This window comes from Natrix helvetica, assembly GCF_964273705.1.
Source record: "Natrix helvetica genome assembly, chromosome: 8".
NCBI classification, from domain to species: domain Eukaryota; kingdom Metazoa; phylum Chordata; class Lepidosauria; order Squamata; family Natricidae; genus Natrix; species Natrix helvetica.
Genome location: NC_138559.1, coordinates 457,881 through 528,581, shown reverse-complemented (window position 1 = coordinate 528,581; position 70,701 = coordinate 457,881). Strand labels below are relative to the sequence as shown.

The 70,701-nt window shown below is 47.5% G+C and overlaps 1 protein-coding gene across 4 annotated transcripts; it reads left to right on the top strand.

Moving 5' to 3' along the window:
- The first annotated feature begins 14,887 nt into the window (after window positions 1-14,887).
- LOC309396259 (tetraspanin-15-like) lies at window positions 14,888-65,124 on the top strand. Of its 4 annotated transcripts, XR_014176077.1 has the most exons (10): window positions 14,888-15,195; window positions 19,919-20,104; window positions 51,322-51,396; window positions 53,996-54,091; window positions 55,835-55,948; window positions 59,003-59,056; window positions 61,171-61,287; window positions 62,067-62,294; window positions 63,033-63,247; window positions 64,506-65,124. XR_014176077.1 is itself a non-coding variant. In XM_081961250.1 (9 exons), exons 1-9 carry the CDS (start codon window positions 15,106-15,108, stop codon window positions 63,063-63,065), a joined length of 993 nt encoding a protein of 330 aa, XP_081817376.1. In that variant the 5' UTR covers window positions 14,888-15,105; the 3' UTR covers window positions 63,066-63,448. The 4 variants fall into 4 exon arrangements, 3 of the variants coding, with proteins under 3 accessions (XP_081817376.1, XP_081817377.1, XP_081817378.1); XM_081961250.1 differs by lacking the exon at window positions 64,506-65,124 and having other exon boundaries at window positions 63,033-63,448; XM_081961252.1 differs by lacking the exons at window positions 14,888-15,195; window positions 64,506-65,124 and adding an exon at window positions 18,823-19,085 and having other exon boundaries at window positions 63,033-63,448.
- Window positions 65,125-70,701: the final 5,577 nt, after the last annotated feature.

The following is a 70,701-nucleotide window of genomic DNA, read 5'->3' as shown; positions in this document are numbered from 1 at the left end:
CCCTCCCCGTTCTAGTCGAACCCCCTGCTCAAGCAGGAGATCCTTTCCCATTTCAACCAGGGGCTGCCCAGTCTCTTCTTAAAAGCCTCCAGTGATGGAGCAGCCCCAACTTCTGAAGGCAACTTCTGCCCCATTGCTTAATTGTTCCCAGTTACAAAATGCATTCTTAGTTCTAGGTTGCTTCTCTCCTTCATTAGTTTTCATCCATTGCTTCTTGTCCTGCCTTCTGGAGCCTTGGAAAATAGGTTGATCCCCTCTTCTTCGTGGCTGCCTCTCAGATATTGGAACAGTGCTCTTATGTTACCCATAGTCCTTCTTTTCACTAGACCACTAGACCTACCGAAGTCCTGAGACCATTCATCGTAGGTTTTAGCCTCCAGCCCCCTAACCATCTTTGTGGCTCTTGTCTGCATTCTTTCCATAGCCTCCACGACTTTTTTATATCGTGGCAACCAAAACCCGTAGTCTTCCAAGTGTGGTCTTAGCAAGGCCTTATAAATACTGACTCTCTCCCTCTGTTAATGGAGCCTAGGGTGGCACTGGCTTTTTTAATGACTGCAGCACATGGCTGGCTGGCTCAGTTTAAATGACTGTTCACTAGCACTCCGAGATCCTCCTCCCAGTTACTGCTCTTGAGCCAGGTTTCACCTATTCTATACCTGTACATTTGGAGTTTCTTGCCTAAGTGTAAAACCTTACTTTTCTCTACACTGAATTTCATTTTATTAGGTAGGGCCCAATATTCAAGTCTCGAGATCCATCTGGACCTTGAGCCTATCTTCTGGGATGTGGGCTATTCCTGCCAGCTTAGTGTTTGGTACAAACTCAGTCCAAATTGAGCCAATGACATCTTTGAATGAATGGTGAGCAAATGGGACAGAAATAACTGAAGTCTCCTCCAAAGCCCAAGTGACACTCTACAGCCCACTCAAAGTAACCAGCACGTTGACTAAAGCATCACTTAGTTTAACCACAGCAACTCTGGAGGTTAATCTTGAAATTTTACCCAATGTCTCTAGGCTCCTTCATAAAATACAGCTCCTCTCTATTTTTAGAAAGCTTCTTACGCCAGAGGGGAGAGAATTCCAACAGCAGATTAATTCAAACAACCTCTGATGAAAAAAAAAGAGGTAAGAAGCAAAACAGGATTGGAATTTGGAACATAAAAGGCTCTGGAGGAACTCGAGGGCAAAACAAGAAAGTCACATTTTCCTTCCAGATTAAGATGATGTTGTTCAAGGAAGGGAAGAAAATATCCAAAACAATAAGAGAGAGAGAGAGGGAGAGGGAGAGGGAGAGGGAGAGGGAGAGGGAGAGAGAGAGAGGGAGAGAGAGAGGGAGAGGGAGAGGGAGAGAGGGAGAGGGAGAGGGAGAGAGAGAGAGAGAGGGAGAGGGAGGGAGAGGGAGAGGGAGAGAGAGAGAGAGAGAGAGAGAGAGAGAGAGAGCATCTGGTTTTCATGGACTCTTCCCACAGGTGTCTGCAAGGTGATAAAAGTCAAGATGTTGGCGCCATCAAAGCTCTGCCCATTTTTAAGGGTATTTGCCCACATAATAACATCATGTGGGTGCCCAGGTTTAGCTGCGAGAGCCCAGGCTCCTCTGCAAGGCAGCAACACCAACTCCAGGGCCTGAAGATGCAGCCAAGCTTGGGAGACTTTCAAACGGGGGGTTGGCACCCTGAGCTTTTGGGGTGGGGGCCCAGGACCAGGAGGCCAGGAGTGGGTTCCAGAACAGACACACCCGGCGTGTGCTACTGGGGGCCTGTTCTGTCCCTGGGAGCTCACTCCCAGCCCCTGCCTGGACAGGAGGCCCTTGAAGGCCCTGCACTCCGACTGCTGAATGCCTGCCATTCTGCCATTCGGAATGCCAGGAGGGTCAAGCATAAGAGATGCCCAGGGCGCTGCGGGACGAAACCGAGGGGTGACTCCAACCGAGGACAACTTAGAGCTGCCATTAAGGCCTCCCTCCCTCCCTCTGGTCAGAGTCACCAAAGATCATTATTTCTTATTGTGTTTGCAGCCCTGTTCAAGACCGCCTGGCCCCTCCCAGGACAGGGGTTCTCAGAGGATCGTCTTCAGGGCCGTGCAGAGGAATTTGTATTTGTAGATGGTGCCAGGCTGAACTCTGCCCTGGAGTATCTGGGTTTCCTGTTGGCCCTCAGAATGCAACCTGTCCCCTTTATTGCTACTGGTCTTACAGCTGCTGCTTCTTTTGCAAGGATTGCTTGTGTAGTTGGGTTCAAGAAACCAGAAGAGAACATTGGAAAGCCAATAGCTCTGCCAGGCTCTGGCTGATGCCCACAGACTACTTGGAAGGCACCCAATTCAATCCTGGGTCCACCCAAAGGATGGAGTGTTTTTACATTAAGACTTGGCAGACCAAGCGTGCCTTGGTCCTATTTTTCCTTAAAAACAATCTGTCTGCAAATTTCCTGTAAGTCCAATGCAAAACACTTTCCCTTTTCTTTTCTGTACCTTGCCTCCTCCTCCTCCTCCTCCTCCTCCTCCTCCTCCTCCTCCTCCTCCTCCTCCTCCTCCTCCTCCTCCTCCTCCTCCTCCTCCTCACCACCTTGGAGCCTCTACGTTCTGAAAGTCCCGATATGCAGCGTTTCTTCCCTTGTTCTCTGTTCCATTGGCTGGCCTCCTAGGAGCCCTTCCACAGGAATACTCCCTCCTTGATTTATCCCTTCAATTACTTGGACTTCGGCACTTGAAAGCTGGTCTGCTTTAGAGAGGGAGCTTCAGGTGGCCTGGATTCAGGGGGAGCTTCTGGCATTCCCTCATGGAGAGGGCAGCCTGGCAGAGAAGAGGCACCTGCTGAATGTTCATCCTTTAACAAAGAGGCCATCCATGGCCAAATTGAACAGCCCTCTCTCAACAGAAGGTATGGGGGGGGGTCTATCTCCAGTCTACAACACGGTCCTTCAACTGTGTTCCAAGAAGGCTCCACATCAATTTGCACCACTCAGGTGACCCTGAGGACACAGATAAGCCTCCAAGTGGCCTCAACGACCCTCTAAGAGGATGCAAATGACCAGCTGTCTGCAAGGAGTATAAATCCTTCCATTCCCCACCATCCAGTCAGAGCTGAAGAAGCTTCTTGGATGAGAAGGGAAACATCTTCAAAGAAAAACCAGAAAGTCCAGTTGCCTCTTGAAAAAGCACCTTTGGGTGTTATTTAAAATTACTCTCTTTGCTCCTCTGAAAGGTTTCCTCCTCTTGGTATCATTTTCTTTCAGTTGAGCTTCGAGCAGAACTTGAGAAGTTTGCACACACAGCCCCCCCCCCCGAGAGAGTCTCAACCGATTTTCCCTGGCGGCTCTTCCACGGAATCTCCTGCAGGTTGTCCCTCCAGCTGCAGCTGCTGGCTTCTGTTGTGTAATCGAATCCTTTCCTTAGGAAGCCCCCCAAAACACAGGGCCAGTGGCAACGTCTCCCTCTGCCTTTGCCTCCTCCAGTGGATTTGGGCTCCAGAGCTCAGGTAAAGAACCTTAGAAGGAAGGAAGTGATGGGGTTGCAAGGAAGCTCTTGGACCTGAAGAGAGATCGATTTTCCAATTGTCAGGCAGAGGGTAAAGATCGCTGCAGGCCAGGCAAACGGGGGCTGACCCAGGAAGATGGTTGGTTCGCTCCATTTGCACCTTTCGGGCTTCCAGGTTGAGCCTTCAGCCCTGAGATGGCAGATGTCCTTGGTTGGAGCTTTTCTCAAGCAGGTCAGAGCAAGAGCCTGGCTGCCCTGCTGGTTCCAACACCTGGGCCCACCGAGGCAAGCGAGAACCACCACTCTCATCGCCATGACCAAAAAGGCACTTCCCTGGGTGAGCAGCTTCCAGAAACCTTTGTGAGACATCTGGGAAGCTGATGTGCTGATTAGTGTCCTGCTGCAGAAGGACAACGTCAAGGGAAGGGTTGTGCCCAGTGGTGGGTTCCTACTGGTTCAGACCGGTTTGGCCGAACCAGTAGTGGTTTATTGCACTGCACATGCACCACGCCCACGTGTGAACTGGTAGTAGTGACTGCCAGAACCCACCCGATTGTGCCCTGGTGTTGTGTCTACAGCTGAACCCACTGGTCCAACCCAAACTGCAAAGGCTAGGATAGATCCATAGATATGCAGCCACGTTTTCTTGGGTGCTTATGCCTCATTTCCTTCCCCCTCCCTCTAAAACCCACCACATATAGGCACATCCTGTTGCCCTTCGCCTGCCATGGTCTCCCTGGAATACGAGGCCACCAACTGCTGGAGACAGAATGCTAAGATCAAATGCCTTGATCTGATCAGGAGGGCCGTTGCAAACGGCAACCATAAAGAAGTATGGGGCAGAATAATAAACAGGACAAAAATGGGCCTCCAATGCCATGCAGTTAGGATGGAAAAAAAGTCTGTGTCTTGGTAGCCATGAAGACAAATGGCTAAATCATTTTAGGTCTTTTCAGTGGGATGCTAAAGCATCGTGTTATCTTTTATTATTCTCATCTAGCAACAATTTCAAAGATGTTTGGTTTAATTTATTTCCAAAGCACCAAGATGACACCCAAACCGTGCAAACGTCTCCCACTCAATTAATTAGCTGGTTGGGGTTTGCCTGCCATGAAGGACGTGCTGACAAAGCTGATGTCAGGCCTGTAATTCTGTTCCTTTTAGGATCTTTGGCCTGCCACATAATTAAAACATATATATATTATGCTGTTTCATTGGTATAGTAGTTGGGAGGGGGGAATAGAAAGGAGTAGGATTGTGGAATGTATTGTTATGAATTTCTTAGAAGCTCAAGGTCGTCTTTTGTCTCCGCACCTCGACACCTGGCCGGAAGAAGAGGGGTGTACATGCCAGCGTGGAAGATGAAGATTGGACCATGTGATGAATTATGGGGTGTGGGGAAAAATGATGAACTTTTAACTGGGTGAATTCACCGGATGTACATTAGAGTTGAAATTCACCAGCTTAATGCCAACATGCCTGTCTTATTAAATTGGAGTTTTAAGGACTACTTTGCCTTGGACAATGATTTAATTCTGCATGATATTTGGAACGCTGACAGCTGAGCTGTGGAGATGGCAAGATGTCCCACAGATGTGTCCACCTCCCTCCCCTCAACAAACATCCAGGCAGTTGGGATTAACCATGGTTAACTTCTGGTTTGTTGGATCTGATTTCATTAGGGAAGCCTTTATTGTCATTATACATCATGTATATAACAAAATTGGTTAGGGTACGCAGGATTTTTCCTTCCTTCTCCCCATCTGCTCTCAGCTGCTGCCTTGGCCTAACGGTACAGCAGTCCTCGTTTGCTCTTACAGTTATCCCTCCACTTCTCTTCCTCCCTGGCCTTTGAGTAATAAAGAGAACCATTTCTGGAGTCCCTGAACTCTTTCCTCCGTCTCTTGTACCCACCTGTCCTCTTGTGGGACCTTCTATCCTATTAGATCTTCAAACAAAATATGGCTGCTTCTGCCACAACTTCGATTTCGAGCAAGCCAGTGCCAGTCAAAAGTAAATTTGGCACTCCTATTGCTTGGATTCAGTGTCTGTTGGGTTATCATTTGTCTGGTTTGACCCTGCTTCTCCACACCAATGCAGAATCCCCCCCCTCCCCCGAACAAGTGGCAGCAAGCGGCTGTCTGTAGATGACACCCAATTGGGCTCCCTCTTTCTTCCCCCAATCTTCATCCAGCTGACTCCTGCCAGGCAAGTATCACTCAACAATGGTGGAGGGAGACAATGGGAAAGCCAGCAAGGCTCCATACATGTTTCAGATGTGGGGATAGGAGGGGAACCTATGAAATTTGCAGACAAAATCAAGAGGGGGGGGGATAGCTAGCATTTTGGATGATAGACTTAAGATCCAGAAAGACCTTGACTGATTGGAATACTGGGGCCTGTTCCAGAAAATGCAGTTCAGTGGTGAGAAAAGTCACCTAGGCAAGAAAAACCAAATGCAGGGGTATAGAAGAGGCAGTAACTTAATTCAATTCAATTCAATTTATTCGATTTGTTAGCCGCTCCCTCTCCACAAGGGACTCGGGGCGGCGTACAATAAAAGCACATATATAAATACATATACACATACACATACACGGAGGAGGTAACAGTCATAAAATACATACAATAATAATAATAAAATTAGCAATTAAAAATACCCCAGTTTAAAATTACGAATTTAAAAAGACTGTCAGGAGGAATAAGATGGAACTATGGTTGAGCCAGGCCAGATAATTGAAAAAGGTGGGTCTTGAGCTTTACACGGAAGGAGCGGAGATCGGAGGTAACTGGCTCAACTTACTGTATGTATGGGCCGTCAGCATGGCGGCCACAGCTGCCGAAAAAGCCAGTGTAGTCCTGTTGCTGCACCAACTGATGGACAGAATCAAGATCATGCAAAGTATTACATACTGCCTGGCTAAGACCACGCTTGGAATTGAGTGGAGGCACTTGGGCGTGGATTTAAAAACCATTTAAAATAATGTTCATTTTTAAAACAATGCTTGAATTCTGACTGTGTTGTAAATTCTGTTTCTAATTATTTTTATTTTATTTCTGCCCCAGTCATTCAATTCTAGGCGGCTTCTAGTAGATGCAAGCACTTTAAAAGACCTTAAAGCAGGTCTTCCCCAGAATTCCTCAGCCAGCCAGAATTTGGCAGTTGAAATCCACATGTCTTCAAGAGTTACTGCTGGGCCACATATCGCTGGCTCTCTTCCAGGAGTTCCCACCTGTGGCTTCTCCTCCTATCCTCAGGATGAGGAATGCCGCTACTCTGGGTCTGTGCATTTGGTTTTTCCCTGCCTAAGTGCAGGGCCTTCCTTTTCTCGCCACTAAACTGCCTCTTGTGGGAGAAGTTCATATCTGTCGAGGTCCGCCTGGATCTTGAGCCTATCTTTTAAAATGTGGGCTATTCCCCCTCCTAATTTGGTGCCATCTGCAAATGGGATGAGTTTCCATTCTGTCCCCTCCTCAGCTACGTCATTGATGAAGCATTAATGAAGCTATTATGAAGCCATGGGATCACCCCGGAACGTTGAGGCACCTCATTGCATGCTTCCCTCCACATAGATGCGAAGTCTAAGTATACTATCTACCCACAACATCTTCCCATTTCACTAACGCAGCCACTTTATCACAGAAGGCACCAAGGTTTGTGTGGCTTCTGACAAACTCCTGCTGGCATCTGGTAATCGCTTTCTTCATTTCTAGATGCTGCTTGATGATCTTTCCCAGGATTTCCCAGAAGATCAACGTCAAATGTTCAAGGGCTGTTCTAGCAAAGAAAGCAACTACAGGATCTCACTCAACATAATGTATGAATTGTATCTGGAGACAGGAGGTCTTGTGAACGTAGCTCTTGGGACTTGCTAATTTGATGTGAAGATTTAACATGTTGTTTTGAGCCAGTGTCAAAAGTGCAGGACAGGAAAATAAAGCTGGGCATGATGCTGTAATTTTAGCTCCGAAAATCTGGAGGCCACCAAGTTAAGAAAGGCCAGGCTGTACAAGCACACAGTTCTGTTGCCTACCAAGTGAATCCCTTCAGCAACAACAGAAATAAGACCAAAAAGAAGGAGGAAAAGGAAATAGAAGTACAAGAGGAAATTCTTTTAAGCATCATGGATCACCAGTAATTTGGAGCATCTGTTTCCAAGCCAAGATCAGACCAGTCTTTATTACATCAAAGAAAAAAGAGAGACCAAATCATAAGCAATTAAATATAATGAGGCACTTTTAGTGCAATGCAGCAGAACTGTAATCAGACTTCCTTGATTGCAGATGAGCAAAGTTCTTCAGTCAAGATTGCCCTGAATAGATTCCTTGATTTGTTGACGGAGGCCATGCCTGCTTGACCTGCAACTTTGAGGAATATCTGTCCTCCAAAGCTCCCAGAGGCAGGACAAGGCACAATGGATGGAACTAATCAAGGAGAGAAGCAACCTAGAACTATGGAGAAATTTCCTAATGGTGAAAACAATTATTCAATGGAACAACTTGCCTCCATCACTGGAAATTTCCAGGAAGAGACTGGACAGCCACCTGTCTGAAATGGTACAGGGTCTCCTGCTTGAGCAGGGGGTTGGACTAGAAAAACTCCAAGGTCTCCCCCCACCCCCCCAGCTCTGACATTCTGTATCCTATGCCTGAAGAGTCCCAATGAGGATGAAAGTCATTAGGCCTGTAGGTTACAAAGGCAGTTTAAAAGGGAAAAAGAAAAGGCTCCAAGCAAATGCATAAAGATAGCTCTGCTCTTCTACCAATGAAGCCAGGATATTCTGCCCAGAATATGTCAGATCCCATGGGATGAGTAAAATATACTGCAGATCCCCAAAATATTTTAGAGGGGAAATACTGTGTCATTTGAACAAGCCCCTAGAGCCTGTAAAAGCTGGAATTACATACCGTAACACTCCTTAATTTGTACAGAAAAATAAAAGCTTTTAGCACAACACCAAATACAAACCTAGAATATAATTTGGAAGCCCAGTTATCTAGGCTTCCATTTTTCAACAGCTTCAAAACATGAATGAGAGGTTCTGAAAGAGACAGTAAACCTCTTCTTTCTAGCTTCAGTCCAGCCAATTCTCTGGCATTCTGCCCAAGTTTTAAAATAACCAATCTTTTTCAAGTGTCAACAAAGGGAAGGGCTGCAGTAATCCGACTCAGTATATAACCAACAGCTATGTCTCATCAGAGGGAATGTGACTGACTGTCTGAACCTGTTCCGGAAAACAGGCTCCACTTGCAACAATAGCCATCCAGAAATGTACTTGTCCATCGACACATTAGACTGAACTCCAAGGTCTCTCTGATGCAAGCTGTGGCATCTCAAGTCACTTGAATCAAACTATAGAATCACGGGGATGGGGAGGACCATGGAGGTCCTCTAGTCCAACCCCTGCCCAAGCCAGGAGTTCTTAATACGTTTTTATAGGTTGTACAATCTTTTCTTGAAAATCTCCAGTGATAAGAGAACACACAACTTTGGAAGTCAAGCTGTTCCATTGGTTGATCATTCTCATGGTCAGGAAATCCCTCCCTATTTCCTGGTTGGATCTCTCTTTTACGAGCTTCCACTCATTGCTTCCTGTCCTGCCTTCGGGTGCTTTGGAGACCAAGTCAATGCCACCTTCCCAATCTCTTCTTTAAAAGCTCCAGGGACGGAGAACCTTCTGAGTCAAGCCATTCCACTGATTGTTTGTCCTAACGGTCAGGAAATTTCTCCTTATTTCCAGGCTGGTTCTCTTCTTTGATCAGTTCCATCTGTCCTGGCCTCCAGAACCCTCTCCTTTGTGCAAATTTAATGAATGAATTAGAGCAGTAGTTCTCAACCTTTTCTTTAAAGACCTTTTGTGGCCACGGAACCCCAAAACTTAACTCAAGATTCAAAGGATAACATTTCTTCAAGTCTTTGCAGACCCCCCCCCCTTGATGACATCATGCCCCCCCACAGGGGTCCGCAGACCACAGGTTGAGATGTACTGAATTACAGCATCAATACGTGGCTGAATGAAAGAGTTCTTGAGGACAACTGAAGTGGTGCAATGGGATGGCCACCTGTGGTTCTGGAGGCAAGAGTTCATTAAAATTTGAAATGATAGCCAGTAATTGTGCAAATGTCATCACAGCAGGCTTTTGATGGCGCTACCAGCCCTGTAAAGCCTTCATGGGTGGGTGGAACAAGATCTTGAAGAAGGAGGCCTGCAATAAGTAAGTCAGGAACTGGAAAGAGGAGAGCAGGGCTTGACAGCGAAGACAATGAGGCCTAGAAAGATGACCCTGAGGAACAAGAGGAAGAACTGCTACCAAGACACAGTCAGATAAAAGAAACCGGAGTCCAGGGCACAAGATTCGCCCGAGTTCTCAGGTAAGAGGAGCACATTCAGAATTGCAAAATTCTCTTGCTCCAGTTCTGTAATAAAAGTAATATTGGCCTGCATGACGGGTCTTTCTTAGTCTTGTCCATCTTGGAGGGCTGACAAGAAGTCCTGTGTTTGCTTATCATGGCCAGAGAATTCTGACCAGCACTTTCCTTCTCGGTCATCTGCTGGGACCCGGAAGAAGGAATCTGGGCCACCTGTTGTGTCAGTCTTCCAACCTGGTGGCGGACTCTCTCCCTGGATCTCTGGGGACACAACACTCCCTGTGCCCTCCTATTTCTATGGCAAGCCTGGAGCTGTTTCTGGAGAAAAAAATCTATACGGAGACTTGAATTGTCGCTGAGAATAATGGCTCAGCAGCACAGAACAATAACTCACAGGCTCCCTTAACCTCCCAACTCCCACACCTGGGAGGACAGCCGATCTTAAAGATCTTCTCAACAATCAGCAGGGTTGGAGCTAACGCAGTGGTGGGTTTCAAAAAATTTTGGAACCTACTCTGTGAGTATGGCCTGCTTTGTGGGAGTGGCTTGAAGGCCATGTGACCGAGTGGGAGTGGCTTGCCAGCCATGTGACTGGGTGGGAGTGGCTTGCCAGCCATGTGACCGGGTGGCAGTGGCTTGCTGGCCATGTGACCGAGTGGGAGTGGGATGTTAGAAGATCCCAAATGAAGTTAGAAAGGCTGGGTCCCAAACCGAGCTGGCTTAACTGGGATAGGGGGAATAGGGAGTAGAGCTTCACCAAGGACCCTCCTCTCCTTTCCCCTCCTGAGATCGCTGCCTTACCCTCAAAAAGCAGAGGGCATCAGTATTTAGAGGGAGCGTCTCCCAACTTCCCCCCTTTGTGTGTCACTCCTTCTCTCTCTCTCTTCCTCCCCCCGTTTCTCTTCCCTCTTTCCTTCCTCCTCCTCTTCCTCTGCACGGTTCCCCCCAGTTTTTCACGCTGAGCCATTGGAGGAGGGCAGAGGGAGAGAGAGAGAGACGGATTGAGGGGCACAAAGAGAAGGGGGCGTCCCATTTTGAGAAGCCTCCCTTCGCAAAAGATCGCTGAGAGGAGGAAAGGGAGGATTCCCCACCCCACTCAGCGCTGTTTTCGATGGATAGGCGTGTGGCTTGGTTTAGCAATGGAGCGGCTTCTGGATGGATGGGGGGGGGAACGAGCAAGCAAGCAAGCGAGTGACAGGGGCGGGGCAGGACCATACTTCCGGGTTCATTGACCAACCGGCTCACCCGAACCGGTGCGGACCGGCAGAAACCCAACACTGGGCTAACCTAACCTTATGGTCCTGCAAAGGCCTCATAAAGGGGTACTAACACTTCTTGATCTTGATTCTATTCCTCTGTTAATGCAGCCTAGCTAATTGCATTGGCTTTTTTGGTGGCTGCAGCTGACGGCTGGCTTATATTTAAATGGCTGTCCACTAGGACTCCAAAATCCCTCCCACAATTATTGATATTGAGCCAAGTTTCACCTCATCTGTACCTGTACATTTGGTTTTTCTTAACTAACTATAAAACCTTACTTTCTTCTCCACTGAACTTCATTTTATTAGAAAGGGTCCAGTGTTGAAGTCTGTCGAGATCCATCTGGCACTTGAGCCAAACTTCTGGGGTGTTGGGTATTCCTGTCAGTTTGGGATTGAATGCCAACTCTGGCTGAATAAATTGAGATATCGCAGCCTCAGAAGAAGCACTGAGACCTTTTGGGCTTTCGGGGATGAAACTCTTCAAAAGAAGGACTCGGCCACATTAATTCATCACCTACTTAATATCTGAATTGCACATGGAAGTAGCCCAGCCATAATAAAGTTTAAATTAAAGAAATGAGCATGTTTAAGGATATAAGCAGTGACGTGCGGTGAGGGTTATGGCTGGTGAGGCTGGTGATGTCATCAGGAAGGCGGGGAATGGGACCACGTGTGCAGGAGGCTGAGGCAGCCTCAGCCTCCAGCACACGTGGTCCCATTCCCCACCTTCCTGAGTGAACATTAAGGGGACTGCGGAGTGCACTGATCCGCGTAGCGTTGCTTCCTCCACCGGCGCCAGTCCCTTTCCCCCCCCCTCCTTCAAGGTCTCCAGCCAACCCAAAGCCCGATCCCCAGCTCCCTCGGGCCTTCTGCATCCCCCTAACTCCTCCTGCACGGCTTCTTCAGCGTTGTCACCTCAGTGAAGCCCTGCCTTGGCAGCCAGCAAAAGACCCGCCGGCTCCCGGGAATGGCCCCACATCAAACGAGAGACTCACCTACAGGGCGGGCCTTTCCCGAGCTGCCGACTCCGAGAAAAAAATCGGGGGGAGGGAGGGAGATGCACAAAATGGGGGCAGGAGCTTCCCAGGGGTGTGGGAGAGGAGGAAGAAGAAGAGCCCATCCAAGGCTTGCAGCCGCCGGCGCCCACAAACGCGGGCCCGTGGCGGTGGGTTGCTTTACGTTTGCTTCCTAAAGACCCGAGAGGCGGCGGGCCAGCTGTGTGGTTGTCAAGCGGCTTCACCAATCGCTGCCCAGAAAAAGCGGCTCCGTGGGGCCCGGCGGCAAGGCTTGAGCGGGGTGAATGGGAAAGCAACAAAAGGGGCTGCGCTTTCACCCCGCTCAAGCCTTGCCGCCTGCAGCCACCGCCTGCCCTCGCTGCCCCTTTTGTTGCTTTCCCATTCAGGCGGCTGCGCTTCCCATTCCCATTTCCCATTCAGGCGGCTTCCCATGCAGGCGGCAAGGCTTGAGCGGGGTGAAAGCGCAGCCGCCTGAATGGGAAAGCAACGAAAGGGGCAGCGAGGGCGGGCGGTGGCTGCATAGAGGAGCTCCGAGGAGCTGTGTTTCCCAGGCGTTGGTTGGTGGTAGCTGGATCGGAGCCCAAGTCAACATGAAGGGGACCTTTTCCCCCCATTTTTTTTCTTTTTATGATGAGAGCGGTAAGGCTCTGCCTCCCCTGCCTCCACTGACCACACGTCACTGGATATAAGCATATACCGCCTAGGCAGTGGGCTACATGGAACCTTATGGGGGCTTGCAAGGGACCCTCTGAATTAGTTATCCTCATTTGCATAAATGAAACAAGCCGGCCTGAGAACAAACTGTACCTTAGATGCACTTGTGGGCCCCTGTATTTCAGAATAACAGAATAAGAATTGGAAGGGACTTGGAGAGCTGCCAGTGGGCCTCACACACAGCCTAAAGTCTACCATGCAAGGACAAATCATGCATTGGGAAGATCGCTTGGAGGTGGGAGATACTTCTAATGTAATCTACTGGATCCCCTGTGTGGATTGCCCTTGTGACTGTAGGACAAACAGGGAGGAAGCTAATCACCAGACTGCAAGAACACAAGCGAGTGATCAGACGAGGAGACCTGAACTCATTGGTAGCCTCACATTGCGATGAACATACATTCGATTTCACAGCTACTAAGATTGTCGGCCAAGCAGGTACAAAGACAGCCAAGGAAATGATTGATGCCTGGGAAACCGGGCCCCTTGTCAGTCAACAGGAGTGCTGATTTAACACCAGCTTATCAGGTACTTAGAAGGGGGAGCACTTGGCAGCACAGAAAACAACAGCCGAGGACTCAATAGCCGGCCATCAACACTCCAATCAACCAAGAAGAAGCCACACCCAACCGGGCACCACATAAAGAGGGCACATAGACTAGCCATTGGGGTGGAGAGGGGTTCCCCAGGATGGGCTCCAGCACCCATCCACACCACCCCTCTGATCCCAGTGACTGACCCAGATTGGATTCTGCAAGCAGTCTGCAATCCCAGGAAAAAAAGGCCAATTCTGTTCTGCCCTGGCCAAACTCTGCTGCTTGTCCTGTGTCCATATTTAAATGCCATATTTTAGAAAAGGGGGAACAAGAGGTGAGAGGTTCGATCCAGAATTCTCTGGAGATTTGAAACCAAGCCCCATACACCAATGACACTTTTGGAAAGAGGGGGGACGGGGACGGCAGCTCCCGGATGGTCCCTGACGGCAGAACACAAAAGGAAGCCCAGCGTGGTAAGAAGGTGGCGTCCAAACGAACATGGTGGAAAGCGCTCTTGAAGGGGAACCATTCTACCAAGATTGGGGCCACCGCACTCCAGATGGAGCTCCCGACCAAGGTGGAGAGATGCAACCGAAGCCTCGGCGGCCCATTCCGACTTCCACCGCCCAGACCTTGCCTGGATCCGACACTTCAGCCCCGAAGCTCGGCCCTGTCTGTGGGCAGGAGGTCCCTCTTCCAAGAACCGAGGGGGGGGGCGGTTCCTCCCCCCCCCCCGGGAAAACCATTAAAACCTTCAGCTCGTCGTGCCCGTCCGCCGAGGGAAAGTTTGGAGCCCTGCGAGGAACCACCTGGAAGCCCCGCGGTGGGTGTGGAGGGAGGGGCTTTTCCCTCCTCCTCCTCCTCCTCTTCCGCAGCATCCTTGAGAAAGCCACGGGCATTCAGCAGGCTTCCCTCGGGCCACGAGCCACGCGCGCTCTTTGCCGCCCCAAACTCAAGCCGAGCCAGAGATTCCTTGGTCTCTTCTCAAGCTCTTCCCCCCTCCCCTCCCCCCTTCTTTCCTCCCTCCCTCCTTCCCCCCTTCCCCCCTCCCCCCCTCTCAGGAGACAAAGTGGAAGGGAAGACAAAGCAGCAGCGCTGCCAGAGTCCCCAGGCTTCCCCCTCCCGCCGCAGTCAGTGCCCGAAAGGCACCCCGGGGCCCAGGCCGAGTCGCCCCAGGGTGAAGGGCGGGGGTCAGCGCGGTCCTCGCATGGCCAGAAGGGGAAGGAGCGCGGCGACCCCCGGCCAAAGCCCGAGCAGGCCCTGCTTGTGTTGCGGCGTGGGCTGGGCAACCAGGGGCGATTTGCAGCGGCTCGGCGAACCGATTCCAAGCGCCCCGAGCAGCCCGTCCCAGCCGGGCCGAGGCGCTGGAATTTCACCCCTGCGCGGGGCGTCGTGCAGAGCTTGACCGTCCGCCTCCCGAGCGAAGAGCGGGGCCCGGAGCGCTTGCACGGAGGGACGGAGGCTGCCCCAGAGACCGGGAAGCAGGCTCCGCCACCCGGCCGGCCGAAAGCGCCCCTGGGGGCTCTGGGCGGGCGGGAAGGGGGGCGGCCTGGGGCCAGCCGCCCCTCTCCTTGCCTTGGCGTTCCCAGCGGAAGTGCAGGAAAGCCCCGGAGAAAGAGAAAGCGCCGCGCCCAGCGGGCACAGCTGACGCCTCCCCGCGCAGGTGCCCGCCCGGCCTTCCTGGCGGCGGCGGCGGCGGCGGCGGCGTCTCGGCGGCCCTGCGGAGCGATGGGCGTCTCGGAGCCGGCCTGGCGGGACTCGCTGCCCTACTACTACTGCGTCAAGTTCGCGCTCTCGGCGTCCTCCACCCTCTTCTCGGTAGGCCACCCCTCCAGGCGCGGCAAGCGGAGCGGCGGCCGCCCCCGCCTCGCCCTCCCGCTCCCCTGGGCAGCCGCCCCCGCCTTGCCGGCCGCCCCCCGCCCCTTTCCTGGCCTGTGCCGGTGGAGCGAGGCCGGTGGTGGGCGCCTGTCGGGCGGACTGTCCGAGCCTCCCGCCGCCCGGAGAGTCGGGCCTTCGCTTCTTTCTACGGTTTGGGCGCTGCTCGGTTGCCGGACGAGCCTCGAGCGGCCGTTTCCTTGGCCGCTGCACAGAAAGGGCTCCGCCTGGATTCTCCGCTCCCGTTTCTGAGCCGGTTGTTCCCCTCTGAAGGGCTGAGCAGGAGTTCCAGTCAAGCCCTTCGTGTGTCTCGGCCCAGAAAACGACTCTGGGGAAGTGGTTCCTTTGTCAGCTGGAGAGCCCCGGTTGTGCCCGTCTACCTGGGCGCCCTCTATGCAACCCCCACAAGCCTCAACCAGTCCCGTCTCCTCCAGGTGTGACTCTTGCCCAGAGGCTTCCACGCTTTCTCTGGAAACGATGGCACGTGTGTAGCATGAGGATCCCCGAGCTCTAAGGAAGCTGGAGAGAGAGAGGGGGGAAATTGGCTCTGTGGTTGAGCAAACCTTTCCTTTTCGTGCCCTTGGTTTCTCAAGAAACCACACATCCTGTTCTCAGGAAACACAACTGGAAAAACCTTGCCAAGCTCCGACCTATCTGATGGGCTTCCAGTGAGACAAGTTTGGGAATGGCTTCTGTGCATGTTAGTGTGTGCGTGCGTGTGTTCATTCATTCATTCATTCAAATTCGTTATAGCCCTAAAATTACACAGCCAGCTCAGACTAAAATTATCTTAAAAGCAACACACATTGAAATAGATTTCTACATTAACCCCACTCAAAGCCAGCTTTAAGAACCTTCTGGAATCCCCAGGAGGGAGGAGGATTTGTCCTCCTCTCTGGTTCCATGGGGCCTTAAGCCCCTGGTTTCCCAAAGGCTAAGCGCTCCCCGCCCCCCCATTCCTGCTAGCATGGGGCAAACCTCTTCCCCATCCAATGACGTGGAAATAATCCTGTCCGATATATAAAAAGTGAGGCTCTTGGCAGATTGCACACTGCGAATGTGGAGAGATGCAGAGCCCGGCCAGCATGCTGACATGTTGGCTTCTACCACAAACCTACCACAAAGCCAGGAAGGTGGCTTCATTCTGGTGGTTTAAAGTTTACCCTAGACAACGGAAGAAGGGTAGAAATCAGGCCTCTTTCATCTCTTCTTTGGTTCTGGGCTAGTAAATGGGGGGGGGGGCACCCCTTTCCATGACAATTGTACTAAACAAAACCATGCTTATGGTAATTTTAATTTTTGGTAAATGTTTTTTGTTATTTGCCAGTGGCTCAGTGATACGGAGGCCCTCAATTATCCAGATTGTGTTTATCCCAAAGGTGCTTTTTCCAAAGGGCAGTGGGACTTCCTTGTTTTTTTTCCCCCCTTTGAACATTTTTCTCTGCTGAAGACCTGAAAATGCTTCTTGGATGAGAAATGAAACATTTTTTTAAAAAAATCTAATTTTATCTTGACACAACAAATCCCAGTTTGGGGTGTTCCCAGGAAGCCGGGCAGAGGCTAAATTTTTGATTTGGGGAAACGGGGTATTATCTTCCTCTGGCAACACAGTTAGCCCTCATTTAGCAACTGTTTGCAATTAGGATGAGTTTGTGAGCCATTACTTACCTGAATTACCAAATTGCTAATCCTAGTTGTGATTGCTAAAAGAGGACTATCTGTAGCCCTTTTTTTCCTGAATTCTTTTGGAAATCTGAAGGAAAATCTTGTTGCAAATAATAAAAAAGTATGCTCTGCACACCTGCTGATAGGTACATTGCTGGAGCATACTTAAGCAATGGTCAGCCAGGACACTTAGATTCTTGAACAGCCTCAGTTCTCTGTCTGTTTGGAGGGGACTCCCTGGGGGCTCTCCTTAACTGCTTGAGGCTCAGGGCTTTGGCCTGGATCTTTCTGGAAATATTGAACCGGTTTTGGATGCTACGGCATTTTGTAGGTCCAGCTTGCATCTTCTATTTTGCTGTCACGATGCTCCTGACTCTGTTCTGCTTTGTTGAAGAATTGTATATTGAATTGAGGCTTTTGTTTCTCCTCTGTTGGTTTAATTTAACACAAGTTCACTATGTAGAAGTCTTGATGTTTTTATATGATTTATTCACCATCATCATAGTTATGAAAGCAATGACTTGTTTAATGCCAAGGAAACTTGTAAGCAATTGCAATTTGTTCAAACTGGAGTTCAGGCTTAGTGCAAGCATGGTTTTAACAAACCACGACTAAAAATATCATGGCTTAGTGTCATTTACCATATGAACCATTTACCACATGTACCATTTACCATATGGTACATACCCATGTACCATAGGTTTTTTTTTATGACAATAAGAATAAAGATTCAGAAGAATTTGCATTCAGAAGTTGTGGGAGCTCCATCCATGGAAGCTTTCAAGAAGAGACTGGACTGCCATCTGTCAGAAATGGTGTAGGGCCTCCTGCTTGGGATGGAGGGGTTGGACTAGATGACCTACAAGATCCCTTCCAACTCTTAATCTGTTGAAGTTCTGAGAGGAGCAAAGAGCACATGGAAATATTTGATAAAAAGACCATAGACTGCTCTCTCCCTTTGCACATTTGCACATCAACACTGATTCATAATTTCTGAGGAAGGAAATTTTAACAGAAAGAATAATAACTTTGCTCCAGACTGACATTATATGTTTGGCTCTTAGCAAAGTGGCTGTATGTTGCTTGCAGTACGTAAGGTATTTTTTTCCCAATAGTCCAATCTACTTAACATTTCTAAAATAATTAACATGACTTAGACAATGTACATTTAAAAGGGGGGGGGGAGGTTTGCCCATTGTTCAAATATAAGGAAATGGTACTTGTGGTATTTGTGATGGTAAGATCCACCCGGAGTCAAACTGTGTAGCCATGTAGACTGTGGGTTCTCCATCTCTGGAATCTTTTAAGCAGAGGCTGGATGGGTCCTTCTCAAGGATAGGTTTCCCTGGACATTACAGATGTTTGGGGTCCCTTTCAACCCTTTGCTTCTAAAAACATTTTGAAAAACAATATTGTTGCTTGTTTAAAGTGTCCCTAGAGGGAAGGCTTCTTCTCCTGGGGGAACCTTGGGGACGGGGGGGGCAGAAGCTCACTTGCAGATCTCAGTTAGTGTGGAAACCAAGAGATGCTGTCAAGACTGTTTTTCAGGAGGCATCTATAGGGAGAAGACACTCTTGAAACTGCCTGGCCCCAGCCTGCTTTGAGCTACAGGAGTGAGAGTCCCTTCCTCTGGAAGCTTTTGAAGAATCAGTTTCTCTGCTATCTGCTGTCCTTAATTTGATGCTATTTACTTATTTATTTATTAGCTTTTGCTCATCTTCTGAGTGGTGTGATTATTATTCCATCTGAATGTCTTAGAGCATATGTAGTTGAAAGCTGCCAGGAGGAGGAGTGGGGGAGGAGGAGGAGGACTGTTACTACTAATATACCGATAGCAGCAGCACCTGGGCCTGTGGGGGGGCTGAGGGAACGCCACCCCCGGCTGGTTTCTGAGCAAAGCTTGTGAGAGACGGATGGCATTTACTGGATCTCTGGTGCTGTTTTTTAATAAGGCATTTGCTGCTGCTTGGTTTGAAATGACTGACCTTTAAAGCGGAATTAAACTCCTGTCCTTCCCTGTGATCCATTGTGTGAAGGATGGATAGCTATGGCGGCCTTGCTGCTCTGGATTAGAAGGTGGGTGGTGGGTGGGTGGCATTTGCTTACCAAGGCATTTCCTGCCCACTCCCTGGTAGGCACGATTCTCCTCGAAGATTCTCACTCCCCAGGTCAGAGTTGTCCCGTGGTTATCTCTTGGAAAGACACCTTTGGTGGATTTTTTCACAAATGTATAGATGAATGAAACATGTTTCTAACTTCTCCATAAATTTGCAGAAATGAATGTATAGTTAAAGCAAACACATTGAAATGCGGGAGGGGTTGCCAGAACTAAACTACTTTTTTGCCTTTATGAGTGGTCTTGCTCAAAGGTAGCCCATTTGAGGGTAGGGTATTTCAGAAAATTGCACCATAACAAAAGCATAGAAAAAGATACATTAGGCGTTTGGTCATTATTTTCTGGTAAGAATATAAGTTTGAGAAGCAACACCTGTGTTAGGTTTTTAATGAATAGCTGCTAGATTAGTAAAATATTGGAAACATCTGGAGTAGACATCTAAGAAAAATTCCTTTGATCTAATGCCATCTATTGCCCTAGTTGAAAAAATAAATGTGTAAACTGAAACCAAGTGAAAAAACAAGGAAGAAAAGTGCTTTTACTCTATGGAATGACTTTATAAGATATTTTAATAAAATAAGGAAAACAGCAATCGGCTATCTATAGCTCATCATGATAAGTTATGGAAGATAAAATACATGCAAGTCTATAGCCCTTTGGTCTGATATTCATGCATTGATTTTAACTTGTGAAATATTATTGTTTTCATATTGGAAGATTTTTTTTCTAGCGTCAAGAAATGTGAACAGGTCACCTCTGCAGAGCCTTCCTTGCCATCACCCCACCAGCTGTCTTTGCTGCCTGGACGGGGGCCGAGCGGAAGGTCCAGAGAGTCTTCCCTTGGCTTGGAGGGTCTAAGTTGCTTTTCCTTCCACTCCTCTGCAGATGGTCGGCCTTGTCATCTTCTGCGTGGGCATTTACGCTGAAGTGGAAAGGCAGAAGCACCGGACCCTGGAAGGGCTCTTCCTCGCCCCAGCCGTCATCCTCATCCTCCTGGGCCTCATGATCTTTGCCGTTTCTTTCATTGGCATGGTGGGATCTCTCCGAGACAACCGGACGCTGCTGAAAACCGTAAGGCATTTCCCCACAATTTCCCGGGGCCCTTTCCTTACTCCTGGCTCCTCCTTCACCTTAACGTGTCTGCCATAGTGGACGGTCTCTGGTGATAGTGCTGTAATAGCCACGGCTTCGCCCCTCTTTCCTAGAAATCTTGCAATTGGAAAAGGATGACAGCTTCCTTTCAGCAGAGCCCCTGAACTCTGGGCCTGGTTGCCACCCATTGCATGCCCCCATAAGCGTCCTTCCTGGACACCTGCCACCTTGAAACAACGTACATTTGCAGTCAAAAATATAAACGGCAGAACAAGGGTACAATTTTCAAAAAGAAATCCCATTGTTTGGAAAATGTCGCAGAGTGGATATGGGGATTATTAAAGAGTCAAAGAGGAAGGAGGAAAAAAAATAAGGCATCAATTACTTGATAGAAAGAAGGGCAAGAGGTCATAATTTTATATCTTTTTAAATCTTCTTACTTTCTGTATTTTTCTTATTTTAATTATATTTTTATTTTAAAGTTCTAATAAAATTATTGTAAGGAGAGAGCAGAGCTTGTTAGGAAAGAACAGTATCTCAGGGGAAATGCTATTCCGAAAGAAATTAGATGGCTAAATGCTCACCAGGCTTGACAAATGTGAGGCTCTGCTTGCTGCAGGACATAGAACAATGGGATTGGAAGGTGGGACCTTGGAGGTCTTCTAGTCCAACCCCCTGATCAAGCAGGAGACTCTCTACCATTCCAGACAAATGGCTGCCCAGTCTCTTCTCGAAAAACTCCACTGATGGAGCACCCACAACTTCCGGAGGCAACTTCTGTTCCATTGATTAATTGTTCTCTCTGTCAAGAAATTTCTCCCCAGTTTTAGGTGGGATCTCTCTTTATGAACCTCCACTCTTTTGCCCTCTGGTGCTTTGGCTAAGGGGTTGACCCCTTCTTTTCTTCCCTCTGCTGGAGGACAGCTATCATATCTCCTCTAGATCTTCTCTTTGGTAGGCTGGACATACCATACACACATATGAGGACACGAAGGAGGACAAATGGAGATTTTCAGTCATCCAGGTCATGGCTATCCCAAAGGTGCTGTAGGAAGTTATCACCCAGCCCTCTCCCTGAAAAATAAAATATCCTAGGAAATATTGAAAAGGCAGAAGGTTACATTTCCCTGGATGTGAAAAGGAAGAAACATGTTTTATAAAGAGAGAGTAGCTCCCTGTTGCTTCCTGCCTCCACCCACTTTGTCAATGGGCCATTAAGGTGGCCAAGCCAGTCCCTTTACACAATAAAGAGTTCTCCCCTTCAGCTCCAAGGGGGATGGGATTAAGGCACGATAATATTGGCCCTTTACCCAACTCACCACACGGCATCTGAGAACTCAACCAAACCTGGATTCAAAACGCAGCCTAGAGAGTTGCCCCTGCATGGCCCCATGGGAGTCTGACAACCAATCAGAAGACAAGCTCAAGATCAAAGGCCAGAGAGGGCTTAAAACCAGGGACTCAGCATCTCACCCCTTCTCTTCTTCTCTTCAACATTGAAGCATGTGATCACCTTTTCTGTTCAGGACTCAAGCCATGTGGTCCTGTCCACCATTAAAACCATCTTTCCAAGCAGCCTCCATGTCTCCAGTGTCTTTTTCCCCACTTGGAGCCGGACCCAGAAGGACATTTCTTCCAACAATTGGCACCCCCCAGATGGGACTCCAAGCTAGCCTAACCAGTGGACATGGTCCAGGTAAGCCTCCCATGCCGGCACAGACCCCATTGAGTCTGTGGGTGGACTTTATCTCGGCCTTAGCCATTTGGATCTAGGATTTAAAGGGGTTTTGAGTTTGAGCTCAAAGGCTGCCTGGAAAGAAGGTGAGTACCTCTAAATTTTAATTCTCTAAAATTTAATTTTAAAGCATGGCAAAGCATGGGAAATGTGTGTATGCCTGCATGTGTGTGAGTGATGGTGAAATCTTTCTCCCAATCACAGCTGGATCTTGGTTCCTCTGTGTGTTTTACCAAGAGAGCCTGGAAATTATTAGGATCAGGCCAGAGCACTTCTGTTAGGGAAAGGAGAGTGTGTGTGAAAATGGATGGAAAAATGAATGAAAATTTTATTGTTGTTGTTGCTTTTGTCCTATGAAAGCAAAAAAGCAAAGGCTCATTGTGCATAAAGAGAGAAGGAAGTGCTAGTATTAACTGCAGAGGGGCAGAGGTGGATCTGGAAAACCTTAGCAGGTTTTTGGATCTGGAAAACCTTAGCAGAATTCCCTACGAGGAAAGGGGCCGAATACTTCGTTGAGGGAATCAAAGTCCTTCCCGGAATTTTTTTCTTCCGAAAACTTACGGCGGGTCACCCGGCTAGGCCAAAGTGTAAAGGGTCATGGGAAGCGTTAGCTCGTGGGTGACAGGAATTTCCCTTGGAGATTTCCTTGAAGCCTGGGACGCCAGGCACATGCCTATCTTGGTTGGCATGGAGAGCAAGGAAACTGTATAGCAAATGGGCTTTGGTGAAAGATGATACAGGAAAACTAATTTGGTTGCATGAAAGTACTTAAAAGAAAAGGGAAAATGTTGGGGTTTCTTTTTTTTCTTCTCTTGTCTGTTTGTCTCTTTCTCTGTCTTCTATGCAACCACGTGATTTGTTAAGATTTGTGCCTTCCCTAATTTCACAGATTTGTGCTGGGAATGACTAGGATGTGTAAACCTGAGAGTTCTCTTTTTCCCCCCCTCTTATTTTCTCCTTATCCTTGTGTATATGTGTGTCTAGGTCTTTGTGCACCTTCAAGATAATTGTAATAAGATGTCTCCAATCCAAAAAGACAAGAATTTTAAATTGTTCAATGAAGGAAAAGAGTAAACTGGCAGAAATTGCCTTCGTTCAGTTTGTCGGGCCCAGAAAACTGAATGAAGGGGGAGGGGAGTCTTTACTTTGTGTTTGTTTGACCAACAAGAACAGAGTAAAGAGAAGTACTGTATTCTTCCTTCCTTCCCTGTACCTTAAAGTAACAACCCAGGAAATGTTTTAAGTTAATTTACAAGAAAAGTTTCATCCTTGCAGTTATTGTGTGTTTAAATGATTTTACCTGTTCATGTCTTTCCTGAAGCAGGTGAATCCAGACCCCATTTCTCACCTGTCTCCCCATAATGTTACCAGTTTATCTGTTTAGTAACTGATGGTTTTATTTTTCAAATTCTTCCTGCAAGTTAGCTACCCCCCGCCCCCAGTGGTGGGTTTCAAAATTTTTTAGAACCTCTTCTGTAGGTGTGGCCTGCTTGGTGGGAGTGGCTTGCTGGCCATGTGACCAGGTGGGAGTGGCTTCCAGCCATGTGACCAAGTGGGAGTGGGTTGGCAGCCATGTGACTGGGTGGGCATGGCCAACTTGTAAAATGTGAAATTCACTTAACAACGCTCTTGCTTAGCAACCAAAATGTTGGCTCAGAAACTCTGGCATTTGAAGCACGCAAGTCTTAAAGCTGTCAAGTTACAAGAGACGTGCACCTCTAACCCTTTAGGAAAAAAACCCCAGGGGTGTTCAAACTTGACAGCTTTAAGACTTGTGGACTTCAACTCCCAGAATTCCTCCTCTTGCTCTTCATCTTGATGATGTGCGAATGGACAGGGGAGGGAGCTGGAATCGGTTCTAAACGGCACTGTAGATTTGTGGAACCTCTTCTATAGAAAAGGTTAGAACTGGCAGGAACCCCCAATGCCGCCCCTTACCTCTAATCCTCCAACAAAGCCTTTTCTGTGGGGGAGGGGACCTTGTTCTCATGTCTTTCAGCTCTGGAAGATTGTACTCTTCGAGGTGAGTATAGATTTTTTTTTCCTTTTGGGGGGAGGAGGAGAGTGTTGCCTTGTGTGTGCATGTATGAGACGAAGGAAATTCCTACTAGAGGTTTACCTTTGACCTGAGCAAAAAAACCCTCTGCACATCTATCTGGCCAGCCTACTCTATTGGTCCTAAAGTAGAAACCTGGCCTCCAGAAGGCAGTTTTGATTTAGATTTTGTCAACAAATTTGCTGATTTCTGGCTACCATCAGATGAACTGAAGAGAAGCTCTACCTGAGTTTTTTCTCCAATCTCCTTTGTTGCCCAGACATTCAGAAAGCGTGTGGGCTAACTCCCAGGTCCTCTTCTAAAATTTGTCTCCTTGTTTGTTTTTTTAAAGGGAAAAAGTTTCCCAAAGTGACTGAGGAGTCCACAGGGATGCTCTTCTGTTAGACCCAATTACTGGCTTCAACAAGCTACAGTGAAATTCTGGGTCAATTTTCCCGAGACTTCTGGGTAATAATAATACCGTGTTTCCCCGAAAATACAACCTGTCCCGAAACTAAACCCATGCCACATTTTTCGTGTGGGCAAAAATATAAGCCCACCCCCGAAAATAAACCCCCCCCTCCGGCCAGGCAGAGCACCGCTCACTGACCTAGCGTTATTCCGAAAGCGCCAAGTCGCAGGAGGGGGGGAGCGCTCATGTTGCTTGCTGCCTTCGGGATACTGCTAGGTTGGGGAGTGGCGTTCTGCCTGGCCGAAGGGGAGAGTTGCCGGGCGGCTGCTCCCTTGTGAACTGGCTCCCGAAGAGCCGGGCACAGCCTCAGGGGCAAAGCAGCCATGAGGTAATCATGCCCACGAGCAGCCGCCCGGCAAATCCCCTCTCCAGCCGGGAAGAGCGCCATTCACTGACCTAGGGGGTAATCCCCAAAGTGCCAAGCCATGTGGCGCTCTGCCCGCTCCCCAGCTCCTGCGGCTTGGCACATTCGGGATACCCCCTAGGTCAGTGCATGGAGCTCTGCCCGGCTGGAGAAGGGGGTTGCGCGAGCGCCTGTTCCGCTCGCAGCTTCACCAAGCCCTTGCCAGGCTCTCCCAGGCCACCGCCGCTGGCTGCTGCTGCTGCCCGCCGCCCCGCTGCTGCTGCCCGCCGCCGCCGCCCCGCTCCGCTCCGCGCAGCTTCAAAACTCGGGCCGAGTCTTTCAGCATCGGCCGCTCCAGGAGTGCTCTCTATGGTGGGCTGGCTGCCGGACAGGGAGTTTTCCAGCAGCCGGCCCACCATAGAGAGCACTCCTAGAGCGGCCGATGCTGAAAGACTCGGCCCGAGTTTTGAAGTTGCGCGGAGCGGAGCGGGGCGGTGGCGGCGGCGGGCAGCAGCAGCGGGGCGGCGGCGGCGGCGGGGGGCAGCAGCAGCAGCCAGCGGCGGTGGCCTGGGAGAGCCTGGCAAGGGCTTGGTGAAGCTGCGAGCGGAACAGGCGCTCGCGCAACCCCCTTCTCTAGCCGGGCAGAGCTCCATGCACTGACCTAGGGGGTATCCCGAATGTGCCAAGCCGCAGGAGCTGGGGAGCGGGCAGAGCGCCACATGGCTTGGCACTTTGGGGATTACCCCCTAGGTCAGTGAATGGCGCTCTTCCCGGCTGGAGAGGGGATTTGCCGGGCGGCAGCTCATGAGCATGGTTACCTCATGGCTGCTTTGCCCCTGAGGCTGTGCCCGGCACTTCGGGAGCCACTTCACAAGGGAGCAGCCGCCCGGCAGCCCCAAAACAATAAGCCCTCCCTGATAATAAACCCAAGGGCATATTTCGTGGGGCAAAAGAAAATAAGCCCCTGGCGTATTTTCGGGGAAACACGGTAAATATTTATTTCTTAGCCGCACCCTCTCCCGAAGGACTCGGGGCGGCGTACAATAAAACATAGGAAATAAATATATAAACAAACATACATATAACAAAAATGTATACCAAGACATATACATATACAAGGAGGAGGTGAGCTGATGAATAAAAAACAATTAAAAACACAATGTTTAAAAACCTCTAAATAATTTAATACAATTAAAATACCCCAAATAAAAACTCAGGTAGACTGAGTTGAACTTTAACTGGGTTAACTATCTTCACTATTGGGAATGGACCTAGAAATTTTGGACCCAATTCCTTGCTAGGCATTCCTAATCTTATGTATTTGGTAGACACAAAAACTTCGTCCCCCACACGGTAGGGGTTTTGGAGCGAGCGATGTTGATCAGCTTGCTTCTTGTAGGCTTCTGCCGCATCTGCTAGAGCCTTCTTCATATTCTCCCATCCTTTCTTTAGCATGTCCATCCATTCATTCAAAGACATGGAGGAAAGAGGTTCTCTAGGCAACTCAGGCATGGCAACAAATTCCATGCCACTGGTAATCTGGAAACCCGCTAATCCTGTGCTGCTGTGGACCGCATTGGCGCTCTCTGCTGCGCAGGTCATGCTGGGATGAACCTCTGAGCTCAGTTCTTGTCTGGACCCAATGGATCTCAGGACCTCTCTCCAGAACTTGGCTGTGAACTGGACTCCACGGTCTGAAATGATCCTCTTGGGCAATTCGTGCAGGCGATAAATGTATTTCACAAACATTTTTGCTAATTTCTTTACGGATGGCAATCCTGGGCAAGCAATGAAGTGCGCCTGCTTGGAAAACAAACCAATAACTGTCCAGATTACTCTGTTCCCACTGCTGTCTGGGAGTTCCACAATGAAGTCCGTTGTGACCTCTTCCCATGGTCAGTTAGGGCTCTCTGCTGCAGGTGCTGCAGGTTCTGGGCTCTTGGATTCAATCATCCACGGCTGGCCCTTTTCCTCCTCCGAGGCCTCCCCCTTGGTAGGACTCTTTGTCACCTTAAGTTGGGGATCCTCTTCCAGAGGTTGTTGGCCTAGTTCAGTGGTGGGCAACCTTTTTTTTCAACTGAGCCAAATCTCGCCAAAACCACGATTGAAATTTATTTTGAGAGCCACATTTTTAAAACCGAAAATACATAGGATGGTACACTGTTTTTAGTTTCAATAAACTCTGGCATTTGAAGCACGCAAGTCTTAAAGCTGTCAAGTTGCAAGACCCTTGCACCCCTAACCCTTTAGAAAAAAAAAACCCCAGGGGTCTTCAAACCTGACAGCTTGAAGACTTGTGGACTTCAACTCCCAGAATTCCTCCTCCAGTCATGTTGGCTCAGGAACTCTGGCATTGAAGCATGCAAGTCTTAAACCTGTCAAGTTGCAAGACCCTCGCACCCCCAACCCTTTAGGAAAAAAAAACCCAGGGTCTTCAAACCTGACAGCTTGAAGACTTGTGGACTTCAACTCCCAGAATTCTGAGAATTGAAGTCCACCAAGGGCATCAATCATATTAGCCCAGGGATCTGCAAAATTGGCTCTTAAGACTGGTGGACTTCAACTCCCAGAATTCTGAGAATTGAAGTCCACCAGTCTTAAAACAGCCAACTTTGCAGACCTCTGCGTTAGCCCAAAGCCTGGCGCTGGGCGGGCCTTGCTTCCCCATTGGTGGAGCCCCAAGAAGCGAGGAGGGAGAAAAAGAGACGGAGGCTAAGGAGCTTCTCCCCCCCCCCCCCCGCAAAAATCTTATCAGGGAGCCGGCGGGCAGTAGCAAATTAGCTGATCACGCGGCGTGATCGGCTAATTTGCTACTGCCCGCCCGGCTCCCCGGTTAGATTTTTGCTGGGAGGGGGCGGGGGGGGAAGCTCCTTAGACTCCGTTTCTTTTTCTGCCTCCTCGCTTCTCGTCCCCGCCTGACTTCAGGATCCTCCCTAATCATTGTGGATCGAAAAGAAAAAAGGGGCGCTTGTTTTGAAGTGCCCGAGAGGAGGGAGGGGAGCGGGCGCCCGGCACACAGAAGAGCCGCATTAAAATGTGTAAAGAGCCGCTTGTGGCTCGCGAGCCGCGGCTTGCCGACCACTGGCCTAGATGACTCTTCTGTGGTGGCATCTGGGGCCCTCTCTTTACTGCCGTGGCGATTGGTACACTCATTTGTTCTTCGGCATTTCCCTCCTCCACGGCCTCCACCTTGGTAGGACTCTTTGTCACCTTAAGTTGGGGATCCTCTTCCAGAGGTTGTTTGCCCTTTTCCTCCTCCGAGGCCTCCCCCTTGGTAAGGCTCTTCGTCACCTTAAGTTGGGGATCCTCTAACAGAGGTAGTGCCCAGTTGACTCTTCTGTGGTGGCATCTGGGGCCTTCTCTTTACCGCCGTGGCGGTTTGTGCTAACGTTTGTGGCATTGGGGCTGGAGCCAAGCACTCTGACGCTCTGTGGCCAAGTTGACAGCAACGTTGGCATTTTATTGGCCCCCACGAGGAAAGGAACCTAGTTACATCTCTAAACTGAGGAACCGCTTCATCACATTTTCCCGCCATCCATCCCACAGGCCTCCCTTTGGTAAACCCTTCTTCCATGGAGATTGCTTCTCTGTAGGAAGGTGGGGTAAGAACCTTTTGGGGCCTTGCAGGGGAGACTGGAACCGGTGGGGAAGTCAATCCCTCGGTTGGCCACTGCCCAGTTTTCTGCCATGGTGCCATCTGCTGAGGGAGGGCAGGTGCCCACTGGCATTCCTCCCATCTATGACCTGGGGTTAAGACCCATCCCGGGGTTGCCTGCTTCACAGGTTGCAGCTCAACCAATGATGGCTGGCTAGGGGGGTTTATGTGCCAAGGACCCTTCTGTTGGCTTGGAGGAGTTATGGGCCAAGTAGGTGCCCTCTGCTGGCTTGGAGCATTTTCCCATGTTGATGGCTCAGGAGGTGCCCAGTGGCATCTCATCCATCCATACTCTGGGAAGAAAACCCAATCTGGTGGTGCTTCATTCATAAGCTGCAGCCCAATTTGTGGTGGCTGGCAAGTGAAAGATGCTGGCCAAATCCCTTCTTGCTGTCTGGGTTGAAATTCCCATTTTGATATAGAATCTGTCTTCCTCTCAGTTGCCGGGTAATAAGCCATTTCATTTATTGCTGTCTGGAAGGAGTCCAAACCTCCACTCCAGGTTTTTTTCCCCAAGCCTTGCTTCCAAGCTGGGGGGAAGGAGGGGGAGCATGCACTCACGTTTAGTTGTCCGAAATGATCCAGGAAGCCCATCAGAGATGATTGTGTGAGGGTGGCTGGGATCTCCATTCATTTCATCTTCTGGCCATCCTCTAGTTGTGAGTAGAAAAAGTCTTTCCAGCCCCCTCTGTTCCAGCCCCCTCAGGCTGTGCCTCTTCCCAGATGCAACAAATCTTGAAGCAGAAATTCCTTTGCATTTGAAGATTTGCAGAGAAGCGTCTCATCTCAGTTTCTTATCTCCAAAAGCTTACTCATAATTGTTCGCTGATATTTTACGCTGTCCCGGTCAGCGTTGGGACTTCAGCACCCCTTTCTGGTGCCTTATTTTAAAATGAGATTTGGAATAATGTCAGCGTTCCAAATGTCATGCAGAATTAAATCAGAATCAAAGGCAAAACTTTCCTTAAAGTTCCAATTTAATAAGACAGACATGTTGGCATTGTGCTATGAAATCCCAAATCTAATTTGCTTCCTGGGATTCCACCCAGTTGAAAGTTCATGATCCTATCCCCACACCCACAATCCATCACATGGTCCAATCTTTTTCTTCCACGCTGGCATCTACACCCCTCTGCTTCCGGTCAGGTGTCGAGGTGCGGAGACAAAAGATGACCGTGGGTTTCTAGAAAGAATGACAACAACACATTCCACAATTTTACTCCTTTCTATTCCCCCCTTCCAATTACTACACTAATGAAACAGCATAAGAAATTAATAGAAAGTGTGGCAGGCCAAAGATCCTAAAAGGAACATAACTACAGGCCTGACAATGTAATCATTTCCAGACCTGGAGGGAAGTTGAGATCCTTTAATAATAGAAAATGGAGCTCATTGGCTTATATACAGCTCCCTGAAATAATTGTAATAACTGCTTTGCTTGAAGAAAGAATGAAATGGGATTTTTGTATCCCAGGGGGGGGGGGGTCAATTCCCCTCAGGCAATTCCCCCATTTGAAGAGTAGCAGAAAGAATCTTCAAAACCTGAGCCCTGACTGACTCAAAAATGATGCTGCCCCATTGCCCAGTAAAGCAGGTTATGTTGCACTGGTTGTCTCATGAGTAGGAGTCCAGGTGCTCATTGTATGTAATTTTAAAAATACTAAATAGCCTGGATTGCACACTAGCTAAACTCAATTTGGCATCACTAAAATAAGAGCTAGGGTAGGTTCAAGAACCATCCCTTTGAAATGGGCAGCCTGTAACTTAAAGGAAAAGCACGGCTGTGAAGAATTTTGGGACTTCTGCTTGCTTGAAACCTGTCTGGAAGCTCACAGTAAGTGATATTTGATATTAATTGGTATGGAAAATTGTAAATTTCTTTCCAGAAATTGTGCCCTGGTTGCCAGACCTTCATGGTTGAAAGCTCTCTGGGAGCCACTGAAGGAATCCTTCTGCTGGCTCTCAATGCCTTTCCATCAGAAAAATTAAGACTCCCTGATCTGACCAATTTTAATCTTTTGTCAAGAACATGTGCGTTCCACTCACATATTTTGAAAACAAAAAAGGAGGGATTGTAGGAAGTTATCACCCAGCCCTCTCCCAGAAAAATGAAATATCCTAGGAAATATTGAAAAGGCAGAATATTTATCTGGCTGTGAAAAGGAAGAAACATGTTTTATAAAGAGAGAGTAGCTCCCTGTTGCTTCCTGCCTCCACCCACTTTGTCAATGGGCCATTAAGGTGGCCAAGCCAGTCCCTTTACACAATAAAGAGTTCTCCCCTTCAGCTCCAGGGGGATGGGATTAAGGCACGATAATATTGGCCCTTTACCCAACTCCCCACATGGCATCTGAGAACTCAACCAAACCTGGATTCAAAACGCAGCCTAGAGAGTTGCCCCTGCATGGCCCCATGGGAGCCTGACAACCAATCAGAATACAAGCTCAAGATCAAAGGCCAGAGAGGGCATAAAACCAGGGACTCAGCATCTGTTTGTTTGTTTGTTTTTGTTTTATTGGATTTATATGCCGCCCTTCTCCCAAAGGACTCAGGGCGTCATACAGCATTAAAAAACACATATTACAAAACTTAAAAGAAAATTAGAAACAATCCAAGAAACAAACCGAATTAATATAACACTAACATTTTAAAAATTAGATAAAATAAACACCCTTCTCTTCTTCTCCACCAACATTGAAGCATGTGATCACCTTTTCTGTTCAGGACTCAAGCCACGTCGTCCTGTCCACCATTAAAACCATCTTTCCAAGCAGCCTCCATGTCTCCAGTGTCTTTTTCCCCACTTGGAGCCGAACCCAGAAGGACATTTCTTCCAACAGTGCTTTTACATGAGGCAACTGGACTTTCTGGTCTTTCTTCAAATACGTTTCACTTCTCATCCAAGAAGCTTCTTCAGCTCTGACTGAACATCCCACCATCCCATCAAAGCTGAAGAAGCTTCTTGGATGAGAAGCGAAACATCTTCGAAGAAAAACCAGAAAGTCCAGTTGTCTCTTGAAAAAGCACCGTTGGGACGAAGGAGGACACGTCCTCCCTTTGCTGGCCATCTAGTGGATCTGCTCAGGAAGGCTTACTGTTCCTAATGCAGGGTGGGCCTGCTTTGGCTCTGGGGTGCTTGATGCCCCAACAGAATCCTCCTTCTGGGCCAGCTACCAGGTAGGGGGATTCATGAAGAATAAACAAGCAAGAATATGCCGCTTGGGCCAGGAGGGTAAAGCATGTTTCTATGGAACATTTTGATTTTACTTTAGTTATGAGAGTGATGCGTGATCTGTGTGTATGTGCAGCGAAGCATGGGAAAAGGAAGTTCCTGCTCGCTGCATGGCTGTACAGCTGCTGCTGCTAGGAACAATAACGCCCGCCTGCCTGCAGGGAGTCCTATGCATCGCATTTATTCTCCGAGAACTATTCTTTGCCCCTCATTTACAGCAGGCTCACAGAACTGCCTGTAGGGCAGGCTGCAAAATTCTTCCCCATAACTCTTACCCGAACGTGTCAGATTGCAGCTGCTGCCCCAGCCCAGGTATTTGGGCCAGCCAGCCAACTCCTCCCCTCCGAAACCCCATTGCTCCTGGCTTTCCTGAGAAAGAAACTGAACACCCCCCCCCCCCCCATTCTGCAGCCAACCAATTGTGCTTGCATGGAATGAAAGCCTCCCAGCCTCCCATTTTCCTCTCTTGCCTCTCTGCCTGAATTAACAAGCAGACAAAAGAGACAGCAGATGGAAGGGAGAAATTGCTACCCCCCCAAACCCCCCTGCTTTGTCTGGGCCGCCTTCAGGCATTCTGAACACCTGCCCACCTCCTGAGGCTTCTCTGCTTTGGGGAGCAGCATGGAACAAAGAACTCCCCCCCCCCATGAAGGAAAGAAGACCAGGCCCCCCAGAATGCAGGGCAGGAAGAGGCAGGGCCATGCTGGCATTCCTGTTCTGAAGGAGCCCTTGCAAGGCTTTGGCTCCTTTCCCAGGGGGCTCCAGTAAAAGTCTCCCCCCCCCTCCCCCAGTAGCCCAGGAGGAGAAAGGATGCGCGCACACACACACACACACACACACACACACATTTCATGTTTGTGGCAGAAAACATTAGCAGACAGGAGGCTCCCCGCTCACCCCTTCTGGGAATTTGCAAATTGCTACCAAAGGTATTAACTGCTCCTAATCTGTTTTGGGTCTATAGCTTTCTTTACTTTAACTTTATTTCATATTTCTAGACCGCCCCCTCTCCCAAAAGGGACTCAGGGCGGTGTACAGTCAAGCTAAAATACAAATAGGATACATATCAATAAATACATAAAAACATAAATAGAGGAGGCTATATACAACTGTACCATCAAGTAAAGTATTAGCAAATTTAAAAAACAACCCCTAGCTCCCAGCCAGAGTAGTCTCCTTTGAAGGGGGGGGGGCGATCCTAGGGCACCTCCATAAGGAACAGCTGAGGCCCCTTTGCTGCTTGGTCCTTCCCTCTGCAGCATCATGGGCAGAAAGGCCCAAAGAAAGGACCCTTTTCCCTGAGAGAAGCAGCAGCAAGTGCCAAGGGGTCTCCACGCCCTGTGTGAGCTGTGTGTGCAAGGGTGCACCTGCCACTCACACAGAATCATTTCCTCCCCCCCCCAACCAATCCACAAAGCTGGAAAGGTTGGGGATCACTCGTCTTAAACACTTTCAGCTCAAAGCCTCATCATCAAACACTGAACTGATTTTGCTGGAGATTCTTTCATTCTTTTCTCCTCTGATGCTCAGAAACTGAATTTCTAGCTGAATGTTCAACAGCATTGTTACATCTTTTATGTTAAGATAAAAAGGAATATTATTTTTAATGAGTTCTTGAGAAGTGCAACTGTCAGTTTATTGCAATAACCCAGAAAATATAAAGCGGTTTGGCAGAGCAGGGTTATGCTGAAGCTCTCTTTTGAATTCTCCGCTGCCCCTCTGCCTGGAGAAATGGTGAACGTCATGGAAGCAGTGGGGGTGGTTGTTCCCTTTTATCAAGAGCAGCCCAGAATGCCTGGCCCTTTTTGTTGCCCTTCAGGAGCATCTGGTACAGTAGAAGGTAGAAGACAGAATAATAGGGTTGGGAGGGATTGGGAGGTCTTCTAGACCAACCCCCTGCCCTTGGGAGGAGATCCTGTACCATTCTGGACAAACGGCTATCCAGTCTCTTTTTGAAAACCTCCAGAGATGGAGCATCCACAACTTCTGGCGGTAATCCATTCACTAATTGCTCTCTTGTCAGGGAATTTCTCCTTATTTCTAGGTTGAATGTCTCTAATGATCTTCCACCCGTTATTTCTTATGGTGCTTTGGAGATCAGTTGGCCTCTCTTCTCTGTGACAGCCCCTCAAGTGCTGGAAGATGCTGCCATTCCCTTCAACAGGCTAGACAGACATAAGCTAATTCCCTTCACAGTTCATCATATGGTTTATCCTCCCAAACCCTTTTCATCTTTGCAAAGCCTCCTCTCTACACTCTTTGTAGAGCATCAACATCTTATCATGGTGATAACGGGGGGCGGTATGCCAGTATGGTCTTAGAAGTGCAGTATAAAGTGATATCGCTTCAAGTGATCTTGATACTATCCCTCTGTGGATGCTGCCTAGGACTATGTTGGTGTCAGGCCTGCCATCTTCAGCTTCTTCCTTTTGTTGGCATCCTGACTTAAGGTGCAAGTGGTGGTCTACTAGGAAACCAAGATCACCCTCAGAATCACTACGATTGAGCCATGCACTGCCTGTTCTACACCCACGTGTTTGGTTTCCCTTGCCTAGGTGTAAAACCTTCCTTTTTGCACCACGGAATGGTATTTGGTTGGATAGGAACCAGTGTTCAAGTCTCTCAAGTTCCTTCTTGGGAGAGTGTATCTTCTAAAGCCGTGATGGCGAACCTATGGCACGTGTGCCGGAAGTGGCGTGCAGAGCCATCTCTCCGGGCACGCCAGCTGTCGTCCGTGGCTCTTCTGGGTTCTGGTCTTCATGCACACGGGAGCCCCAGAAACCGGAAGAGCAACCGCTCAGTGAGCACGTGCATGCCGGGAAGATGATCTTCCAGTTTCCGGTATGCGCACCGGCCACCTGGTTTTCCTGTTCTGGCAAGCATGCGTGTGCGAAGACCAGGTGGCCAGTGTGCATGCGTGCACCAGAAACTGGAAGTTCATCTTTCCGGCATGCGCACCAGGTGGCTGCTCTTCTGGTTTTCGGCAAGCACGCACGTGCTCCCATTTCGGCACCGGGTGCCAAAAAGGTTCGCCAACACTGTTCTAAAGTGTTGACTATTCCCTCCAATTTCATGTTGTCTGCAAATTTGCTGCGTTTCCCTTCTCTGCCCTCCCATGTAAATCATTTAGGAAGCTGTTGAAGCGCACCGGGCCTAAGACAAAACCTTGGAGAACCCCACTGCATGCTTCCCTCCACACTGATGTAGCTCCATTGAGGACTGCCTGCTGAGTGCAGTCGGTCAGCCAGCTTCAAATCCCTCTGGTGGTCATGCTGTCTGTAGCGTGTTTTTCTGTCTTACTATGAAGTGGGCAGTGGTCTACTTTGTTAAATGCCCTACTGAAGTCTAAGTAAACTATGTCCGTAACATTTCCCTGATCCGTTAATTTGGTTGCTTGGTCAATGAAGGCAATTCATTTTGTCTGCCACGATCTGTTCTTGAGATATTCATGCTGGATTCTAGTAACTGCCTTGTTCATTTCTAGGTGCTCATAAATACGCTGCTTAATTATCTTTTTCAGGATTTTCGCAGGCATTGTCAAGTTGATTGGTCTCTAGTCCTCCCCCCCCCCTTTTGAAGATTGGAATCACTTCAGTTCTTTTCCAGTCCTCTTGTAGTTCTCCTGCACTCCAGGATTTCTGAAAGATTTTGTTCAGTAGTTCTGAGAGCTGCCAGCTCCTTCAAAACAGATGTAATCTCTCAGGTCCCAGGGATTTGAACTTGTTTAGAGAGATAGGTGTTCTCCTACCATTTTCTTTCCTGGACAATTTTGAAGGAGTCAACTTTGCTTTATAGTAAGCTCTGCGTTAGACTGGATCTGGATGAAGATTATATTCTGTTGCTTGTGTTCGCATTATATTGAATTCTAGTATAACATGATCACACTCGCCTAAGGTTCCAGTAACTTCAACTCCCTCTAGTACTTTTTTTCTGTTTCTAAGAATTAGATCCAGCATAGTTTTTCCTCTAGTTCCCTCCTCTGCCTTCTGGATGACAAAATCGTTAGGAATCTGTTAGGGATCTCCCACTTGCTGCAGAGTTTGTCTCCCAGTTGATATCAGGGTAGTTCAAGTTTCCCATTACTACTGTGGTAGGTTTCCTACATACATTTGTCAATTGATTAGCAAAGAGTTTGTCTATTTCTTCTGCTTGGTTGGGTGGTCTGTAATATATACCTGTAGCAATCTCATTTTTCTCATTTTCATATTGACCCATATGGATTCTAGGAGGTTTTCATCCTTGGTTTTGTGTATTTCTGTAGAGATGTAGTGATCTTTTATATATAATGCTCCGCCTTCTCTTTTGTTAGGTCTGTTCCTTTTGAACAGTTTGTATCCTTCCCTCAATACATTCCTATCATGACTTTCATCCCACCAAGTTTCTGTAATGATAATTATATCATATCTGCCTGCACTTACGAATACTTCAGGTTCACCCTGTTTGTTCCCTAAACTTTGAGTGTGAAACTTCAGAAACTTCAGAAAGTCCACAATGTCCTCATTACTTTACTGTGTAAGTTTGAGTAATTTCTGCAAAGAGAGAAAATTAATCGGAGTTCCAAATAATCAACTTTGTACAGGAATCAAAAGTAAATTTTTTCAGTTCACAAATGGAGGCCACTTCGGTTAAATAAATATCACAAACTGTTCCTGCCTGACGCTATTTTTCATCGGCATATCAGAAATTCATCTCCCCTGTGAACTACAAATGTCAAATACTTTTTCCTTTTTAAAATTAATAATGTTTTGTGACATTGCTGGGGGATGAAAAACACTTTCCTCTTTTCAGTCTCCTGCCAAGCCAAGCATGGATTTTGGGGCCCCCGTTTACTGAGTGATCCACAATGTGCCAATGATTTTATCTTAGATACGTTTCTTCCCCAACGCTTGCATCCAAGGGGGTGAATTGCTCTTTGCTCTCACTTTTGTTTTTGGATTGAAGGTTTTTTATTAGTTTATCAGATTATAAAATGCAAAGAGAATGAAAATAGTGAAAAACTAAGGGAGGGAAAAGGGAAAAGGAAAAAGTGTGAGGAAAAGGACATCTGACTCTCTTTAGCAGAGTAGAAGATATCATAGCAATACAACCTCAACTTTTTACTTTTACACAATAATATATAGTAGCCGTTTCTATAACAACCAAATGGAAATAAAATGAGACATGTTCTTTTCTTTCAACAATCAATTTAATCGTCTCTACTTTGTTTTTTGTTGTTGTGGGAAATTATATTTCTGTTTGTACCTATTAATTTTTACAAACTATCATCATTTATATTAACACAATTTACTACACTCTCTCAAGTTATTTAATCTTAAAGGGGAAATGCTTTAAAAAAAACCCATTCATTTAAGAACTCTAGACTTTTCTTTAAAATATTTCTAATCATTCATACTTTCAAATTTACTTTCAATAATACTTTACAAACTTTAGGAATGACTCAAACATTATATGTAAAAAACAGAAAAAGTTTCAAACCCACTTTATAAAACCAAAAGTACATTAGAGCTTTCAGTTACATAGGTCAAACTTGCAAAAATCCATCCTACTTCCAAATAACTCATTAAATTTAAGCCATTCCCTTAGAATAAAACCTTTTTCTTCCCTGTGATACCTGTCACGTTTATTTTCCTCAAGGAATTCTCAAACTTGTTAATATCCCTGAAGAAAAAGTCCCAGAATTCTTCTGTTGGAAGTTGTAGATTTGCTTGGAAATAGAATAAAAATCTTCTCTGAAACCTTTAAGGGAGTGATGGCTAACCTTTTCGGCACCGAGGGCCCAAACTGGAACACACATTTGTGCACATCATGCGCGCCAGAGTGCTGGAAAACTGAAGACCAGCTGACGGTGAACATGTGTGCCACCCAAATGCTCTTCGGGTTTCTGGCATTTTGGCACTCGCAAACAACAGCTGGCTGGCATCAGTGGCAGATTAAGGATCACTGGTGCCCTAAGCACTGACAAATCTTGGTGCCCCTTCCTTTGGTACATCCTCTACGAATCTCCATTGGGTTTTTTTTTTTTTTCTTTCTCAACTTTGGGATGCCCCCTTTGGACCTGGTGCCCTAAGCATGGGCTTAGTCTGCTTAGTGGTTAATACACCACTGGCCCAGAAGAGCAGCTGGCGATGGCGCCACAGAGCCCACAAGAGGGTGCTGTGTGCCATCCCTGGCACGTGTGCCATAAGTTTGCCATCACGGCTCTATGGAATCTCTTTTTCGCAAAGAATTCTCAACTTTGTTAGTATCCATGACAAAAAATGTCCCAAACTTGTCCTCTTGAAAGTTGTGGATTTTCTTGAAATTCTTGTTTCAATTGCTCTGAGATGGTTGTATTTAAACCAGCTTCCTAATAAAAATTGGTGACAGGTTTATATTCCAAAATTGCAGTTAAGTCCCTTACATTATCATATATTTGTAAAATTGCCTTAATGGTTTGATAATTTTCTACACATAATTGCCCCTCTTGCTCTTTTTTATATTAACTATATTATTTATATCTTTAGAAGCTAATCAATCTATAAAATGAGTAATTTTCTGTAAAGAATTTTAAAAACGTCCCTAAAATATGCTCAAATTTGACCATCCTAGCCCCCTCTGGTGGTCAAAGAATGTTTGTTTGTTTGTTTTTGGCCAATCAGAGTTTATAAAAATCAGAGAATTTCAGCCACCCCTAACAGAGCAACCTAAGGCTGCATATTATTTTAAAATAGTAAAATAAAACCACCTCATTCTATTCTTACATTTCTCCATCAGAATTAAGAAGAAAAGATGCTCCCCACTTCTTTATTTCAGCTTGTCTACAGCAACCCTCTTTCTTGTTGTTTAACAATAAAGAAGACTCAAAAATGGTGCAGAGCTTCAAAAAGGGGTAACAGGCTGTGATAAAGAGACTCTCTTTTAGTTACTAGAGACAATAGTTTCATAAATTAGTTAAGAAATGTTATTGCCCTTTTGACAAATAAATTCCAAAACGGCTGCTTTTTCAACAGCGAAGTGATTTCAGCCCTGCCCTGCCTTGCAGCTGAGCGGCTCTCTGGCTGCTCCCGGGGGTTCTTGAGGCCGCTGCTGTGCGGGGGATCTGGTGGGGTGATTCTGGGGTTCCCCCTAACACAGGAGAATCATAGAAATGAAAGGAATGCCTCTTCCTCCTGTTAGTAAGTAGAAAAAAAATGCCGATCCAGAAAGAGAGAAGCCCGTCTGGGTGTGTCAGTCGTGGGTTGTGTTCACAGGAGGTCCCGCTTTCACAATTTTTGAGACCACTTGTCATTGGAGGATGAACCCAAACCTCGGAGTAAGAGGGGGTGGGCTTCCAAAGAGCAGCAGAGAAATAGGAGATGGTGGTACTCGTATGGTTGACTTTTCTTCCGGGAGACCATAAAAGCAGCAAACGTGCATCTTCCCTCTGAAATCTTTGCACTAGCAATGCAATGGTTTCTGCCAACACAGAGCTTAACACGTGTGTGCATAAACCTTTAAAAACCAATGGACTTGGGACCACTTGGTCAGCTCATTGTCACTGTGATAAGCCTGTAGAGGCAGAGAACTAGATTCTCTATGAGTCATTCTGAAATGACTCACTTTAACCTTGAATTTGGAACAAGGTTTTGGAATTAGGAATTGAATTAGGATGAGGGGTTTGCTCCATTCCTCCCATCACGTTGGGAACCTGACAGGTGGGTAATTGAAACTTTTCATTAGCTGATTTTGATTCATCTTCATTTCCTTGCCTACAAGGCGTTGCCACTGCCAGGTATTTTGCTAAATCCATCTAGCAAAAGACTGCTTGATTCGTAACAGGTCCAAGGAGACAGTCCCCAGGTGGTGTGTGTCCATGTGTTGAGCTAAGTGTGGCTGGCATATTTGAAGCCAGTCCCTGAACAGCAACGACCCGAGAAGGTGGGTGACATGTCAGCCCTTTGTGTTAATGCAAAATGTTGAAAACCCTCACTTCAAGTTCTGACTTAGCAGGAGGGATCCAGCCTTCTGCCTTTGAAGCTGTGGAGGGATTTCAGGAAGGGAAAGAGTGGGGAGAGGTTGCATTGCTGACCCCCAGTTGAAAAACTGATTTACAGGGAGTGAGGCTTCCAGTGGTGCAGCTTGTGGGGGCCATTGGAAAGGAAATTAGAAGTACAACCTTCCTTGCACAAGAATTCCTCTACACCTTTTAAATTTTATCACAAGAATGGCTAAAACTAGATTTTTGCTGGGATGAAGCAAAGGTGAGGGCCAAAGGAAAGTGTTAGATCGGGTAATGGAAAGGCACACTCAGGCTAAAGGCAATAACAGCCCTTTATTGTAATAGAACAAGTATGTAAAATCCAGCGAAGGTTCAATCTGACAGCAGCCCTTTTATAGGGAGCTGTCAGACCCTTCGACCAATGAGATTAAACCTCTGTTCCCGCCGGAACAGAGGACCTTGGTGGAAACCATTATAACAGTTGCTAGTATCTAACAATCCTCCCCTCTTAGATGGAATCATCCTACTGGTGAAGTAGTCACGCAGGTAGGCAGGCTTTTCGGTAGCTCTGCAAGACCTGCACAATTCATTTGGAGGATGTTCTTTGGACAGGTCGGACAGACCTGTTTGCTCTGCAGCTCTGCTTGGTGGAAGCTCCTGGAACCTTTCACAGGTCGCAGCTGGAGCTTCTAGAGCCGGTTTGCTCAGAGCTTGCTGCGGGCCTGCAACACAAGTAGCTAAGTATCCCGGTGTCTTTGGGTTTGAGTTGGCTGTGAAAGGAGTGACTTTGTGCTCCTTTTGGGTAGGGCTTTGGCTTACTCGAGCAGGAGTTACCTCTGGCTGCTTAAGAGTGGAGTTGGAGAGGCAGCCACAGTTGGTCAACGTGCCTTCTCCAATTCTGACTGTCCTCGAGCTCTACGAGATAAGAGCAAAGCCCGGTGATGCCTATCACTGTGGCAGAAATCCACAGAATTTCATCTGGCGTAGTTGTGGGCATAAACTGAACCCCCTATGCTAAAATTCTGAATTTTGCTTGTGGAGTCTGGGGGCGATGTGGCAGAATAGTTTGGGTGTAGCTGGTCTAAGTGGGACCTTAGCTGTCGACCCATGAGAAGCTCGGAGGGGCTTCTCCCTGTAGTGGCACTTGGCATGATGCGTTGAATTAGAAGATAATGGTCGCCTTGTATATGGTTACAGCAGCTAGGTTGTGGATTGCGCAACATTGGAAAAAAGATTTTTTGCCGACAATTGATCAATGGATTCAGAAGGTGGCGGGGTTCGCTGAAATGGCAAAAATTTCAGCTTTCTTAAAAGCTCAGAAACAGGAGGATTACACACAGGAATGGGCAAAATGGATTGATTATATACAGAATAAATACCAGACTAGGAGTTATTATCTAGCCTTTAGGTAAGAATGTTTAGACCGATAGATGATCAGAGTAAATAGTATATGGGATGTTTGGAATTGTTAGAGTGGTATATAGCGGAAGTCAGGGGGGTGGGTTTGTGTGGGAGGTGGGGGAGGGTTAGGGTGGAGGGTGGGGCAATATATATGTATGAATAAATTAGAAGATGGGACTAATGAAACATTGTTAGGCTAGGAGAAATTTATATTAAGAGTTATTGATGTTAAATTAGCTTAGAAAATGATCAATGTGTTATTATTAATTTAAGAGAAATTTATATAGTGTTTGTTGGGAGGAGAGGGGTTATGAGTAATCTATTTTAAGATGGGGGGAGGGGGTAAAGTGTTTGGTATAATATTTGAATGTGAATTTTTGCGGGGGGGTTGGGGGGGTATAGCATTTGTATGAGATTTATATTGTGTGGAGGGGGGGTGAAAAGGGGGAAAATTTGTTTGTACAAAACTCTTTTAATTAAAAAAAAAAAGAAGATAATGGTCAACCCGTGTTTGCCAATCTCCCCGGCCCATCCTGGATAGGGCCTCTTTTGCAGATCTCACCACTCTCTCCACCTGACCATTGGAGGCCAGATGGAATGGCGCGACCAGGCATGTCTGATTCCCTGTGCTGCTAAGAAGGTCTCAAATTGCATGGCCGTGAATTGGGGCCCGTTGTCAGAGACCAGGACATTGGGCAGGCCCTATCTGGAGAAAAGTCTCTGTAGAATCTTGATGACCGCTTCTGCCGTAGTGGAGGTCATGAGGACTACCTCTAGCCATTTCAAGTAGGCATCCACAACTATTAGGAATGTCTGCCCATGAACTGGGCCAGCAAAATCAATGTGCACCCTAGACCATGGTTTTTGAGGCCGCTCCCACTCCTTAGTGGGTGCTTCTGGGGGAACTAGTCTGGACTCCTGGCATGGTGTTCAAAATTTGTTTGATGGTGGAGTCTTTTGCAGAGTGGCGGGCAACGTCACTAGACGAGACAGGACCAGTCTCTAAGCAAACAATAAGAAGGACTGGCATCTCGGGGGTAGGGTCTTCAAGAAATTTTGGCAGCGGGCAGTGACTCAAGGCGTCACCATGCCCCAAAGTGGAGCATGGTCGGTGGACGAGACGATAGGTGTAGGCTGCTAGGAAAATAGTCCATCTGGTCATCAGCGGCGATAATGACACAGGAGTAGGTCGATCCCTAGCCAGCAAGCCCAGTAGCGGTTTGTGGTCCATAATTAGTTCAAAATCACGGCCGTAGAGGTACTCATGGAACCTTTTTACACCAGCCACTGCAGCCAAAGCCTCATGGTCCAGCTGGCTATAGTTCCGCTTGGCAGCGGACAAGGTCCTTGAGTAATAGGCTATGGGAGCCTCGGTTCCATTGGGCATGCAGTGGCTGAGGATGGCTCTGATGCCGAACGGGGAAACGTCACAAGTCAACACCAGTGGTAGGGTCTGGCTGTACTGCACCAGGAACATGTCTGCTGACAGAAGTCTTTTTACCACGGCAAATGCAGCTGCTTCGGCTCTGCCCCAGGACCACTTCGTGTTCTTCACCAGGAGACGATGTAAGGGCTCACCAACGATGGCTTTCTGTTTAAGAAAGACACTGTAGAAATTAAGGAGCCTGAGGAACGCCTGCAGCTCAGTTTGATTGTGAGGTGTAGGGGCGTCCTGGATTGCTTTAATTTTTTTAGTGGTCGGGTGAATCCCAGAGCCGTCAATTAGGTACCCTAAGAATTCAACCCTTGGCACGTTAATTTGGCATTTTTCTTTTTTCAGACAGAAGCCTTTGTCTCTAATTCTGGTCAAATCAGTTCATAAACGTTTGAAAAGTTGTGCCTCATTTGCAGCCGATACCAAAATAGGGGATGACTCCTGGAATCCCCTGCAAAAGCTGTTCCATGACGCTTTGGAACAGTCCAGGGGCGATACTAACTCCAAATTGCAGGCGGTTACATTTGAATGCACCCTTGTGCGTCACAATGGTTTGGGCCTCTGCTGTAGTGCCATCTACAGGCAATTATTGGTATGCCTGCGGCATGTCCAATTTAGCGAATACTTTGCCGGGGCCTAAAGAATGTAATAAATGCTGTACAATGGGTACAGGGTAAGTGCTTTGTTGTAACGCTTTATTGATTGTGCACTTGTAGTCCGCGCAGATGCGGACAGACCCATCAGATTTGACAGGTGTCACTATAGGGGTCTCCCAGTATGCATGATCAATCGGCTCTAGGATTCCCTGGCCTACGAGCTTGTAAATTTCCCTATCAATTTTGGGGCGGAGAGCGAAAGGTACTCTCCTGGGTTTTAGCCTTATGGGGGCTAGGTTGGGGTCCAAATTAAAAGAGATTGGAGTCCCCACATACTTACCCAGACCAGTGCCGAAGACATCCTCAAACTCCTTAAAAATTGCTTCGGCACTTTTGTCTTTCAAGACGTTGATACCGGTCACTTCTAGGCCTAGGGCTTCGAACCAGTCAAACCCCAGGAGGCTTTGCAGGTTGCCGCTGACCATCATCACTGGGAGCTGGCCGCTGTAGTTTTGAATTGCCCCGGAAGGTGCCCTGGCCCACGATGGGGTCCTTGGTTGGGCCTCTGCTGGTGGTTAGGTTGACTTCTCGGGTGCCAGGTCATCATGGGGTGCTCACTTCTGCAAACCTTGGTGATGTGCTCCTTTCACTCGCAGCGCTGGCAGATAGCGTTGCAGAAACGCAAGACGATCTGGCATGGTCTCCGCAGCTTGCGCAAAACGGGAAACACAGTTCGAATTTGCGTGCCGGCTTGGCGCAGCTACTGCGCATTCAGCAGCTGTCATCGTTGTCTTCTGAGCTCTCGGCCTCTGCAGCCTCGCAATGTAAGCGTGTGCTCTTTCGCGCGTCGTGAGGAGTGCTTTGGTGATGCAGGATTTCTGTAGACTTAACGGCCGATTCGGATACCCTGGTTTCGTCCAAGGCGATCTGTAGAGTGAGGTTAGATTTGGCAAGTAACCTCCTCTGTAAATTAATGTCCTGCACACCGCATATGATGCGGCCTAGTATAAGTTCTTCCAGGTCTCGGAACTCGCAGTACACTGCGGCCTTCCTTAGCGCTGCAATGTACTCGATCAATTCGCCTTCCGTCTGATTACGAATATTAAATTCGTCCTAGCGGACGTGCTTTGATGGCTTGGGAGCGTAGTGTGTCTTCAGCGTCTTTTGGAGCACTGACCAAGTGACCGATTGTAGCGGCGTTGGCTGAGATAGGTCTTTGGCTGTTTCAAATACTTTCCGTCCACAATAACCCAGGAGCATGTTCTCCTTGCGGCCTTCAGAAAGTCCCATGAGGTTGTTGGCTTCGAGGAAGCAGTCGATCCTCAGCATATACGATTCCCAGTGTTCGGTGACTGGGTCATACGGAGTCGGTGGGGTGTGCATGGCCATTTTGTGTTCTGAGGGCGTTTTGAGTTTGCCACTATAAATGGTTGCTCAAAGCCCCAGAACAGAGGACCTTGGTGGAAACCATTATAACAATTGCTAGTATCTAACAGAAAGCAGTGGAGGATGACATGGCTGTGCCTGCGTTCACAGCTTAATGCAAAGAAAGCACTTCCCTTTACTCTCTCCTGTGGTGGGTGCTTTCCTTCGGCTCCAAAGAAGTGTTGACGGCTCCCAAGGAGTGATGGAAGCGCCGGGGGCATTTGAGGCTGAAAGGACGCCACCCTGGCTCTCAGCTTGGGAGGCCAGCTGCCAGCTACATTTTTTTCCTTTCCTTTGGTGCAGCTTCCCATCTCTCCCCTTCTCTGTTTTTCTCTGAAGGGCAGCCCAGATCTGCCCCCAAACAACTCACATCCATGCAAGAGATCAAAGGGAGGCTCCTTGTGTGAAGGTTTTTCTTTCGGGGTTGCCTCTTCATGGTAAGCCTGCCAGGAGCTCTTTTTCCCAGCCAAAGGCAGCACATGAATCCCTGGGTAGGGGGGCTCCTAGGTCAGGTGCCTGGTCTTGCAAGGAAGGCCTTCTGCCCAAGCAAAGCATGGGAGGGGGCCCTTCCCTCTTGCCTTGGGCAAGGCATCCCTGGTCCTGTCCATCTCCACTCACAGGGGAGCAGAGAGGAAGTGGAAAGCCAAGGCTGTACTGAGAGCAGTGAAATATCTTTAATGAAAGCTTTGAAGTTCCTCTAGATAAATTTAAAAAACCAAAAAAAATGATGGGTCGTAGATTGCAGAAATGAAACAAAAAAGTAGAAAAACAGAGAATTTGAAAAATAATATGGAGGGAGATCACTTCCGGTTCCTGCTGGCGATGGACATGCTGTCTGCTGCTCGTCTCCTCGGTTGGCTCCGTAAGGAGCACAGGGGGCCTTGGAGGGGTCTTCTGCTGAAGGGCGGCTCGCTGAAACCCCCTGGAATCGGTGGCAGCCAGCGGGGGTGTTTTCAGCCTTGCCTAGGAGCCGGGAAGTGGAGGGGGGGTTGGGGACAGCTTCGGGCTGTCCGCCCTTTTGCCGAATGGGCTCCGGGAGGAAGGAGTTTATCCAAGGAAGAGCGGCTGAATGCTGGTGGTGGGAGAGCCATCCTGATCTCCTTAATCGTCATTAAAGGATAAGCAGCAGACTACTGTAAGTTCGTGTTCAACTTATTTGAAACTGAAGATTAGAGGGGGTGTTTCTTCTCTTTACCCCCCCCCCCTCGGATTAAGTGGCATTTGAACTATCTCTCTCTATATTGGAATGGAGAGAGAACAAAGGCTGACTCGTCATTTGAACTAACTATGTGAGAAAGATCGCTATCACAATTGCAAGAGATGATTGCTGAGCTGTCTTTTTTTAAAAAAAACTTTATGGAGATCTCCGTTCTTCTCCCTGTGAAAGGAGGAGCCAAGATGGCTCTCTTCCGTCTTTGTTTTTGCACTTACAAATGAAGTCTGCCTTTTGAAACTACCTTCGGGAAAAAAAGCCTCTGGTATTGTTTTATTACCCTCTCTGAGGGAGACCGGGACCTCCCCTGTTACGTAGTCTTCCTGGACTTTGATTATCTGACCTTCCCCTTTCTGGTATGCCTCGGTGCCTTGGAACTATGAAGGAGAATTAACTCTTCATTTTCGGATTTGCCTGCCTCCTTGGACCAGCACAGCTGCGCAATCCGCTGACACCATTTTCTTTGTAAAAGACTAATACACATCTCTAAACGTAGACAAATGGGGCCTAAGAAACCACCAACGGGCAAGTCATTTTCGGCTCCTGCATCTCCCACCTCCAGTCCAAGCATGCAGCAAATGAAAATTACTTCATTGTTACAAAAAGAAGGGTCTGGAGAGAGCCCAAAAGAGCTATCTGTTTCCCAAATGTTTCAAGAAATTATGAGGGGTCAAAATGAGTTGAAAAAAGAGGTGACAGATCTCAAAGATGAACTCAGAGATGTTAAACATCATATTTCAGAAAATAAACAGAGAATTGTGGTGTTGGAGGAGGGAGTGGCTGGGCTGGGGGAGGAGGTTAAGGCAATCCGGAAGGGAAATGTAGACCTGGAAAACTTCATGGCAAAAATAGAATTTGAAAGAATGGCCTTTTTTTTCTCAGATTCCAGAACCTACCAGAGACAGAAAATGAAGACCTTAAGGATATTATGAGTACAATTTTAGCAGAATACATTAAGAGAGACAAGGAACAGCTGTGGTGGGATATGGATCTGGTTTACAGGATTAATTCAGCATATGCTAGAAGCCATAATGTTCCAAGGGAGGTACATGTTAAATTTCTCAGGAGGACCACAAGGGATGAGGTGCTTGGCGCCCAAAGGGAGGGACCACTAAAATATAAAGATGAAGAAATCACCATTCTTAAGCAAATTCCGAAAAAGATAAGAGAAAGAAGGAGGAAGTATTCCTCCTTATCAAAGAAATTATACAATAAAGGAGTTTGGTTTAGATAGTTATTGCCAGAGGGAATGATGATCTTTTGGGAGGAAAATAGAATTAGAATTAATACAGTGCAAGAGGCTGAAGCCTTCATTAAAAAACATTTCTCTCTTCTAGAGGATGAACACAGGGAAGGTAGTGAAAAGGGTAGCAAGGTACAAGATATGAAAGAGGGGGGGCTGTGGCTCCACCTGGGGACAGGGAGGAAGGAGCAATATCGAAAAGGCTCAGGTCACAAAAATAAAGGTATTTGAAATATTTGTAATTGTTGATATTCTAGAAAGTGACAAAGGAAAAATGATTGAACACATGGTTGATACAACATAGAATAAGATTCTGTTTTTTGCTTATCTTTTATACGTTGTTTTTAATATTGTAAAAATTGTGAGATTTGGAGGGATTTCTACCACTAGCGTGGGAGCTGCCAAAATTTTCTGTGTACCCCTTTACCTTTTCCCATAAATGTTTAAAAACCAATAAAATTCTTTAAAAAATAATAATAATAATAGGGAGAAGTACATTTACAACAGAGTTAAAACATTTTTTGAAAACTCATTAGTTTCAAATGTTTCTGGGGAAATAAATAAAAAACAACATAAAGAAATTACCTGAAGCTATTTGTGATAAGAAAGAAAGCAAAGCAGAGAAGAAAAATCCTTCCCCAAACGATGTTATTTTAAAGGAAAACCAGGAGTCTGAAAATTCACCTCAGGCCTTTTGGGGATGCGGTGAAGTTTGTTAAGCAGCCTGCCAAATCTCTGTAGGGTTCTGTAGGGAGAACGAAGCAGGCAGGGACTGAGGCAAGGCAGGTTGAAGCTAACACAACCTTTATTAAAAGTGGCAAACGGATCATAAGTACGGCAAATCTCAGACTGGCAAACAGCGAGCAAAAGACAGCTGACAGCTCTTTTATAGTCGAGCTGTCAGGCGATTGACCAATCAGGTAGCTGGATTCTCCCGTCGGCAGTCTGAGTAGGGTCCAGTTAACTGTGTTATTTGCCCAGGGAGCCACCCTGGTTTAGATCCAAAGTTCTGAGCGTAGATCAGGTCTCCCACGTTAAAGGCTCAAGCAGTGCAGTCTATGATGAGGCTTTTCTCTGGAACATAACTGGGGAGCAGCCGGTCCAGGGTTGTCTGGAACCGGCATCCCATTAGCCGTTCTGCTGGGCTTTGGTTGGTAACCGGGCACGGTGTTGTATGTTGCGCCAGGAGGCATTGGGACAATTTATTTTGCCAATTGTCTGGCCCCAGGCGGCCCAATGCCTCCTTAGTATACTGGACGGTTTGTTCAGCCAGGCCGTTGCCCACTGGGTGAAACGGAGCCGTGGTCGCATGTCGGATGCCTAGCTGGCCTAGAAACATTTGAAATGGTGCCGACGTGAACTGGGGTCCGTTGTTGGACATCACCACATCAGGCAACCCATGGGTTGCAAAAAGTCTTTCTAGAACTTTAATGACAGCTTCTGAAGTGGTGGATGGCATGAGCGCCAGCTCCACCCACTTCGAGTAGGCGTCCACTACGATTAGAAAATTCTGTCCCAGGAATGGGCCAGCGAAATCCAAATGGATTCGTGTCCATGGAGCCCGGGCATGTCCCACTCTCTAACGGGTACTGATGGGGGAGCTGGCCTTGACTGCTGGCACTGTTGGCAGGCAGCCACCCAGTCTTCTATCTGCTGGTCAATTTTGGGCCACCACACGTAGCTCCTGCCCAGCGCTTTCATGCGCACGATTCCAGTATGCAAGCAGCTCAAAATTGGCGCCCTAAGCTTGGAGGGAGGTACTACCTGGCTTTCCCACAGCAGCATCCATTGAGAACGGATAGCTTATGCTGGCGTACGGAAAAGGGCTGGAACTCCTGACCAACTGGCCCTTGCGGCCACCCTCTGCGCACCCAGTCCAGCACCTGGGAGAGAACAGGGTCCTTGGCAGAAAACCTGGCAATATCCTGGGCGGATATTGGCATAGCTATTTCCTCAACTAGTAGGACAGAGGCAGCGGGAGCAGGGTCAACCACTGGCGCTGGCAGGGGGCAGCGGCTGAGGGCATCAGCATGCCCCAAGTTCTTCCCTGGCCTGTAAAACAGCTGGTAATTGTAGGCAGCCAGGAAGACTGTCCACCTGGTCATTCTAGGTGACAATATTTGAGGGGTCTGGCGGTCCCCTGCCAAGAGACCCAAGAGGAGCTTGTGGTCCGTGACTAATTGGAAAAATCGACCGTAGACATAGTCATGGAACCGCTTTTTCGGGTTGTCAGGTTGAGGTGGCTGATGTCCTCTTCAATGTCTGAGAGATCGTCTGCTTCAACCTCGTCGTAGTGGACAGCGTGGCCCCTGCTGGCATGAATGGCTGGCGGCAGAAATTTTTGAATTTCTGCGGTAGACTTGTCAGACATCTCGTATGCTGTGGTTTCGTCCACGGCTGCCTGAAGTGTCAGCTCTTTTTGCGCCAGCAAACGCCGTTGGAGTCTGAGGTCTCTGATACCACAGACCAGCTGTTCTAGTAGGGCATTGTCCAGCACAGGGAAATTGCAACGAAGAGCCGCCGTTCTGAGAGACACCATGTAGTCCGACATGGATTCCCCCTCTCTCTGGACTCTTTGTCGGAATGCATAGCGCCTCGCCATGTGTGAGGGAGTTGGAGAATAATGGTTCTTCCGCTTCTCCAATAGCGTCTCCCAAGGCATTGAGTGCACTGACTGAGGGGCTGCTAAAGCCCTGGCTGTGCCAAACAACTCATGGCCACAGGCGCTGAGGAAATAGCCTCTTTTATGGCCGTTAGACAAACCAGTGAAGTCGTTTGCCTCCAGGAAACACTCAAAACTTTCAAGGTAAGCGTCCCATGTTTCGGTGGCCGGGCTGAATGCCGAGAATGCTGGTTGGGTAGCCATCCTGAGAAGGACGGGCGTAAAGAATCAGAGAGAAAAAATTCAGCGATGAGCAATGTCTCGTCGCTTAGTGACTTGAGACAGCTCTAACAGTGACTTCGCCTTTGTCCTTTTCCCACCTTCGTCGCCAGAGTTCTGTAGGGAGAACGAGGCAGGCAGGGACTGAGGCAAGGCAGGTTGAAGCTAACACAACCTTTATTTAACAGTGACAAACAGCTCATAAGTACGGCAAATCTCAGACTGGCAAACAGCGAGCAAAAGACAGCTGACAGTTCTTTTATAGTCGAGCTGTCAGGCAATTGACCAATCAGGTAGCTGGATTCTCCTGCCGGCAGGCTGCTGCGTCTTAGCCAATCAGGAGTCAGCAATGCAAGTCTATGGCAGGGCAGTTCAATACACAACAGATTTTGCCCCAAGTTCAGTTCAGACCTCATAGAGGGAGTGCCTTGCTTTATGGCAGCAAAGGTGCAATCCAAGGAAAGTTGTAAAATGAGGACTGCCTATTTTTAATCCTGAGAACATTGGAAGAAGAAAGATGTAGTTTGTGAAAGTGTTAAAAGGCAAAAAGAAACCACATCCCATGTTGCTCATGGGAATAAGAAATATGAAAAAGCAAAAACTGTAACTGTTCATGGTGATCTCAAGTTAAATAGAACATTTGGGATATAATCCTGAAACAGTCATGTACAAAAAGTGAAAGACTTAACAAAATGCAAATTTATTTTAATAAGTAGCTAAAGTTATGCAGAGGTTCCTACCTCTGTGGCTGAGTTCACAGTGCAAACCCTTTCCACTGCTTGATTGTTCTCGCTGTCAGGAAGTTTCTCCTTAGTTCTAGGTTCCTTCTCTCCTTGGTTAGTTTCCATCCGTTGCTTCTTGTCCCGCCTTCTGGTGCTTTGGGGAACAGGCTGACCCACTCTTCTTTGCGGCAGCCTCTCAAATATGGTTAACATCGTAAATAAGTTAAATATTGTAAATACATTGCAATAACATTCCACTCAGGAAAATAGGAAGTAGGTAATATTGCAGCAGCTGATATACACTCTTTTAAATTTAATGAGTTATTAAAAGTGATTCATTGTAGTAATCTAGAAGCCTAAGTGTAAGAGAAGAATGGCATTGTATCGGCCATTGGTTGAGAAGACTCCTGTGCATGGGCTTTAGCGACAAATCAGTTTCATTGAACCTTCATGTGTGGACCTGGTCTTTCCCTCCTGACATTAAAGCACATGCTTTTTGGGGAGGGGGGGTTGATTTCTGTTTCATACATGCTCTTCCATCTCAAGACCATTTGTCTGAAAGTTTATGGAGTCCACTTCTCAAAGGGAAAAAAGAAGAAATCCTCTGAATCCAGTAGCTGATGATCTTAAACTAGGTGAAATTATCAAAAAGGCTTTGCCCTACATTTCTTCTGTGGCATCTCCTGCTCATTGGATGGAGAAAAAAGTTATTTCTGTGTCTTGTTTGCATTTTAGGAAGGTGACCAACATTGTTCTAATGACCCAGCATTGCTAAAAAAACGAGCACAGACGTCCCTGTTTTAATGACCCTTGGTTTCTCTGCCCCCCCCCCCTTTGTCTCTTTTGCCTAGTTCTTCTGGGTCCTCCTGGCCATCTTCATCATTGAGTTGCTACTATTGATGGTCGAAATCATCTTCGAGAAGCAGGTAAGCTCTCTAGGTCAGTCCCTCCCATGACTGGAGACTCCTTGCCCATGAGAGCTTATGAATTGGAAAGAGGGAGGAATCATTCATTCTTTGCATCTGCCTTTACACAAAAGGGAAAAAACAGTTCAACGGCAACAGAACCATAAAAGACAGATTAGGAATACAAGTTAAAAGAGGCAGGAAAATGATAAGAGAATACTTCTCCATTCTAGATGAGTTCAAATTGCCAGGACCAGATGGATTACATCCCAGAATCCTGAAGGAGCTGGCAGAGGTGATCTCTGAACCACTTAACCACTGAACCATATATTTCAAAGATAGGTTGGACTTTGTGTAAACATGAATGCAAAAAACGAGTTAAACAATTCTGCTTTCTCCTGGGTGCTTGTCACTCTCTTGCCACTTTCTCCCACTAATGGATCAATCATTTCCTTGACTTTTTCCTTGTTTTTTATATGTTGAAAGAGGCTCTCTTTTTTGGTTATTTTTGACTTTTGTCGCAAGCATTAATTCATTTTGAGCCTTAGCTTTCCTCACTTCACCTTTGGAGGCTCGGGCTATTTGATGATATTCTGCCTTAGTTATGTGCCCTCTTTCCACTTTTTATACTTGTCCTTTTTGTCTTTCAATTTATCAGAGAGTTCTTTATGCAGCCATGCTGGCTTCTTTTGAGAGCTGTTATTTTTCTTCTACATTAGTATTGTGCTAGACTGGGCTTTTATAATCTCACTTTTCAAAATTTCCCAAGTATCTTGGGTTGTTTTCCCCTTGAGGATTCTCATGGAATACTTCCAGAATTATCTCTAAATTTATTGAAATTAGTTCTCTTAAATTCCAACACTTTAGTTTGACTTTGTTCTATTGCTTGTGCTTGTATAACGTTGAATTGCAATATTGCATGATCGCTCTCCCCCCCCCCTCAAATAAAAGGTTCCTGTAGCTTCAACATCTATCATTTCACCAAGGTCCCTTCCAACTCTGTTACTGGTATCTCTGCTCGTGAGAATTAAATCCAATAGGACTGTATCAATTTTTTTCTCCCCATTGTTTAGTTTAAAGGCTTCTGCTTCCTTCCCCCACATATTGTCCTCTGATGGGAGCTATAACTATTTCAGGGCGTCTAGCAGGCTCTAGAAATTTCTGTAGCTGTTCTGCATCTTCTTAGAGATTCTTTATCTATGGTTTCCTGAGGTTTGATAAACTCCTCTTCCTCTTCTTTTTTCTGGCGGTCAGGTTTGACTTGCCTCTCCCTGCCCTGGACTGACCTTCAGCTGTGGGCTATGGGGAAATTACCCAGCCTGACATCCAGTCACTCTAGAACCTTCCTTTGACCCTCCTAACTTGGGCTGGTTTTGCAGATGTTGTTGTTTTCCTGACTTTCCAGCTGCCTAGCCTTTGGCACCTCTGTCTTTGGCTGGCGTGGGTAAGACCTTCATCAGCTGCCACCCAGTTCTGCCATTTTTGGGGGTGGCCAGGTTCTGCCACACTCCTCAGCCCTGTCTGAATTGTGGCTGCCCATGGTCCCCTGCAACCCACAAGCTGATTTCCTTTCGAGCTTTCCTGCTTTCCTTCTTTCTCCACTGCCACCTTCTTGTTTTTTCCTGCATTCCCCCATATAAATACATCCTCTCTCTTAACGCTCATGCACACACAGGCAGCAGTCCCTCCCCCTTCCTTAGCAGGAGCCCGGCCCCAATCCACCCCACAGTCTCCGGTGGAGGGGCTGGGCCTGAGTGCCGCAGGGCTCCTGCTGCAGGAGGGATCTCGCCCGTCTTCCCTCCCACTTTTGGGCCACATTGGCCTACGGAGCCCATACATGCAGGTCCCAACCACATTTCAGCCCTGTGGGGACACTGACCTGCTCTTCATCCTCATGCCGCTGGTGAGAAGAAGGAAGGATACGGGTGGAATGCCAGGAGTGCCAAACAGAGTCAGGACCTGGCATTTCGGCTTATTCTTTTGCCCTGATCCTGCCTGAAGCAAAGGCCTCTGGACAGAAGGTCTTGGGCAGACTCTGTGGGCCCTCTTTCTGCTCAGGAGAGAAGGAGCCCCATTCTGAGCCTGGCCAGAGCCCCGGATGGAGGGGGAAGCTGCATTTCCCCCTAACTACTCCCCCTCCCGTTTTGCTGAAACCCTGTTCAGGGTGGCTGCAGCAAAGGCCACAGGACCTCCTGAGCTTAATCCTTTCACCGGAGGTCTTCCCTGCTTCCTGCTGGGCTCTCTCCCCTCCCTTGCCCCTCAGCACACAGACTCAAAACTGGTCTGGGGCAGGAAGGGACTTGATTCCCCCAGTGGGTTCCGGTCACTATGTGGCCCTCTATGAAAGAATCAAGCTGATGCCGTTACCCTAACAATAATTACTGGTGGTCTTTGGTGCTTCCAGCCCTGTGACTCTGTGACTCTGCGATGCTAGAATTTCAACAGGATAGTGTCAGAACATCTTCCTTGGGAAGTAAAGGGTGCTTGTAATTATTTAGCCCATGCTGTTTTGACATTTGCGGCTGCCACAAAGGTGAAGGCTGCTGGCCTTGCCAGATGACCCCCAACTTGGGTGACCTCTTCAAGACTCCTCTCACGCCCCGGGCCCTTTTTCTTGCAGATGAATGCCGTGTTCCATTCCAGCATTCAGGATGGAATTAGACACTATTATGATGACTTGGATTTCAAAAATATTTTGGACTATGTTCAACAAAAGGTAACGCTATAGTTTTGGGTCAACTGTCAATTTGTTATAACAAAAATGTTCATGGAGAAAGGTTAGATGGCTAGACCGATCCAGAATGCCTTATTCTGCTAAAGAGTCCATGTGCGATCTGGGATAGATTCTCCCATTCTGGCACTGATGATGTTACCTTGTTTGGGCAATGAAAGATCTGCTGGAAGCCAACCAAGGCCAGAGAGCACCAAGAATCCCTCATTTCAACCCTGAGCTAAAAATATCCCCCTTTGTTGGATCCTCTCGTTCATTTGGGGCTCTGGGTGGCCTCTTTGCAAACAGAAGAATTTCCTCAGCTGGTAACACCAAAGACGAAGGACAAAACAGAATTCTTGGGGAATAACCTCCGAACTGAGGAATATCCCCAAGACTCCCCATAGTTCTTCAGGGACCTTTGCTTCTCACAGCAGACGCTGCAGGAAAACCATGTTGGTCCATAATAAACAAAAACCAGGAGGACCTTTTTAGTCTACCAGGTTTTATTAAAAGGCATATATACCTTTGTGATGCACGATGCATCTAACGAAGTGAGCTGTACTTCACAAAGTTTATGCCTTTTATTATTTATTTTATTTTGTTTTTCATTTTTTTATTTTTTTATTTAATTCAAAAGTTAAAATACAAATTCACCAAAAACCATTAACCATTACGGTCATTGTCTCTGGTCTGCCCAGGATCAAATATCCTTGATTGATTCCTAATAATAAAACTTTTCCTTAAAATTATTCCATACCCATGGTCCAGGAGCCATTGTAGTTCATCATACTTATTAGTAACTGCTGGCAGTTGGCCATAAGTTGAAGTCACAGTCCGAGCTGTAACAATCAGTTTTTAGCTAGCAGCTCCACGTCAGTTTCACCCAAATTGACTTCTTTCCTTGCAAAATGAAAATTCCTCACTTTCCCAATCTAATAAGGTGCTGGGTAACAAAAGAAAGAATTTGACTGATCTGCAGAGACACTGATGGGTGGAAAGTGCAGGTGTTCTCTCTTAGTCCAGAGTTCTTGTGTCCTGGGTTTTTATCTCCGTTACGGCTTTTTTGAAGAAAACTCTTGCTAGAACTGTTCCCTATTTGACAGTGGCCAGCAGGGAAGTTTGGATTTGAAGAGGAATGAACAAAAGACTCACCTTCTGCCACGGGTTCAATAGGAATTGCTGCGGCTGTTCAGGTGTATTCTGCCACTTTGCTATTTCACCCCACTTCCAGAGGGAGGTGAATTTTGGGTGATCTTGCCAAAATCTCAACTAGACTGCTCTGGCCTCAGACAAACCTTTGCCCAAAACAAATTCATTCCAGTCTGCTGATGGTTCTGTTGAAAGTGGCTTCCCATTTCTGTCCCTTGGCATTTCAGCAGGAAAATGTGAAAGGTTCGGCCATTGGAAGACCCTCTTCCACTCACTAACCCTTGGCCCATTAGAAGAACCCCGGGGAGCAGCCCGGACATTTGTAGGACAGAAGGAAGCACTGCCTGTCAAGCATAGATGAGCATGGTTCCCTCTTTCCCTGGGCAAAGCAGCCGTGGCTGGAGCCCAGGTTTTCCCTCAGCTTTACCAAGTGGCCATAGATCTCTTCAGAGAAATAGCCTCGCGTGCTTAGAGCAGCCCAGTCTCTTGGAAGGCTACGAAGGCCTCTGTCCTGGCACTTCCTGGCATTGCCCTATCATTTTGCTTTTCGTGATTGAAGAGGAAGAGATGCACTCAGCTGTCCTCTTTGCCTTGTAGTTTTCCTGCTGTGGAGGTGATGAATTCAGCGACTGGCATGTGAATCCATACCACTCATGCAACGGCAGTGGCCCTCTGGCCTGTGGGGTGCCCTATACCTGCTGCATCCGGAAGGTGAGTGGGAAGAGGCTTGCACGGGGGCCTTCCAGAAGGGAGGTGGGTGGCTTGAGGCCCCTTGCGCTGGCATCCCTTTGGGCTGCTTCATGGCAGGGCCACCGCCTCCTTCTGTTCCAAGGGCAGGAGGTTTTGTGACATGTTTCTTTTCAGGCCACACCTCAGGTTCAGTTACCGCAGGCTCCCTCCCCAAGTGCTCCTTCCACGGACACGGAAGTTCAGCTTTTACTGGAAGAGTTTAGAGGACATAGATCTGTAAGGTGCCCAGGTTAGAGAAGGGCGGATTTTGAATCCTGCAAAAGAAAGTGCTTATTTGTGTTGCAGCTAGAAAAAAAAGCCAATGCCATCCCAGACTACATCAACAGAGAGGTAGCATCCAAGGTCAGGGGAAGTGCACTGGTGTGGGCACACTTGGAACACGGACTTCAGTTCTGGACAATGATACAAAAAAGATGCTGAAATTCTAGAAAGAATGCACAGAAGGGCAACGAAGTTGATTAGAAGGCTGGAGGCTAAACTGTAGGATGAACAGTTAAGAGTCTAGCGAAGAGATGGAGTAGGGGTGGCATGTTAGCTGCCTTGAAGGGCTGCTACAGAGATGAGGGGAGAAGGTGCGTCGTGTCTGTAAACTTCTAAAATGTTGCAGTTTTTCCGTTTGTGGTGGTTGGCTCGTTTGGTCTGCTTAGGATGTTTTGAAAGGCTTCAGTTCAGTGGTGGGATTCAACATTTTCTGCTACTGGTTCTGTGAGCGTGGCTTGGTGGGTGTGGCTGCTACTGGTTCTGTGAGCGTGGCTTGGTGGGTGTGGCTTGGGCATGGCTTGGGCATGGCAGGGGAAGGATACTGCAAAATCCCTCTTTCCTTCCGATCAGCTGGGGCTCAGGAGGCATAGACGGGGGCGGGGCCAGCCAGAGGTGGTGTTTACCAGTTCTCCAAACTACTCAAAATTTCTGCTACCGGTTCTCCAGAACTGGTCAGAACCTGCTTAATATTACCTCTTCTTCAGTTGGCTTGTATGCTATGCTGATTCCATGTGGTTGTAGGAGTCTGTTGGTAGTTTCTGAGATGTTCTTGATGTATGGCAGGGTGATTTATTTTAGTTAGTTGTACTGTATAGGGTTGAGTAGTCAGGGACGTAACCCTGGAACATGTTGTGCAGGTGCTCCATTTCCTTTTTTCTGCTGTTCCAGTTGCTGCAGTGTATTTGGGCTCATCTAAATGAATCCCTACGCAGCTTCTCTTGTGGGAAGTTGGGTTGTTTCTTTGGTAGTGGAGCCCCTGGTAGGTATGGGTGGTTTTTCTGTAGACTTGCACTTCTAGTTTAACGTTGTGTTCTCTGCTGATCAAGATGTCCAGGAAGGGTAGCGAGTTGTGTTGTTTCCTTCCCTTGGAGTAAACTGGATTCCTTTAAAAATGTTATTGATGGTTCTCTTGGAGTTCTTTAATTGGTCCTTTTTTCTTATGGTGAAGGTGTCATCTACATATCTAATCCATATTTTTGGTTGTATTTGTGGAAGTACTATGGCTTCTAGATGTTGCATGATGACCTCCGCTATAAGTCCTGAAAGTAGTTAAGCAGAGGTTTGTGGGATCCATAATCCTGAGTGTTTCAATCTTTGTGTATTTGGTTAAGTCAGATGTGCAATGGAAAAATGCAGTCATGGATTCTTGGTGGTCAAGAATGATAAAGAATCCATGACCGCATTGCTCCACAAGAAGTATGCTGTGGTCTACTTTGCCAAATGCCTTATTGAAGTCAGAATCAGAATCAGAACAGAGCTGGAAAGGACCTTGGAAGTCTTCTTGTCCCGCCTCCTGCTCAAGCAGGAGGTCCCATATCATTTCAGACAAGTGACTGTCCAATCTCTCCTTAAAAACCTCCAATGATGAAGCACCCGCAACCTCTGAAGGCAACTGTCCTACTGACTAATTGCCCTCACTGTTAGGAAGTTTCTCATTAGCTCCAAGTTGCTTCTCTCCTTGAATAGTTCCATTGTTTCTTGTCCTGCCCTCTGGTGGTTTGGAGAATAGGTTGACTCCTCCTCTGTGGCAGCCTCTCAAAGACTGGAATGCTGATGCTATCACATCACCCCTAGTCCTTCTTTTCTCTAGGGTGGCCATACTAGATGGCTTCTAGCAATTGTCTTGTTTGCTTCTAGGTGCTCACAACTCCTCCTCTCGCTTCTCTTTCCCAGGATTTTCACAGGTATTGATGTCAGGCTGGTCAGCCAGTTGCCAATCCATCGGTTGGTTATATATATAACATCATAGAGAGGTTAGCAGGAAAGAGGTTGAACCTTCAGCCCCGCTCCCCGTAACGCTGCAAGAGAATGATCAACAAAACGAGGCAACTTATTCCTAATACAGCAAAGCACAATCCCCAAATTCATATTTTGTCAAGTTGAAAGTGCTAATCTGCAAAGGTCTGGTTGTGTTTTGAGCAAAATGAAATCTGCACCCATTTCTCTTAATAGGTCTGTTTTTGGAAATGGAAATATTGTTCATTTAGTTATGAATAGTAGTGTGCGATAGCAGTATGAGAGATGGGACAAAGTATAGATTAGCATTTCCATGAAATATTTAAAAAGCAGATTTCATTTTGTCAAATAGATTTGGAAGCCTATTCTGAGGCTTAATAGAAAGAAACCTGGTGGGTAACTGTAGATGAAAAATGTTTCCACTCTGAAGTCTTCCATGCCAGACCGGCCACTAAAATTATCTCGGCCATCGGGAAGCAGGCCGAGTGTGTTTTCGATCCCCTTCTGGGCTTTATTCAGCCCGGGGAAACAGCAGAGCTCTCGGTGCGAGCGAGGGACCCGCCAGGCTTCCCTGAGGGCAGCTCTTGTTCCAAGCAGTCAGAAGTGGCTTCAGAGAAATCCTAGCAAAGCAAATGCAAGGCTGTGCTGTGAATATGGACGGACGGCTCTTTAGATGCAGAACCGCCGGAGGCGACCAGAATGGCCGGCTTTACTCTTCTTCTTCTTCTTCTTCCTGGTGTCATAAACGTCACCACCCGAACTCTCCTACATTGGCCACCCTTCCTCTTGTCTTCGCAGGCGCCAGGAGAAGTCATCAACACTCTGTGCGGATACCGAACTCTAAAGCAAGAGGTAGCCAACGGACAGAGTCACCCACTGGGCTGAGTTGAATGCCAAGCGGCAGTGGGGCAGGGGGGGGGAGCCCAGTGCAAACATAAACAAGCAGGCAAGCAGACAAACAGGGGGGGGGGATGTTGCTGCTGGACTCGCCCTGGAGGAGGGCTGCCCCAGCTTGGCCAGGCAGCCTTCGCTCTCAGCAGCCCCTGTGGCTGGGAATCCAAAGTCCGAGGGCTGAGAGACCCTCAGGCGACACTCAGCCCAGTGCCGGGTCTTCTGAGCAGCCCACCCCCTGCAGAAGAGGCCTCGCTCCCCTGCCAAGGAATTCTTCATCCGTATCGCTTGGCATTGTTTAGAAAGCGCTGGCCCGAAACCAGGAGACAAAGAGTTCTAGTCCCGCTTTGGGCATGAATGCTGGCGAGGTGACGTTGGCCCAGTCCTCCTCCCTCTTGGCCCAATCCACCTCACAGGGTTGTCGTTGTGGTGAAAATAGGAGGAGGAAAGAGCGTTGCTCGCTGCCTTGAGTTACTTATAATCAGAGAGGGATACAAAATGCAGTAAATAAACAAATGAATCTGCTTAATTTTTCATTTAACATCCAGCCTCAGATCACTCAGAAATAATTCAGTTAAAGAGTTAATAGTCCAATGCAAAAGTAAAATGTCAACCCTCTTTTATTAAATGCCATATTTCAAATGCGGGACGTGAGCAGCCTGACAGGCTAAACGCACGTTCAGAGAAAGAAGTGAAACTTGTGGCTGACTCTGCAATTGGCCTCTCTGACACGGTTTCCAATGAACCTCACAAGGGGAGAAGCCGTTTCGGTGACTTTGCAGAGACGGTCAGCAGAAGAACTACAAACCCTTTGTGGCGTTTCTATACCCAAAAGTACAGAGGGCCTCCGGAATGCTTCCCGGCCACTTTCCACTGAAGTCACCCGTCTTCTCTTCCGGGTGACAAGCAACAGCCCCCTGGGGGTGGGGTGTTCTGCCCTACAGCGTGTGTGCGTGTGTGCCATGGGAAGCCGGGGGCCTTAATACAGATGGTCCTCGCTCAGAGATCCCAGTTGGGACCAGCAGCTCCATTGCCCGGCCCCACCACAGGCCCCAAGTGACCAGGGCTTCCGTCCCCAAGAAAGACTCTGTCACAAACCAGTTGTCAAAGGCGCGAATGGCGATCATGTGACTGCCGATGCAAGGAGCAGTTACCTCTTCAGCCCCATCAGAACTTCAAATGGTCACTGAATAAGGCGGGTCAGTAAGCAGGAGCGACTGGTGCGCAGTGTGCCTGATGAGGTCATGTGGCCAGAGGAGGGGGCTTAGCCAACATCCTGAGCTGCTGCCTGGCTGCCCCTCCCCAGGAGACCCTGGAGCCGAATGGTTCAGTCCTGGGCAAACTGAAGAAGCCTCTACTTTGGTTCCCAGAATTCCCCAACCATTTGACCCTCTTCTGCTCGGCCCCTTTCGAGTCGTCCTGGTGATCAGCTGCCCTGGGCTCCTTTATTTTATATCTTTCCATCATTCTGCTAAATTGAAGAGAGCAAATAGGATTAGACCCATTTGGGAAATCTGCAGATTTCAGATGAACCTGATTAGGAGCAAGACTGCAGGCGAGAATGCCAGCATATCTGGGCCCTTGACTGCAATCTTAGCCAGCGCCAGAGGAGTTTAGGGCACACTCCTGGCCACTGCATCCCCAAGAGGAGACGGGGGGTCTTTCAAGCCATTCTGCTCAAAATGGCTGAGAACAGATACCCGTGAGAGTTGTGTGAATGGCCAGGCCAGGAGTCCTCCGGAAAAAGTATGTGGTGGATTCTCACAATGGCGTGATCTGGTCACTGAATTGGCCCCTTACACCGCGTAAACTCACCAAGCGGCTCGGTTTACCCAGCATACTTAAGTCACATCCTCTGATAAGGATTAGCCTGGCCAACTTACTAACTTGGTTAGTGTTATGGAAACCAGTATCTTGGGTAAATGTGGGGGCACCAGCTGGATCTCAGTCATTCTTTAAAGCTTCCATCAGTCAAAGGTAATAGCCAAATGTATGACTGGAGCTCTAAAGGCCAATGACTTGTGACGGGATGAGACACGGTCATGTCCTTAATCGGAGATTTATTCTTTTTGTAGCGATTGGAGCTGGTGAACACCATCCATGTCCGCGGCTGCATCCACGCACTGAGCTTTTGGTTCAAAGACAATTTTGAAGCCACTCTGGCCATTGTTTGCTCCTTGCTCCTTCCTCAGGTAAGGACCCACTTTGTTCTCTGACTGTTGTTTGGGGGTTCTTGTGTTTTTGCCCATGAAAAAGCAGCACAAAAGAGGCATCCTTAGCACATCAGGAGGCTTGGCTGCAAGGGAAAGGGCCCCGAGTGTCTGTCCGCCTGCCCGCCCGCTGGGGGAAGATCCCAGCCCTGGGAATGGTGCTTGCAACCTTTCCATCGTGGTGCCGATCTTGAGGTTTTTAAGTGCTCCACAAGCCCCCACTTGTCCTAATAAGAAGGAATCAGGATCCATGACTCGTCCAGAGTAGCTGCCTTTGTTGGCCCCAAAGTGAACCAGGATAATTGCTGTTTTCTCTCCAGTAGCCGCCTTCCTCCTTTATTGGGATCCCTGGGCAGTCTGGTCCGGCTGGGGTTCCTGCAAAGGAAGCCGTGGGGACATTCAGAATAGGAACAAGCTGGGCAGATGCCCAATTTCTGTTGTTCCCCACAGTTTTCTTTCAGCAGTCGCATTTTTAAAGGATCCAGAGCTGGCATTCTTTCCTTATTTTGTTCATTCAGGGTCAGCACTGACGCCTGAGGTGCATGAGGGCTGGAAGCATTTGAAGAGCAGAAGGACTTTCACCTCACAGCCACCCATGGTGCAGGGTCTCTCCCCACAGTGGAGGGGGCACATCCTGTCCCTCGATCTTTTCACTCTTTAGCTACAGGACTGGCTCTCTTGCTCCCTGCACCACAGGCAGCCAACCCAGAGGGCCAGGTGGCCCCATGCTAAGGGCTCCTGTCTCCCCTTTCTTCTTGCAGGTCTTCGGCTTGGCAATGGCCTGGCTGCATTGGCAGAAGCTCAATGAGATCCATTCCCAGGTGGACACTGTGGACTTCAAGCAACTGGACTGGAGCGACTTCAATTTTGCCACTCTCGACCTCACGGGGGCTGGCTGGTGCTGGTGCTTGCCTCGAGAAGGTGGCTACATCCCAGTCTGTGACACAGAGGATGAGAGCGAGGCTGAGGCCTCCACCAGCCACAGCAAAGTATGAAGCCCTTTGGCCGCTTGCGGTGCCCGTCCCGGAGGGAGAGGGAGAGGCTGGTCAGGGCCAGCCGGCCAAAAGAGGTCTGGGACTGTTAAGCAAAGAGATCGGTGGGTGTCGTAAAGGGTACTTTGCCCTCTGAAATATACACAACCACTCTGTAATTGTTTTTGCATACTAGGTTGAGTTTAAAATTCAAATAGGTTTTTCCAGTTTTGGGACTCTGAACTTTTAATATATATTTTTATTATTTTTTTAAAAAACTGAAATGTAGCAGCTTTTTTATTTTATAGTTTTTAGATTTTAGAACTTTAGTAGAAAAAAGAATCCCAGGTATTTTGTACACCAGATGGTTAAAATATTGCCCCTGCATTTTCCTACATATTACCTAGTAGATGGTCCAAATTTTACACTCGTTTCAAATTTAATTAATGCTTTAATTTCCCAAAAAAAGTCTCCTGATGACTTTAAAGGAGTTTCTGCACTACAAAAACCCAAACAGTCAAGAACCTTGTAATGCAGACATTTCCAGTTCTTTCTGTTTTACAGTCTACAGTACTAATATCGCCATCAAAAAATTCTGATGACCGCGAAAAGCAAGGATGATAGGTAAAGATATATATGGATCTCCAAAATAAAATAAATTTTATTTTCCCATTTAAAAGATTGCAAAACACTGACAGATCTGGCAATCCCACATTTTTTGCCCCTTTGAAAATTAACATTTATGTAACCAATCAGATGCAGCTTAGTCACCCAGTGGATCCACAATGAACTGGTGTTGGAGGACAAAGCGTGTTGTTACCTTCACTGAACTTGAGCAGAGTGCCTGAAAAAGAGTTCTGCACTCATGAAGATCTCACAGCAACGGAGGGTGTTAAATAAATCCCCGCCTTAGGAAATGCCCCCTGCAAACGGCATTTCCTCGTTTTGAAAAAAGGCCCCTGTTGAACAAGGTACAGAAACACTTGCAGAATCTTGTTCTTTTCTAGTCATCCTGCTTTTGAATTTTGCTATGTATATATATTCTTTGCTTCTATTTTCATGATGTTTGTAAGCCCCTATTTGTAATCAGGGTACCTTGGGAGTGTAGTGACTGTGATTGATTGATTGACTGATTGGTTGATTGATTAAATAAACAAGCGGTTGGATGTGGAGTTGTGTTCATCTTTGGCAGCAAACACAGTGTCGATAAGTGGATAGACACCCTCATGGGTCACAGTTCATGTCATCACACATGTGGGAATTCGTCCTGAGGGCATCAAGAGGGACCAGGCGGTGAAATGGTTAAGGCACCAGGCAAGAAACCGGGAGACGCTCTGTTCTAGTAGTCTTCAACATACGACAACAATTGAATCCAACATTTCTGTTGCTAAGCAAAACAGTGAAGTAATTTTGCCCCGTTTTATGCCCCTTCCTTGCCACAGTTGAAAAGTGAATCACAGCAGTTGTTAAGTGAGTAACACTGCTGTTAAGTGAATCTGGCTTCCCCCTTCAGTTTGCTTGTCAGAAGGTTGCAAAAGGGGACCATGTGACCCTGGGGCACTACAACCATCATAAATATGAACCAATTGCCAAGCGGTTGAATTGTGATCAGGTGAGCAGGGGGCTGCTGCATTGCTTATAAGTGTGAGAAATGGTCATCAGGCACTTTGTTCTGTGCAACTGGAACCTCAAACGATCACTAAGTGAATGGTTGAAAGTCGAGGATCACCTCTCCTACCTTAGGAGGAAGCCAACAGGGTGGCTTCCATGGGCCAGTCCCTCCTCCTCAACTCCAGGAAGAAGAGGGCCAAGGCAAGCAGTCCTGGCCCAAAATCTTCTCAAGAGAACGGCAGCATCTCGGAGGCTCCCAAAGGGAAGAGACGTACCTGAGACCGATGGAAACCTGCCAGCCAACCTCAGACTTAGGAGAGAGCTGATTGGGGAAGACTTTCTGGTGTCTGTGTTTGAACTTGTCTAGAGCAGACAGGAGTTCTCTTATTTTCTTGCCTATTTTAATTTGCATTCCTACTCTGTTTTTTACATTTATGTTTTTGGTAGGTTGAGATATATTATCTTTGGGCGTGAAGAATGAATTAAGCAGCTCCGCTTTCTCTATACTACTTCCTTGCCATCTTGTCTCATTAGTTGTTTCCTTGACTTTTTTTCTTTTTTGTCTGGTTGCACCGCCCCCTCGTGGTCACAAACTGAAAATCTGTTTGAATAATACAGATGCAGAGCAAGACTGGCTTGGAATGGTAGCGCGTGGTGGCAAGAAGACTCTCAGCAACCACGAATGGGGAACCTGCAACTGTTGTGAGAGCAGAGGACCACTCCCAAGTCGCTTTTTCCAATGCCATTGTAACTGAATGGTCACTAAATGAATGATTGTAAGTCGAGAACTACTTGTATATAAAGCGGAATCAAACCCCCCCCCCCCCCAACGCTGATCATGACCAATGGTCTCAGGAGTGAAATGCCTGCGAGCAAAGAAAGGAGCTCAGAGAGCATTAAGGACTCCACCTTTTAGCCTGGTGCTACAGAGACTCTCTACTGTTGGATCTCATCCTGCAAGTGCAGATATGAAGCAACTGTCTTTTCCCCTGTGTTTCCCTGGAAAGACGATGCTGTTCTTTCATTTTGTTCCACAACTGAAATGATTAAATATTGATTTAATTTGAATTCTTGTTACCTTATGTTTTCCTGTATTTAATGTACCTGCTAAGGGTATTCAGTAAAGCTTGAAATCTCCTTCCTCACTGGTGTATTCATTGTCTTTGGATTCTCAAAGAACCGTTTATCTGCACCTGGTCACTGTCTGACACTTGGCGAAAATTCACATAAACAGGCACAGAAAGATGTTCCTGTATCGAAGAATGACCACTTCAAAGTGCTAGAAATCCTCTAAAACTTCAATGACTTTTTACTTCTTCCTTAAAGTAATTGTGGAAAAAGATTTCTCCACTACCTGGAAGGGGAGCAGGGACAGAGGTGCTTAAGAGCCACTGGAAGTTGCTGGGAAACAATCACCAAGTGGCACCGTAGCTTAGCCCATTTTAAAGCAGGATGCTTAAGGAGATTTGCCCTAAAATCTCATCAACGTGTTTGTCATATTTTTCTTTTTTAGTGGAGGTGTATTTCATTCAATGGTTTTATCCTCGGTTCAAATTTTGTCTCCACGATGACTTTTCTAGGCAAGCTGTTTGTTCTCTTTCAGCCTTGGGTGAGGATTGATAATACATAACTTATTGGATATTGAGAAAGCTTATAACTTACATTTGTATGCAAAGGAATTATCCTAAGAACACTACACTTAGCATTATTACTAAATTAAAAAAAGGACTCCATCGAGGTTGGAACTGTCTCTCTGCTATGTTTTCAGACTAGTGATACTGGGAAAACTCCAGGGGCCCCAGGGATGTGTGTGGGGCGAGGCCTCTGTTTGCCAGGGTTCCAACAGATTTCCTCCTTCAGACCATTCACCTAGGACCCAAAGCATCCAGCAAAGGCACTTTCATCCCTGCAACCAACAATCTCAACTCATCCAAGACCTAGAAACAAATTCCACTTAGTATCTTTACCAGCTGTGAGATAATGGGCTACTTGAAGTTGGTTGTGTATTAAATGGGTCAGAATTTGTCTGAACACGCTCACGTATGAGCTTGAGAAGCATCCCATGATCCAGTTCCTTGCTGCTCTGAAGGGATCAATCCACGTCATGTCACACACATTTTCAACAACGAGGCTGCTGCAACATTTATGGGTCGATACGATCCCAGCATCCATTGGCCTCTTGCTGGCTCTGAGAGCTGTCCAGGATTCTGTGGGATCCAAAGCATGCAGCAGCTGTCCAGAAGCTGACCAGTCCCCTGAATGTAGTCTGGAGCATTTCTCAGGAAGGCTCAACTGTAAGTACATTTGTCTGAATGTACATTCAAAATTCTTTGAATGCTTCAAAGGGAGGGGCTTCTGAAAAGGAAGTTATCACAGATGCAAGAAGGTATTCATCCGTACTATTTGTTAAAAAATGGTCTGAATTTTTGTTCCATTTTTGCTTATAATACTAGAGCCCCAAACTCTACTGCAGGATTTTTTTTTAGTTCACTGGGTTGTGCTTAAAGCCATTTATTTAATTTAAGCTATGATGTGTAATTCATTAAAAATAACATGGTTAAACCACTTACCATATTCCCTGGTGGCAGTTTTAATATATATTCCACTTTTAATATACTTTCATATCAATCTACGTACTTTTCACCTAACTGTAATAAGACGACGTTTTCTCCTGATTTTCTCAGTGTGCAGTAATAAACGCCCTGTGGATGTCAGAGGGAGGGAGGGGCCGGTGTTGGGTTCAAAGTGACTTTGGAAGGAATTGATTTTCCTGCCATGAAATGTGACCACATCTTTCCCAGTGGCCCATAAAGGACATTTGGGAAATTAACATGCATTGAAATAATAGAAAATACTCGTAGCTGTAGTTTTAGATTTTGGCAGTCTTTTGTCTCCAAGCTTCTTTCAATTTGGTCCCTTCCCAGACTGGTAGCAGCAGCAGCAGAATTTTCTTCTCCTCTTCCTCTGTGGCTTATTTATGTCTTGTGTGCCAGTGGGGGTCAGTTGGATGTTCAGAAGCATTCAGAAACTTCATTGAAACAAGCTTGGAGAGAGTACGTGTGCCTTCGATTCTGTGCTGATTTCCAGCAACTGCCTGGATGAGTCTCCACAGTTTTCTTGGGAAGTTTTGGATATGCTTTGCCCCGGCCCCCTCCTCCTCCTCCTCCTCCCCAGGGCTGAGAGGGAGGGGCTGGCCCAAGGTCACCCAGCTGGCTTTGTGCTTAAGGTGGGACTAGAACTCCTTGTCTCCTGGTTTCTAGCCCAGGGCTTTAACTCAGGCATATCAATCCCGTGATGGGGCAGAGATGCTAGGCACAGCTTGTCCCTTTGGCTCATCAGACCATCCGGCAGAGAGTCAGAAATGAGCCTTGCTATATTCGAAGAGACCAAACTCTTCCCCCAGGCAGAGACTACATTGAATTCAGTTGGCTGACTTTGGAGTGGCAGGAATGCCATGGCACAGCTAGTAAGGGAATTATAGCAAGGAACAAGTCGCAATACACTTTTCATAAAAGCTGTATGGATTTTATTACACTTGTTAAGCTTTTATTATACAAAGCAATTTTATAAATTCTTTAAGGTGCAATGTTATATTTTAAATTATAAAATTTTCCATCTTTTTCTTTAACATTTATTATATGCTACACATATACAAATGCAATAACTGCAGATAGATAGAAATAGATAGATATAGATAGTGATATAAATAGGTATATAAAGAAATAAGAGTTGCTGCAAAAATGTGATTTTGCAATGTGTGTGTGTGTGTATGTATGTATATATGTATGTATGTATGTTTTTGTAGATTTTCACGGGTGTAGTTATGCTGGTCTTGTTGCATTCGGGTCTTTTCCCGTGTAAGATTGAGATTGTCTTGGCAATGTTTTGGCGAGGCCTCACTCGCCATCTTCAGGCTGGTGTACATGAAGCCGAAAATATCAGCCTGAAGATGGCGAGTGAGACCTCACCAAAACATTGCCAAGACAATCTCAATCTTACACGGGAAAAGACCCGAATACAACAAGACCAGCATATATAGATAGATATAGATATGGATATGGATGTATATATGCAGTTATTGTATTTATGTGTTGTGTATACATGCATATATCCCATGTATGCAAAACATATGTTAACCTTGTGAAAAGAACAGTGAACAGCCAAACATGATGCATTTTGACTCAAAAGGCAGCAGCCTTCCAGAGCTTCATGGAACCTGTCTCCAAATAACAGATGAGAGTGTGTATTTAAGGAAATACTTCTTGAACTGGAGGATTCAAGGGGTCACATTTGGATCACTGTTTTTATGGGGGGGCAGGGCATCTGCAGAGGGGATTTTTAAAGAGCAGAATGGTGGTTGCGGTTCATCCCTCCTTACTTTGGGTTGAATCTGCCTTTAATGAGCTTCAAGCCGTTACTACTTGTCCTGCCTTCGGGGGCCTTAGAGGATAGGTGCCTCTTCTCTGTGAGAGCCCCCACCAGTCCTGGAAGTCTGCCCTGCCGCTTCTAGGCTGAACGTACCTTGCTATCTCAATCATTTGTCAGATGATTCATCCTCCTCTGTTGCTCTTCTCTGCACACTTTCCAGGTGCTCAACATATCTTTTGTATCATGGTGATGGATGCAGTATTCCAAATATGGCCTCACTAGTGTGGGATAAAGCACAACTGTTGCTTCTTGTGACGTTATTATGTCTTTGTTGATGCACTTTAGGACTGCGTTGGCTTTTTTGCTACTCCTTCATACCCCATTCAAGGGACTTCCAGGGGTTGGCATCATCTGGTGTCCCTCTGGCTCCTTGAGGTTAGTCTGGGCGTGCTTACTCCTTTCACCAGCCTCTGCCCTCCCAGGTGGTTTGGGTTTGAGCAGCAGGAGAATCTAGATCTCTCCCTGGCTCAGAGGCATTTTTCAAGAGAGGTCCTTTTAGCGAAAGGGATCACACACCACACAATTTCTCCATGGAGTCCGGCTACTTTTGAAAACAGGCTTATTGCTCTTCCACAGAAACACCCATTCCATTAGAAACAGCACACAGGGAGGTGGGTAATGAAGTAGGATCCCCCAAACTTAACAGCTGATAAGCAGGGGCCCGGGGAGGCAGTTGGGCTTGCTGATTGTATATTTGGCTCCTCGCTATGCATCAGCAGCCCTGCCTGAGCTCCTCGAGCTGATCGCGGAGACGGCGGTTGAGACCCCCAAACTTGTGGTTATGGGGGACTTCAACCTGCCGTCGACGGGTGAAGCATCCGAGGTGGCTCGGGAGTTCATGGCTTCCATGACAGCCATGGACCTGACCCAATTAATTCAGGGCCCCACACAAGAAGGTGGGCACACACTGGACCTTGTTTTTGTCTCTGGACAGTGGACGAGTGATCTGGGAATAGGGGATTTGGCTATTACACCCCTGTCATGGTCAGATCACTCATCTCTCCGGCTCAACTTCCCCGGCGCTACCCCCCACCGCGGGGAGGCGGAACCAGACTGTCCCAGATGGTTCCGCCCCAGGCGACTGATGGAACCGGACAGGTTCTAGACGGAGCTTGGGCCACTTCCTGTAGCCCTGACCCACTCCCGGATGGAGGACCTAGTGGCCGCTTGGAATAGGGCGGCTGCTGGGGCCTTGGACCGGGTAGCGCCTTTGCCTCTCCTGCGGCAACGAACCACCCTGGCTCCTTGGTTTACCGAGGAGTTGAGGGTGATGAAACGCCACAAGAGACGCCTAGAAAGCAGGTGGAGGTCCTCACGCTCCGAATCTGACCGAACACAGGTAAGATCCTATTTACGGACCTACCTTGTGGCATTGAGAGCGGCCAAACATAGACACTGTGCCGCTCTTATTGCGTCCGCAGATAACCGCCCTGCCGCCCTGTTTCGGGTGACCCGCTCCCTCTTGTCACAGAGGCCGCGGGAAGCCCCTTTGCAGGGTAGAGCAGAGGAGTTTGGGGAATATCTGCAGGACAAAATCGCTCAGATCCGGAGTGGATGGGCCCCCTTCAGTGGCCCAGGGGAGACGTCGGAAGCAAGTCTTGAGGCACCACGCTGGGAGGAGTTTGACTCTGTTGCCCCCGAGGATTTGGACAGGTTACGTGGGCGACTACGAGCCACTACATGTTTATTGGACCCGTGTCCCTCCTGGCTTGTACTGGCATCCTGGGAGGTTACACGAGGCTGGCTCCTGGGTCTTGTGAACGCTTCATTGGAGGAGGGGTCCTTGCCGGTCGCCTTGAAAGAGGCGGTGGTGAGGCCCCTACTCAAGAGGCCTTCCCTGGACCCGGTGGAGCTAGCTAATTATCATCCCGTCTCCAACCTTCCATTTTTAGCGAAGGTTGTAGAGAGTGTGGTGGCACAGCAATTCCCACGGCACCTGGAGGAAACCGATTATCTAGACCCGCGCCAGTCTGGTTTCCGACCCGGTCACAGCACGGAGACGGCCTTGGTAGCGTTGGTTGATGATCTCTGGAGGGCCAGAGATAGGGGTTGCTCCTCTATCCTGATCCTATTAGACCTATCAGCAGCCTTCGATACCATTGACCATGGTATCCTATTGCGCCGGCTGGAGGGGGTGGGAGTAGGGGGCACCGTTTTGCGGTGGTTCTGCTCCTACCTCTCCGACCGGACGCAATGTGTGCTGGCAGGGGAGCAGAGGTCGACCCTGAGGCCACTCACTTGTGGGGTGCCGCAGGGGTCGGTCCTCTCGCCCCTCCTGTTCAACACATACATGAAGCCGCTGGGTGAGATCATCCGTGGTTTTGGGGTTGGATACCATCTGTACGCTGATGACACACAGCTGTACATTTCCACCCCAAACCACCCC

What these genes read in the sequence shown, in the direction of transcription:
- LOC309396259 (XM_081961250.1), top strand. Translation starts at nt 15,106, where the DNA reads ATGGGCGTCTCGGAGCCGGCCTGGCGGGACTCGCTGCCCTACTACTAC. An exon ending in AAATCATCTTCGAGAAGCAG is followed by an intron (nt 51,397 to 53,995) that starts GTAAGCTCTCTA and finishes TTTTTCTTGCAG; the next exon opens with ATGAATGCCGTGTTCCATTC. An exon ending in CCTCCACCAGCCACAGCAAA is followed by an intron (nt 62,295 to 63,032) that starts GTATGAAGCCCT and finishes GTAACCAATCAG; the next exon opens with ATGCAGCTTAGTCACCCAGT.